The following is a 72,089-nucleotide window of genomic DNA, read 5'->3' as shown; positions in this document are numbered from 1 at the left end:
TTCCTCTTCGTGCACCCGGGACAGGGCATCTGTTCGTTGGTTCTTGGTCCTGGGGCGGTATGTGATCTGGAAGTCAAAGCGCCCGAAGAACAGTGACCAGCGGGCTTGCCTGGGGTTCAGCTGCTTGGCGGTCCGGATGTACTCCAGGTTCCGATGGTCCGTGAAAACCGTGAAGGGCACCGTCGCTCCCTCCAACAGGTGTCTCCACTCCTCGAGCCTCCTTCACCGCCAGGAGTTCCCGATTGCCGACATCATAATTCCTTTCAGCCGGGGTCAACCTGCGGGAAAAGTAGGCACAAGGGTGGAGAACCTTATCGGACTCCCTGCTCTGGGACAGCACGGCTCCTGTCCCTGAGTCAGAGGCATCCACTTCAACTATGAACTGGCGATTAGGATCAGGCTGCACCAGAACTGGTGTAGTCGAGAACCGGCGTTTCAACTCCCTAAACGCGGCTTCGCACCGATCCAACCAGGTGAAGGGGACTTTAGTGGAGGTCAGGGCAGTCAGGGGGCTAACTACCTGACTGTAACCCTTAATGAACCTCCGGTAGAAATTTGCAAAGCCGAGGAACTGTTGCAGTTTCATACGGCTTGTTGGTTGGGGCCAATCTCTCACCGCCACAACCTTGGCCGGGTCAGGGGCGACGGAGTTGGAGGAGATGATGAACCCCAGGAAGGACAAAGAAGTACGGTGGAACTCGCACTTCTCGCCCTTCACAAACAGCCGGTTCTCCAACAACCGCTGCAGGACCTGACGTACATGCTGGACATGAGTCTCAGGGTCCGGAGAGAAGATGAGTATATCGTCTAGATATACGAAGACAAACCGATGCAGGAAGTCCCGCAAGACGTCATTAACCAATGCTTGGAACGTCGCGGGGGCGTTTGTGAGGCCGAACGGCATGACCAGATACTCAAAGTGACCTAGGGGGGTGTTAAATGCCGTCTTCCACTCATCTCCTTTCCGGATCCGAACCAGGAGGTACGCATTCCTAAGATCGAGTTTGGTGAATATTTGGGCTCCATGCAGGGGCGTGAACACCGAATCCAACAGAGGTAATGGGTATCGATTGCGAACCGTAATCTCGTTCAGCCCTCTGTAATCGATGCATGGACGGAGTCCGCCGTCCTTCTTACCCACAAAAAAGAAACCCACGCCCATTGGGGAGGTGGAGTTCTGGATCAACCCGGCAGCTAAGGAGTCCCGGATGTAGGTCTCCATTGATTCTCGTTCCGGACATGAGAGGTTGTACAGCCTGCTGGACGGGTACTCAGCGCCCGGGATCAAATCGATGGCGCAATCGTACGGTCGGTGCGGGGGAAGAGCGAGTGCCAGATCTTTGCTGAAGACGTCAGCAAGATCGTGGTACTCCTCCGGCATTGCCGTCAGATTGGGGGGAACGTTGACCTCCTCATTAGCTGTCACACCGGGTGGATCCGAGGATCCTAAACATTTCCGGTGGCAGGTTTCGCTCCACTGCGTCACAACCCCAGATGGCCAATCAATCCGGGGATTGTGCTTCACCATCCATGGAAACCCTAAAATCACTCGGGAGGTAGAAGGTGTTACATAAAACACAATCTCCTCCCTGTGATTCCCAGACACAACCAATGTCACGGGCTGTGTCTGGTGTGTGATTAATGGAAGAAGGGTGCCATCTAGTGCCCGTACCTTCAAAGGTGAAGGCAGAGCCACCAGAGGGAGCCCTACTTCCTTTGCCCATCTGCTGTCCAGCAGATTCCCTTCCGACCCCGTGTCTACTAGTGCTGGGGCGTAAAGGGTTAAATCCTCACTTAGGATTGTGACTGGGATTTGTGCAGATTTATGGGGTTTCCCCGTGTGGGTATTATGACCCACCCTTAGCCCAGTCTCTAAGGATGAGTGCTGCTGTTTTGACTGTTTGGGGCAGTTTTTCTGCGTGTGCTCAGGTGAGCTGCAGAGAAAACACTCCCCATGGACCAGCCTCCTTTGTCTCTGATCTGATCGCCTTTTGGCCCTTCTCGTTTCCATAGCAACGGCAGCAGGGGGAGCTGTCGTCACATGGAGTGCCCTGGCTGTGGAGCGTGGGGAAGACGGCTTCCTTTCGGACCTGGGAGGAAGAGGGACGGCTTGTGCCTGACCACGCCCTTCGTCTTGCTCCCGTCGGTGTTCTGTTAATCGGTTGTCCAACCGTATAACCAGGTCGATAAGCCCGTCTAAATCCCACGGCTCGTCCTTCGCCACCAGGTGCTCCTTAAGGACCAGAGACAGTCCGTTTACAAAGGCGGCACGGAGCGCAACAGCATTCCAGCCAGCTCGCGCTGCCGTGATGCGAACGTCGACTGCATACTTAGCTGCGCTCCGGCACCCCTGTCTTATCGACAGCAGCACGCTTGAAGTGGTCTCGCCTCTATGAGGGTGGTCGAACACTTGTCTGAACTCCCTCACAAACCCAGCGTATGACGTTAAGAGCCGTGAATTCTGCTCCCAGAGCGCCGTAGCCCAGGCGCATGCCTCTCCTCGAAGCAAATTTATAAAGTAAGCCACCCGGCTAGCGTCTGACGCGTACATGATGGGACGGTCCCAGTAGTTCCGACGCCCTCTCGTGCTTGAAGCCCGCACTCCAAGCAGGGCGCCATCTGGTGGTGGTGGGCCAGCAGTACCTCCTCTTCAGAGGCCCACACAACAGTGATGTTATGCTGGATTCTCTGGACCAGATGAAGGTCTCTTCTGCAGCTTTGAACTCTTGGTGGTGTTGCTGAAGACACTTTTGTCCTACTTTGAACAGCAGAGATTTCTTTTGACTGGACTTCGTGGTGTTCAGCTCATCAATGGATGAGCTGATGGTTTGGTTGTCTGCACAGCAAATGTTCCTGATTGGGACAAATAAAAATATTTCTTTAAATATAAATAAACACTAAACAGTTTATATATAAAAAGGGGAAAAAAAAACGGCAAAAAAAAGATGGAAAAAAACGCCAGAAAAATTAAGTTATTTAAAGTTGAGCTTTTGTGGTGTCTGAAAAAAGCTGTAGCTTTAGTTGGTAAAAATAAGAAAGACTGAACCATCTACAAATTAAAGCGTTCACTCAGATCAACTGTGCTAGAAAGCGAAGCTAACGTTAGCCGATCAATAAACCTTCACAGTGCAGAAACGTCACGTTTTACTTTTATTTTATCCTCACCTCGATAAAGCTGCAGAACTAACCTCCGTTGGGCAAACTGGGACTTCGCATATATCCAAAAAGTGGGAGATTTCGGACTGAGTCAGTTTGCTCCATCACCCCAGCTGCCTGCCTCGGTCTGCCCAGTGATGATGCCTGAAGGCCGGCTTCTCCGTGCAGGTCGGCCCACTGTCGTGGTTTGATCGATATCCCACCGAGTCGTCAGTCCTCCCTCGGTCGGCGTCACTCCGAAAAGTAGCTGAAAAAAAGCTTCTCCCAGCAGGGTGACGGGAGAATCTTTCTGCTGTTTTTTAAAGTTTTTTTTGTGGTTCAGGCGACGCAAATTCAAGACGGCGATCGCTGAACTTTTTTCAGGTTGTGGAAACAGCCAGAGTGTGACGTGGCTGCAATCTCTGCCCCCTTGCTGCTTCCGAAGCGACGTGTCTGACGTCACCACGTGTTGGAAACGCACCAGCCTGGCGTTATGACGCGTTGGGAAAGCATCGCGCTGAAGCTTGCAGTGTGAAAGGCCCTTGACACTGCTTGAATAAATCGAGCTTGCCCTCTGCCACACTGACAAGCGCAACCCTCAACCTTTCAAATCGCTTGAACACATACACACGCCATATCCGTTTGTTTTAAAATTAATTGCTTTAGTTAATTAATTTGGTTTATTTGTTAAATACGTGATATTATTGAATAACTAATATTTTGCTATATTTTCCAGTATTTCTTTTTCTTTCTTTTTTATTTTTATTTTTTGATAACTCTAACATCCGAGGGGGCGAGGTTGATGACGTGAGGGGGCGTCGCCCTCAAACGCCCCCTCGTGGCGCCGGGTGCGTTGCCAAGTCAAGCCACTCAGGAATGTTCAAATGAAAATATCTGCCTTGCCTTTGAAACATGTCACGTCAAGGAAGCTGAAGATGCCCTGCATCTTTAAGACTTAAAAATAACCGATGGCCTGTTCCTGTTTTTTTAAACAACTGACAAGTCATAGCAAAGGAGGCATTTTGAAATATGTCACACTTTCACATGTCATATAAAAGCTGAGCCAAAATAATGGCATCCAAGAAACCACCCTTCAGCAGACACAGAGCCACATCAGCACTGTGTGTGCATGTGTGTGCATGAGCCGCTCATTTGGGAGTGCGTCTCTGTGCTCTAAATGCTGATTGATGCGTGTGTGGCTTTGTCAGCCCTTTGGCATAGGTGGAACAGGTGTGACTCTGCCACAGAGTGAGGCTCAGACAAGCCATATCACGGCACAATGAGGTCATTGTGCAAGACGCACATTCCTGCGCAGGGCCCTTGGCTTTCTCCACACGGAAGGTAGCCATCTGTGCGTGTGTGCCTAAGCGTGTTGCTCCAGGTGAGGAAGGATTTGGATGAGATTTTTGTGTATCAAAGAAATGTGTGCTCACCAGCTGCGTGTCGCTGCAGACTCTTAGAAACACTTAGAGGCTCAGACGCACACAAAGATCCACAGACGGGCCAAGTGACGAGCTTCAAGTGTTGCAAAATCAGCGTCTCTGCTGTGAGAGTGGGCGTCAGGTTAAGCAAGGCAGGCTGGGGCTTTTCAGATTGTGTCACTTTTTCCTGTGATCCAGTCAATGCTGCGTTGCTTTGAGGGGTCTGTGGATGTTGGTCCAGAATGAATCCATCTACACTGACTCATGGCGCCGTCACACTGGGATCAGCAACAAACATTTTAGTCACTCTGTTCCAAAGAAGGGACAGGCTGGACATATGGCCCGATGAAAGCTTGTATTGTCCTGTCCCGACTTCCGTATAGTTCATCCACTGCTTTCATTCAAACTCAGTGGACTGTCCTCTTGCAACACAGGTTATGTTAAGGTCATAGGTTAAAGGTCATGAGGAAACCAGAGCTTGTCTAAAATACATTGACAACCACATCTCAAGAAATAGTTAAAATTAAAGCTTTTTTTTTTGTTTTTTTTGCAGAGACTTTGCTCACGGAGGGCTAACAAATTAATCAGACCGCTGAGGTCAAAGGAAGTCAAATCAGCTAGCATCCATGAGGTGCTAATTGTTTGGATGTCTTGTTTATGAAGATGTAAAATCAAAAGCAGGAAAAAGATTAATATTACCTGAAGACAAACATTGTTTACTTCAAACAATCTCGGTATCCTTTACAGGCTAAATACATTCTAGTCACACAAGGTAGCATGGAAAGCAGTTGTAGGAGCTAGTGTAGCAGAGGCGGGCAGTCTACAAAGCATGGTTACTACACGGGGAGTAAATTAAGAACTTGTTTCCACACTTGTCAAGTTACAAGTGACTGTAACTGATGTTCATGTAAACATCTGATGCAACACTATGATTTATGCTTATATGTTTGGTAGGACATCTGTATATTTTGTTTGATTCCATCAACATGTTTTGAGAAGCCTTTTCTCAGTTTTGCATTTGTACGAGGTCTATTAGAAAAGTATCGTACCTTTTTATTTAAAAAAAAAAACTAGATGGATTTGATTCATATGTTTTTACGTCAACCAAGCTTGAACCTTCGTGTGCAAGCGTGAGTTTTTCCACGCCTATCGGTGACGTCATTCGCCTGTGAGCACGCCTTGTGGGAGGAGTGGTCCAGCCCCCTCGTCGGATTTTCATTGTCTGAGAAGTTGCTGAGAGACTGGCGCTGTGCTTCATCAAAATTTTTTCCAAAACTGTGAGGCACATCCGAGTGGACACCATTCGACAAATTAAGCTGATTTTCGGTGAAAATGTTAACGGCTGATGAGAGATTTTGGATTGTTTCTATCGCTGTAAGGACTTCCCACGGAGCGGGACATCGCGCAGTGCTCCGAGGCGACGTCGTCATCCTGTTTCAAGCTGAAAACCTCCAAATTTAAGCCTCTGTTGACCCAGGACGTCGTGAGAGAACAGAGAACTTTCAGAAGAGGACGGGATCAGCAGTTTATCCGGACATTCCACTGTTAAAGGAGATTTTTTTAAATGAAAGACGTGCGGACAGATTGGTGCGTCGGCTCGCAGCCGGCGCAGCGCACCCGCCACAGGAAAAACACCTCCGTGTTGATAACCATTTGTAAAATCCAGGCGGCTTTTGGTGGCTTTCAGTTGAGTGAGTATCTGAGAAATTGTGTAACAGCAGGGCATGTTCCAACTTGTCCTTAAGGCTTCCAACGGAGGTGTTTTTCCTGTGGCGGGCGCGCTGCGCCGGCTGCGAGCCGACGCACCAATCCGTCCGCACGTCTTTCATTAAAAAAATCTCCTTTAACAGTGGAATGTCCAGATAAACTGCTGATCCCGTCCTCTTCTGAAAGTTCTCTGTTCTCTCACGATGTCCTGGGTCAACAGAGGCTTAAATTTGGAGGTTTTCAGCTTGAAACAGGATGACGACGTTGCCTCGGAGCACTGCGCGATGTCCCGCTCCGTGGGAAGACCTTACAGCGATAGAAACAATGCAAAATCTCTCATCAGCCGTTAAAATTTTCACCGAAAACCAGCTTAATTTGTCGAATGGTGTCCACTCGGATGTGCCTCACAGTTTTAAGGTCGGATACTTTTCTAATAGACCTCGTATACAAGGTCTGTTAGAAAAGTATCCAACCTTTTTATTTTTTTCAAAAACCTGATGGATTTGAATCACGTGTGCTTGCATGAGCCAACCTTGAACCTTCGTGCACATGCGTGAGTTTTTTCACGCCTGTCGATTGCGTCATTTGCTTGTAAGCAGCCTTTGTGTGAGGATGGGTGGAGTCTCTCGTCATTTTTTCTTTGCAAGGAAATGGCGGAACGATTGGAGCAGCGCGACTGCATCAAATTTTGCCAGAAACTGGGCAACAGCCAGGTGGAAAAAGGGCCAAAAGAAATCAACGAAACTACGCCACTGTAAATTGGACCATTGAGGAGAAGAAAACGATCTTCTACTGCTTCGCTTACTTAAGGCATGAGAAGTGGGGCAGGAGGAAAAAGGCAGTATTTGAGGAGCGGATAAAAGAAGTGGATTTACAAAAGCTTCTGATAACTTTTCACACAACCATATATATATATATATATACACACATACACACACACACAGAGGATTTTCTTTCATCAAAACATCAAATCGAGGCTTGCATCCCAGATGTACTTACTGGAAAATTATAGTGAACTACAGTGAGGCAAATCGGTATTTGATCCATTGTCAATTTTGCACGTTTCCCCACCTACAAAGGATGGAGAGTTGTGGACTTTTTATCCTAGGTGCACTTCAACTGTGACAGGTAGAAACAAAAACAAAAAAAAATTAAGAAAATCACATTCTATGATTTTTACCCGAGGCCATTAAATATGGCCATCGGTTATTGCAAAGGCTTTTTGTCCATCCATCTGTCTTTCCATCTGTCCATCCGTCCGTCTGTCTGTGGTCAGCATAGGTCCAGCCCAATGATGGCTAAACTTGATGCATTTAAAAGGCTAAAAAAAATCTCATTCTGTTTCACTCTGATCCGTTTTGTGCTTGAGCGATGCGGGTGACAGCCAATCAGAGTAGAGCTACACTGTGACGTCAGTCACTGGTCTTTTCAAAACCGCTTCATTTTGTGTGTTTATATATATGTTTCTCATATATTATGTAAAAGCCAGCGAGATATAAACATATCTAAAACTGAAAACACTGTTTTTGGAATCTAATAACACGTATGAACTTATTTACAAGACATTTTGCAGAGGTTAGCATGGTGATGTCACTTCCCGGTGAAGCTACTTGAAGATAGGACTAATATATTTGGAGAAACTATGAATAATAGCTAACAACAGTGAACAATGGACGTTGATAATTACATTCTGGACTCATATGCCATTCCAGCAGGGGGCAGTAGATCATCTTTATATTAAAAGCGTGCATGCTTGATTTTATTTAGTAAGTTCAATGTAAGTATATAATATAATTGTAAATAAGTTAAAAATACATGGATGACACAAGAAAGTGAAAACACTTATTTCCATTGTGGTACATTAAAAAATCAAATGACAAAATATTTCAAATATAATAATAATAATAATAATAATAATAATAATAGCTAGGACTACGAGTAGTCATGGACGGGCCCTCGTGTCCGCGCCACCGACTCCGAAGGCAGCACGATTTCTGTTGAGGGGCCGACCCTCATCACACGTGAAGTTTCAAGTCAATTAGACAAAGCATGAAGGAGTTATCATGACTTGATGTTCCATGGCGAAGCGTCAAAATGACAGCACCATAGTGGCCACACCCTTCCACATAGATAAAAGCTTCTGATAACTTTTCATCAGTATAGTCTCTGGATGATCTGAATGAAATTTTAAGTGAATTGGACAAAATCCCTAGGAGGAGTTCATTCAAATACAATATCTGGAAATCACACCAAAATAACACAAAAATTCAAAATGAGATGAGATTTACTGATTTATATTTATTTATTCTCATTGTCATTACACAAATGCAACAACAATGAAATTATGTTTACACTCCAAATTCCTCAGACAAGATACAGCAATTTAATCCACAATTATTACTTGTTTACCATAATAATGGCACACATCAGAATTAAAGACAACACATATACATTTGATATTGTTTATCAATCAATCAATCAATCAATTTTTTTTATATAGCGCCAAATCACAACAAACAGTTGCCCCAAGGCGCTTTATATTGTAAGGCAAGGCCATACAATAATTATGTAAAACCCCAACGGTCAAAACGACCCCCTGTGAGCAAGCACTTGGCTACAGTGGGAAGGAAAAACTCCCTTTTAACAGGAAGAAACCTCCAGCAGAACCAGGCTCAGGGAGGGGCAGTCTTCTGCTGGGACTGGTTGGGGCTGAGGGAGAGAACCAGGAAAAAGACATGCTGTGGAGGGGAGCAGAGATCGATCACTAATGATTAAATGCAGAGTGGTGCATACAGAGCAAAAAGAGAAAGAAACAGTGCATCATGGGAACCCCCCAGCAGTCTACGTCTATAGCAGCATAACTAAGGGATGGTTCAGGGTCACCTGATCCAGCCCTAACTATAAGCTTTAGCAAAAAGGAAAGTTTTAAGCCTAATCTTAAAAGTAGAGAGGGTGTCTGTCTCCCTGATCTGAATTGGGAGCTGGTTCCACAGGAGAGGAGCCTGAAAGCTGAAGGCTCTGCCTCCCATTCTACTCTTACAAACCCTAGGAACTACAAGTAAGCCTGCAGTCTGAGAGCGAAGCGCTCTATTGGGGTGATATGGTACTACGAGGTCCCTAAGATAAGATGGGACCTGATTATTCAAAACCTTATAAGTAAGAAGAAGAATTTTAAATTCTATTCTAGAATTAACAGGAAGCCAATGAAGAGAGGCCAATATGGGTGAGATATGCTCTCTCCTTCTAGTCCCCGTCAGTACTCTAGCTGCAGCATTTTGAATTAACTGAAGGCTTTTTAGGGAACTTTTAGGACAACCTGATAATAATGAATTACAATAGTCCAGCCTAGAGGAAATAAATGCATGAATTAGTTTTTCAGCATCACTCTGAGACAAGACCTTTCTGATTTTAGAGATATTGCGTAAATGCAAAAAAGCAGTCCTACATATTTGTTTAATATGCGCTTTGAATGACATATCCTGATCAAAAATGACTCCAAGATTTCTCACAGTATTACTAGAGGTCAGGGTAATGCCATCCAGAGTAAGGATCTGGTTAGACACCATGTTTCTAAGATTTGTGGGGCCAAGTACAATAACTTCAGTTTTATCTGAGTTATCTTATCTGAGTTATGTTATCAGTTTATGTGCACTAAACTTCAAGCAGTCCGTCATCTGAATTGAGGCAAAGTGTGTGAAGGCTGCAGCAGGAGGGGCCCACGCCACCCAGCTTGGGGAGTTGAAGGCCACGAAAACCACGCTGCCTTCAAGGTGGCAGGGCGGAAGCCAGAGTCCCAAGCTGAAAAATGGCAGACTTCCTGTTTGGAGTAGACCAACGGTGCAAAAGACTTTTTTGTATGTCTATGCAAGTCACACATGTATACCAATTTTTTTTATTTCACTACTCCAAAAAAAACCCTAAAGGGAGATGGTTTTTTGAAAGTTGCAAGGGGGTGCTATAGAGGCATTTTGCCATGCCCATGGGCGATGCACCTATCACATGTAAATCAAATCAAATCAAATCAATTGTTATGTTTCGGACGCGGTCGGAGCACCGACCCAGCGTTTGAAAGGACCCAGCATAAAATAAGCAGAGCACGGTTCAAAAGATAACAGAATTTAATAAACATAACAGTGTGTGCAGTGCTAAACAACTAAAAAGTCCGCGGTCTGGTGAGGTGGAAACACGGCGCGCTCTCAACAGCGCAAACGGTCCGGAGCCACAGCAGTTCGGACCCAGGGACCCCGCCGACACCCCCCAGGTGGCCGCGACAAACCAAGTCTGTGAAGAAAGAAAACATGAGGTGAGTCCAACTCCACACAGAGAGACACAGCTCAAAGGTGCACGCAATCAGCAAACACTTCCTGGCTTAAATCTATACATCAGCTTCTTACCCTGCAGGCACGGAACAACTCAGTTCAAATCTCCACTGCAGCAGAAGCTGATTAGACAATTAGCATAACGTGACAGCTCACTTACACAAGGTGTGAGGGACACCAAATCCACTGTCATTACTTCATAAAAGTCACCAAAAACCGAATTACCTCAGGAAGTGTGCTGAAGAGTGTGAGACCTCACCCAATCCTCCTTCACAGATTGTGGCGTCAAACCTGGAGCGGTCTCTGCGTCCGTGATGGTGAGATTGTTCTCCTGACGTCGGTCTCACACGTCTGCTCACAAGGTCGAGTCTCTGGCAATCACACACTGTGCATTCAAGGTTTAAATGCAGCAATCTCTGATCAAGACAAAATACACCACAGCTGTGAGTCCTGATGACCTGCACGTGAAAACAAGCCTCAGGTGTTCAGGGTGAGGTCCTAATGCTCAGCCACTCAGTCCTGAATGCATACCACCTGGTGGGAGAAACAGAAAACAAAAACCAAGCCAGCCAAACACCCCAGCCCACAACATCAATTTTATTTATATAGCTGTTGTGTGGGCCGCCAGAAGAGGAGGTACTGCTGGCCCACCTCCAGAGGGCGCCCTGCCTGAAGTGCGGTCTTCAGACACGAGAGGGCGCTGCCGCCACGGACACAGCCGGGGTTGACAGCTGTCACCCATCTCCACTTCATCAATCCACTCCATAAAAGCCGAACGTCATCTCCACCTCGCTGCCGAGATATCATCTACCTGTGAAGGTAATTGTCTCTGCTGACTTAAACATTGAGTAATAATCTGAACTTCTTTGCAGCCGTATTCCTGTGGCGTTTCCTTATCTGTGGGATTGGCGTAAAGTGTGATAAGTGACGGCTTCGCTTCACACTCCAGCCAGATAAGTGATTTAACAGGAGCTGCACGAGTGTGTGATTAGAGGTGGAGGTGACTTTCCACCTTCTGACTGTTTTTGTTACTGGGTGTGCACACACCCACATCTCACTGTTTGTGCTCCTCGCCAGCAGTACCAGATCCAACAGTCAGGGACGGTGACCACCTGGGAATTCGGGACTTGGCGGCTCCAGTATTCACCAGGTTCGGTGGCGGTGGAAATCGTGTGGTTCCGGCTCTTCTCAGGACAGACGTCTTCTATCCTCGAGCCTGCCCACACATCACCTTTGTGTATTGACTGCTATCAGATTCTGTGATTGTCTGTATAATCGTTGTGCACATTCACAACATTAAATTGTTACCTTTTGGCTCATCTATTGACCGTTCATTTGCGCCCCCTGTTGTGGGTCCGTGTCACTACACTTTCCCCAACAGGATATCTCGGCCAATGTCATGGATCCGAGGGGCGTCAACCATCTGTTGGACAGCCAATGGAAGAGCAGGGTGCACAGACGTCGGCTGGAGGCGTGATTGGTGAGTTGCAGCACATCCTCACCGCCTTTACCGCTCTTATAGACCTGATGACCGAGCAAAACATCATCCTTAATCGCAGGATGGAGGCTCTCACCACGCAGGTGGAAGTGCGCGCTCAGGGCGCTGCTGCAGCTCCTCCTCCTGCCGACCCGGTGCCGAATACAGACATTCCACTGGTCATTCAACAACCCCCCCCACCATCCCCTGAAGCATACATAAGCCCCCCAGAGCCGTACGGAGGTTGTGTGGAGACGTGCGTGGACTTTCTTATGCAGTGTTCGCTCGTCTTTGCACAGCGTCCCGTGATGTACGCATCTGACGCCAGTAAGGTGGCTTACATGATTAATTTGCTTCGAGGTGAGGCACGCGCTTGGGCTACAGCGCTTTGGGAGCAAAGTTCACGGCTCCTTGCCTCTTATACTGGGTTTGTGAGGGAGCTCAGAACTGTTTTTGATCACCCTAACAGAGGCGAAACCGCGTCTACCGTGCTGCTGTCAATGAATATGCAGTCGACTTCCGCATCACGGCTGCAAGATCCGGCTGGAATATGACTGCGCTCCGCGCCGCCTTCATAAACGGACTGTCGTCGGTCCTGAAGGAGCACCTGGTGGCTAAGGAGGAACCGCGGGATTTGGCTGAGCTTATCGATTTGGTTATACGATTGGACAATCGGTTAGAAGAACGCCGACAGGAGCGAGACTAAGGGCGTGGTCAGGTACAAGCCGTCCCTCTTCCTCCCGGGTCCGAAAGGGAGCCGTCTTCCCCACGCTCCACAGCCACAGCGCTCCGTGTGGCTACAGCTCCCCCTGCTGACGATGCTAGATGCCACATTCAGACAGAGGAGGCTGGTCCACGGGGAGTGCTTTGTCTGCGGCTCGAGTGAGCATCAGCAGAGAGACTGCCTCAAACGGTCAAAACACAAACGCCCGCCCTTAGAGACTGGGCTGAGGGGGGGTCAAAACATTCACGTGGGTCATACACATCTTTCAACACGACTCCCAGTTACAATCTTGAGCGGGGATTTAACCCTTCAAGCCCCAGTACTGGTGGACACGGGGTCAGAAGGGAATCTGCTGGACAGCAGATGGGCAAGGGAGGTAGGGCTCCCTCTGGTGGCGCTTTCTTCGCCAGTGAAGGTGCGAGCACTAGATGGCACTCTTCTCCCTTTTATCACACACAAGACACTACCTGTAACCCTGGTAGTCTCTGGGAATCACCGGGAGGAGATTGAGTTTTTTATGACTCCTTCTACCTCCTGCGTGATTTTGGGTTTCCCATGGATGATTAAACACAATCCCCGGATTGATTGGCCGTCTGGGGTTGTGACTCAGTGGAGCGAAACCTGCCACCGGAATTGTTTAGGATCCTCGGTTCCTCCCAGTGTAAAAGCTAATGAGGAGGTTAAAGTCTCTCCCAATCTGACGGCGGTGCCGGTTGAGTACCACGATCTTGCTTACGTCTTCCGCAAGGATCTGGCGCTCACCCTTCCCCCGCACCGTCCGTACGATTGTGCCATTGATTTGGTCCCAGGCGTTGAGTTCCCGTCCAGCAGGCTGTACAATCTCTCACGTCCTGAGCGCAAATCAATGGAGACCTACATCCGGGACTCATTAGCTGCCGGGCTGATCCGGAATTCCACCTCCCCGATGGATGCAGGTTTCTTTTTTGTGGGCAAGAAAGATGGCGGACTCCGTCCATGCATTGATTACAGGGGGCTGAACGACATAACGGTTCGTAATCGATACCCTTTACCCCTGTTGGATTCAGACTTCCAAATTGGAAGTCCCAAAAACCAGTTTTATTTGTTGTTATCTATCGTCCTCCTGGTCGTTACTATGAGTTTCTCTGTGAATTTTCAGACCTTTTGTCTGACTTAGTGCTTAGCTCAGATAATTATAGTGGGCGATTTTAACATCCACACAGATGCTGAGAATGACAGCCTCAACACTGCATTTAATCTATTATTAGACTCAATTGGCTTTGCTCAAAATGTAAATGAGTCCACCCACCACTTTAATCATATCTTAGATCTTGTTCTGAGTTATGGTATGGAAATTGAAGACTTAACAGTATTCCCTGAAAACTCCCTTCTGTCTGATCATTTCTTAATAACATTTACATTTACTCTGATGGACTACCCAGCAGTGGGGAATAAGTTTCATTACACTAGAAGTCTTTCAGAAAGCGCTGTAACTAGGTTTAAGGATATGATTCCTTCTTTATGTTCTCTAATGCCATATACCAACACAGTGCAGAGTAGCTACCTAAACTCTGTAAGTGAGATAGAGTATCTCGTCAATAGTTTTACATCCTCATTGAAGACAACTTTGGATGCTGTAGCTCCTCTGAAAAAGAGAGCTTTAAATCAGAAGTGCCTGACTCCGTGGTATAACTCACAAACTCGCAGCTTAAAGCAGATAACCCGTAAGTTGGAGAGGAAATGGCGTCTCACTAATTTAGAAGATCTTCACTTAGCCTGGAAAAAGAGTCTGTTGCTCTATAAAAAAAAAGCCCTCCATAAAGCTAGGACATCTTACTACTCATCACTAATTGAAGAAAATAAGAACAACCCCAGGTTTCTTTTCAGCACTGTAGCCAGGCTGACAAAGAGTCAGAGCTCTATTGAGCCGAGTATTCCTTTAACTTTAACTAGTAGTGACTTCATGACTTTCTTTGCTAATAAAATTTTAACTATTAGAGAAAAAATTACTCATAACCATCCCAAAGACGTATCGTTATCTTTGGCTGCTTTCAGTGATGCCGGTATTTGGTTAGACTCTTTCTCTCAGATTGTTCTGTCTGAGTTATTTTCATTAGTTACTTCATCCAAACCATCAACATGTCTATTAGACGCCATTCCTACCAGGCTGCTCAAGGAAGCCCTACCATTATTTAATGCTTCGATCTTAAATATGATCAATCTATATTAGTTGTACCACAGGCTTTTAAGGTGGCAGTAATTAAACCATTACTTAAAAAGCCATCACTTGACCCAGCTATCTTAGCTAATTATAGGACAATCTCCAACCTTCCTTTTCTCTCAAAAATTCTTGAAAGGGTAGTTGTAAAACAGCTAACTGGTCATCTGCAGAGGAATGGTCTATTTGAAGAGTTTCAGTCAGGGTTTAGAATTCATCATAGTACAGAAACAGCATTAGTGAAGGTTACAAATGATCTTCTTATGGCCTCAGACAGTGGACTCATCTCTGTGCTTGTTCTGTTAGACCTCAGTGCTGCTTTTGATACTGTTGACCATAAAATTTTATTACAGAGATTAGAGCATGCCATAGGTATTAAAGGCACTGCGCTGCGGTGGTTTGAATCATATTTATCTAATAGATTACAATTTGTTCATGTAAATGGGGAATCTTCTTCACAGACTAAGGTTAATTATGGAGTTCCACAAGGTTCTGTGCTAGGACCAATTTTATTCACTTTATACATGCTTCCCTTAGGCAGTATTATTACATGGCATTGCTTAAATTTTCATTGTTACGCAGATGATACCCAGCTTTATGTATGCATGAAGCCAGAGGACACACACCAATTAGCTAAACTGCAGGATTGTCTTACAGACATAAAGACATGGGTGACCTCTAATTTCCTGCTTTTAAACTCAGATAAAACTGAAGTTATTGTGCTTGGCCCCACAAATCTCATTCATTTTTGATCAGGATATGTCATTCAAAGCGCATAGTAAACAAATATGTAGGACTGCTTTTTTGCATTTACGCAATATCTCTAAAATTAGAAAGGTCTTGTCTCAGAGTGATGCTGAAAAACTAATTCATGCATTTATTTCCTCTAGGCTGGACTATTGTAATTCATTATTATCAGGTTGTCCTAAAAGTTCCCTGAAAAGCCTTCAGTTAATTCAAAATGCTGCAGCTAGAGTACTAACGGGGACTAGAAGGAGAGAGCATATCTCACCCATATTGGCCTCTCTTCATTGGCTTCCTGTTAATTCTAGAATAGAATTTAAAATTCTTCTTCTTACTTATAAGGTTTGAATAATCAGGTCCCATCTTATCTTAGGGACCTCATAGTACCATATCATCCCAATAGAGCGCTTCGCTCTCAGACTGCAGGCTTACTTGTAGTTCCTAGGGTTTGTAAGAGTAGAATGGGAGGCAGAGCCTTCAGCTTTCAGGCTCCTCTCCTGTGGAACCAGCTCCCAATTTGGATCAGGGAGACAGACACCCTCTCTACTTTTAAGATTAGGCTTAAAACTTTCCTTTTTGCTAAAGCTTATAGTTAGGGCTGGATCAGGTGACCCTGAACCATCCCTTAGTTATGCTGCTATAGACTTAGACTGCTGGGGGGTTCCCATGATGCACTGAGTGTTTCTTTCTCTTTTGCTCTGTATGCACCACTCTGCATTTAATCATTAGTGATTGATCTCTGCTCCCCTCCACAGCATGTCTTTTTCCTGATTCTCTCCCTCAGCCCCAACCAGTCCCAGCAGAAGACTGCCCCTCCCTGAGCCTGGTTCTGCTGGAGGTTTCTTCCTGTTAAAAGGGAGTTTTTCCTTCCCACTGTCGCCAAGGGCTTGCTCACAGGGGGGTCGTTTTGACCGTTGGGGTTTTTACGTAATTATTGTATGGCCTTGCCTTACAATATAAAGCGCCTTGGGGCAACTGTTTGTTGTGATTTGGCGCTATATAAATAAAAAGAGAAAGAAAGAAAGAAAGAAAGAAAGAAAGAAAGAAAGAAAGAAAGAAAGAAAGAAAGAAAGAAAGAAAGAGAAAGTGTCATGCCCCTTCATGGAGCCCAAATTTTCACCAAACTGGACCTTAGCAATGCGTATCACCTGGTTCGGATCCGGAAGGGAAGACGGCATTTAACACCCCATTAGGTCATTTTGAGTACCTGGTCATGCCGTTCGGCCTCACTAACGCCCCCGCGACGTTCCAAGCTTTGGTAAACGACGTCTTGCGGGACTTCCTGCACCGATTCGTCTTCGTATCTAGACGATATACTCATCTTTTCCCCGGATCCTGAGACTCATGTCCAGCATGTACGTCAGGTCCTGCAGCGGTTGTTGGAGAACCGGCTGTTTGTGAAGGGCGAGAAGTGTGAGTTTCACCGCACCTCACCAGCCCGGGCAGGAGGTATGTCTATCAACAAAGGACATCCCCTTACAAGTGGACTCCCCTAAGCTGAAGGAACATTACATTGGACCATTCCAGATCCTCAAAGTCCTCAGTCTGGCCGCAGTGAAGCTGGTAGCTTCAGCTTCATTGCGGATCCACCCGGTCTTTCATGTCTCACGTGTCAAGCCATACCACACCTCCACCCTCTGCACGCCTGGACCGGCGCCGCCTCCTGCCCGGATCATCGACGGGGAGCCTGCATGGACAGTGCACAGGCTCCTGGACGTCCGTCGTAAGGGCCGGGGGTTTCAGTATTTGGTGGACTGGGAGGGGTATGGACCAGAGGAACGCTCCTGGGTGAAGAGGAGCTTCATCCTGGACCCGGCCCTCCTGGCCGACTTCTACCACCGTCACCCGAACAAGCCTGGTCGGGCGCCAGGAGGCGCCCGTTGAGGGGGGGGGGTCCTGTTGTGTGGGCCGCCAGAAGAGGAGGTACTGCTGGCCCACCTCCAGAGGGCGCCCTGCCTGAAGTGCGGGCTTCAGACACGAGAGGGCGCTGCCGCCACGGACACAGCCTGGGTTGACAGCTGTCACTCATCAACTCATGACAGCTGTCACCCATCTCCACTTCATCAATCCACTCCATAAAAGCCGAACGTCATCTCCACCTCGCTGCCGAGATATCATCTACCTGTGAAGGTAATTGTCTCTGCTGACTTAAACATTGAGTAATAATCTGAACTCCTTTGCAGCCGTATTCCTGTGGCGTTTCCTTATCTGTGGGATTGGCGTAAAGTGTGATCAGCAACGGCTTCGCTTCACACTCCAGCCAGATAAGTGATTTAACAGGAGCTGCACGAGTGTGTGATTAGAGGTGGAGGTGACTTTCCACCTTCTGACTGTTTTTGTTACTGGGTGTGCACACACCCACATCTCACTGTTTGTGCTCCTCGCCAGCAGTACCAGATCCGACAGTCAGGGACGGTGACCACCTGGGAATTCGGGACTTGGCGGCTCCAGTATTCACCAGGTTCGGTGGCGGTGGAAATCGTGTGGTTCCGGCTCTTCTCAGGACAGACGTCTTCTATCCTCAAGCCTGCCCACACGTAACCTTTGTGTATTGACTGCTATCAGATTCTGTGATTGTCTGTATAATCGTTGTGCACATTCACAACATTAAATTGTTACCTTTTGGCTCATCTATTGACCGTTCATTTGCGCCCCCTGTTGTGGGTCCGTGTCACTACACTTTCCCCAACAATAGTGCCAAATCACAACAAACAGTTGCCCAAGGCGCTTTATATTGTAAGGCAAAAGCCGTACAATAATTACAGAAAAACCCCAACGGTCAAAACGACCCCCTGTGAGCAAGCACTGGGAAGGAAAAACTCTCTTTTAACAGGAAGAAACCTCCAGCAGAACCAGGCTCAGGGAGGGGCAGTCTTCTGCTGGGACTGGTTGGGGCTGAGGGGAGAGAATCAGGAAAAAGACATGCTGTGGAAGAGAGCAGAGATCAATCACTAATGATTAAATGCAGAGTGGTGCATACAGAGCAAAAAGAGAAAGAAACACTCAGTGCATCATGGGAACCCCCCAGCAGTCTAAGTCTGTAGCAGCATAACTAAGGGATGGTTCAGGGTCACCTGATCCAGCCCTAACTATAAGCTTTAAGAGGTTGTCATTCTTGACCTGTGTATCAATTTTCATGATATGACATAATTAAAGCCATCAAAAGGAAGAACGTAATTTCATGGCAAAGGATCGGTATTCAGCACGCCGCCACATGGACGGCATTACTCATAGCTTCACTGCAATCATCATGCACATTCACCAACTTGTTCTGCATGTTTTAGAAGTGGAATGAAGTTGATGGGGTTAATTATGTGACTGTTGCGAAGGTGTCGTAGCACGGACCCACAACAGGGGGCGCAAATGAACGGACAATGAGTAAGCCAAAAGGTAACAATTTAATGTTGTGATATTACACAACGAAACGTGTCTTAATGTTCACAGTCAATAAACACCAGGTGACGTGTGGGCAGGCTCGAAGATAGAAGACGCCCGACGAGAGAGAAGCCGCGTCCCACACGGCCTCCACCACCAACGGCCTGAAGAACACCGGAGCCGCCAAGTCCCGAGTCCCCAGGTGGCCTCTGTCTTCGGCTGTCGACCCTGGTACTGCTGGCAGAAAACAGAAAGATGATGTGTGAGTGTGAGTCCGCACACTCAGTAATTAACAGTCCAGACACCGTTAGGAGGGAGCACCTCCACCTCCAAATCACACACACTCGTGCAGCTCCTGATCAACCACTTATCTGGGACGGGGTGCGAGGTGAAGCCGTCACTGTCACACCAAACGCCAATCCTCCAGACAAGGAAAGCACCAGGAAAACGGCTGCAACAGAAGTTCTGATTACTATTCAACGTATAAGTCAGCAGAGAAAATTACCTTAGTACTGGTAGTCGATTTCTCGGCGGGGAGGTGGAGTTGCAGTCCGGCTTATATGGTGGTGTAGATGAGTGACAGCTGGAGTAATGAGTGACAGCTGTCACCTCCTCTGGGTCTGGCGCCCTCTCGTGCTTGGAGCCCGCACTCCAAGCAGGGCGCCCTCTGGTGGTAGTGGGCCAGCAGTACCTCCTCTTCAGCGGCCCACACAACAGGACCCCCCCCCTCAACGGGCGCCTCCTGGCGCCCGACCAGGCTTGTCCGGGTGTCGTCTGTAGAAATCGGCCAGGAGGGCCGGGTCCAGGATGAAGCTCCTCTTCACCCAGGAGCGTTCCTCAGGTCCATACCCCTCCCAGTCCACCAGATATTGGAACCCCCGGCCCTTAGGGGCGATGAGGCACTGGCAGGGGTTGGAGGAGTCCCGTCGTCCTCCGATGGTCTGCCTTGCCCCTGGCGCAGATGGTACAGGCCTGGACGTAGTCCCGGACGTCGGTTTCCAGGGACGCCCACCAGAAGCGCTGCTGGACTACTGCCACGGTCCTACGCACTCCGGGATGACAGGAGAGCTTGGACCCGTGACAGAAGTCCAATATGGCAGCTCTTGCCTCTGGTGGGACGTACAGTCTGTTCTTGGGGCCAGTCCCCGGGTCCGGGCTCCTTGTCAGGGCCTCCCGGACGGTCTTCTCCACGTCCCAGGTGAGGGTGGCCACGACAGTGGACTCGGGGATGATGGTCTCGGTGGGGTTCGACAGCCCCGCTTTGGCTTCTTCTTCGTGCACCCGGGACAATGCATCTGGTTTTTGGTTCTTGGTCCCGGGGCGATACGTGATCTGGAAGTCAAAGCGCCCGAAGAACAGAGACCAGCGGGCTTGCCTGGGGTTCAGCCGCTTGGCGGTCCGGATGTACTCCAGGTTCCGATGGTCTGTGAAAACCGTGAAGGGCAACGATGCCCCCTCCAGCAGGTGTCTCCACTCTTCAAGAGCCTCCTTCACCGCAAGAAGTTCCCGATTGCCGACGTCATAGTTCCGTTCAGCTGGGGTCAACCTGCGGGAATAAAAGGCACAAGGATGGAGGACTTTATCAGCCTCCACGCTCTGGGACAGCACGGCTCCTATCCCTGAGTCAGAGGCGTCCACTTCTACTATGTACTGGCGATCAGGATCAGGCTGCACCAGAACTGGTGCAGTCGAGAACCGGCGTTTCAACTCCTGGAACGCGGCTTCGCACCGATCCGACCAGGCGAAGGGGACCTTGGTGGAGGTCAGGGCAGTCAGGGGGCTAACTACCTGACTGTAACCTTTAATGAACCTCCTGTAGAAATTTGCAAAGCCTAGGAACTGCTGTAGTTTCCTGCGGCTTATCGGTTGGGGCCAATCTCTCACCGCCGCAACCTTAGCCGGATCAGGGGCGACGGAGTTGGAGGAGATGATGAACCCCAGGAAGGACAAAGAAGTGCGGTGGAACTCGCACTTCTCGCCCTTCACAAACAGCCGGTTCTCCAACAACCGCTGTAGGACCTGACGTACATGCTGGACATGGGTCTCAGGGTCCGGAGAAAAGATGAGTATATCGTCCAGATACACGAAGACGAACCGATGCAGGAAGTCCCGCAAGACGTCATTTACCAAAGCTTGGAACGTCGCGGGGGCGTTAGTGAGGCCGAACGGCATGACCAGGTACTCAAAATGACCTAACGGGGTGTTGAATGCCGTCTTCCATTCGTCTCCCTTCCGGACCCGAACCAGGTGGTACGCGTTTCTAAGATCCAATTTTGTGAAAATTTGGGCTCCATGCAGGGGCGTGAACACTGAATCCAACAGAGGTAACGGGTATCGGTTGCGAACCGTGATCTCGTTCAGCCCTCTGTAATCAATGCATGGACGGAGTCCGCCGTCTTTCTTGCCCACAAAAAAGAAACCAGCACCCATCGGGGAGGTGGAGTTCCGGATCAGCCCGGCAGCTAAGGAGTCCCGGATGTAGGTCTCCATTGATTCGCGTTCCGGATGTGAGAGGTTGTACAACCTACTGGACGGGTACTCAGCGCCCGGGACCAAATCGATGGCACAATCATACGGTCGGTGCGGGGGAAGAGTGAGTGCCAGATCTTTGCTGAAAACGTCAGCAAGATCGTGGTACTCCTTTGGCACCGCCGATAGATTGGGGGGAACTTTGACCTCCTCATTAGCCGTAGTGCCGGGAGGAACCGAGGATCCTAAGCACTCCCGGTGGCAGGTTTCGCTCCACTGCGTCACAACCCCAGACGGCCAATCAATCCGGGGATTGTGCTTCACCATCCATGGAAAGCCCAAAATCACTCGGGAGGTAGAAGGTGTTACATGGACCACTATCTCCTCCCTGTGATTCCCAGACACAACCAAAGTCACTGGTTGTGTCTGATGTGTGATTAATGGAAGCAGGGTGCCATCTAGTGCTCGCACCTGCAATGGTGCCGGCAGAGCCACCAGAGGGAGCCCTACTTCCTTTACCCATCTGCTGTCCAGCAGATTCCCTTCAGACCCTGTGTCTATCAGTGCTGGGGCATGAAGGGTTAAATCCCCACAAAGGATTGTTACTGGGATTCGTGCAGATTTGCGGGGTTTTCCCGCGTGCGTGTTATGACCCACCCTTAGCCCAGTTTCTAAGGACGGGCGTTGTAGTTTGACCGTTTTAGGGCAGTCCTTCTGCATGTGCTCGCAAGAGCCGCAGACAAAACACTCCCCGCGGGCCAGCCTCCTTTGTCTGATTTTTGATCTTAATTTGGCCCTGCTCGTGTCCCTAGCCTCCTCAGCAGGGGGAGCCGTAGCCACACGGAGCTCTCTGGCAGTGAAGCGTGGGGACGACGCCACCTTGTCGGAACCGGAAGGGGGAGGGACGGCTCGTGCCCGGTCACGCCCCCCGGCCTGCTCCCGACGATGCTCATTTAAACGGTTGTCTAAACGTATAACCAAATCGATCAGCCCGTCAAATTCCCGCGGTTCCTCCTTGGCCAGTAGGTGCTCCTTAAGGACCGGGGACAGTCCATTTACAAAGGCGGCGCGGAGCGCAACGTTATTCCAGCCGGACCTCGCTGCCGTGATGCGGAAGTCGACTGCATACTCGGCTGCGCTACGGCGCCCCTGTCTCATCGACAGCAGCACGTTCGAAGCGGTCTCGCCTCTGTTGGGATGATCAAACACTTGTTTGAATTCCCGTACGAACCCAGAATAAGACGTTAGGAGTCGTGAATTCTGCTCCCAAAGCGCCGTAGCCCATGCGCGTGCCTTTCCTCGAAGCAAATTAATAACATAAGCCACCCGGCTAGCGTCTGATGCGTACATGACGGGGCGCTGTGAAAAGACGAGCGAACACTGCATGAGGAAGTCCGCGCACGTCTCGACACAGCCCCCGTACGGTTCCGGAGGGCTTATGTATGCTTCAGGGGACGGTGGGGGGGTTCGTTGAACGACCAGTGGAACGTCTAATACGGGCCCAGGACCAGCCAGAGGAGTGGCTGCAGCAGCGCCCTGATCGCGCGCTTCCACCCTGGCGGTGAGAGCCTCCACCCTCCGATTAAGGAGGACACTCTGCTCGGTCACAAATACTAACCGGGCCTTGAAGGCAGTTAAGATCTGCTGCAGCTCACTCAACCCGCCTCCCGCTGACGCCTGCGCTCCTGGCTCTTCCATTGGCCGTTCAAGCTGGTGTTGACGCCCCTCGGAGTCCATGACGATGGCCGAGAAATCCTGTTGGGAAGGTGTCGTAGCACGGACCCACAACAGGGGGCGCAAATGAACGGACAATGAGTAAGCCAAAAGGTAACAATTTAATGTTGTGATATTACACAACGAAACGTGTCTTAATGTTCACAGTCAATAAACACCAGGGGACGTGTGGGCAGGCTCGAAGATAGAAGACGCCCGACGAGAGAGAAGCCGCGTCCCACACGGCCTCCACCACCAACGGCCTGAAGAACACCGGAGCCGCCAAGTCCCGAGTCCCCAGGTGGCCTCTGTCTTCGGCTGTCAACCCTGGTACTGCTGGCAGAAAACAGAAAGATGATGTGTGAGTGTGAGTCCGCACACTCAGTAATTAACAGTCCAGACACCGTTAGGAGGGAGCACCTCCACCTCCAAATCACACACACTCGTGCAGCTCCTGATCAACCACTTATCTGGGACGGGGTGCGAGGTGAAGCCGTCACTGTCACACCAAACGCCAATCCTCCAGACAAGGAAAGCACCAGGAAAACGGCTGCAACAGAAGTTCTGATTACTATTCAACGTATAAGTCAGCAGAGAAAATTACCTTAGTACTGGTAGTCGATTTCTCGGCGGGGAGGTGGAGTTGCAGTCCGGCTTATATGGTGGTGTAGATGAGTGACAGCTGGAGTAATGAGTGACAGCTGTCACCTCCTCTGGGTCTGGCGCCCTCTCGTGCTTGGAGCCCGCACTCTAAGCAGGGCGTCCTCTGGTGGTAGTGGGCCAGCAGTACCTCCTCTTCAGCGGCCCACACAACAGTGACATCAGTACCTGTTAAAGTATAAATAGGATATTTTCTGTTAAGTTAGGTGGGAAGTTAACATATGGGGATTTTCAGGGTGGAGCCCGCATCATGACCAGCAAGTTTTAAGGATCGACGATGTGGGCATGATAGCCATTATATATATATATATATGACATCGGGGTGAATGTGAGGCATAACTGTAAAGCGCTTTGAGCGTCTGATTCAGATGGAAAAGCACAATATAAATGCAGTCCATTTACCATATATATATATATATATATATATATATATATATATATATGAATATGTAAAATCTGTTTTTGAAACTGTCAGCAGTATGATGGTTGGTGATTGTGCATTAAAATGCATGTAAAATTAACTAGCATTTAATTGGAATCATATATTTTGGAAAATCAGTGCAAATCCACAGATTGTAGCAAACGCATTCAAATGAAGTTAACTCTGAAATTTCTGGGCAAAAATGTCAAATCCTGACTGCCTCTTTAACCTTGTGTCCTAAATCTGTAACACAACACACGTAAACTTGTTTCCCCGGCCATGTTTGTCTGAGTGGGTTGTGTTGTGAACCCCAGGGTTGGGTATCTGGACTGGGTCCCTTCTAGCTGCATTACAGTTCAACCAGCCTTGACTTGCTGTGTGGTGACATGCCTGTGCTGCGCTGCCTGGATGACTGGGAGATTCTGTACTCTCTCTCTCTCTCTCTCTCTTGCTCTCTCTCTCTCTGCGTGTGTGTGTGTGTGTGTGTGCGTGTATGTGTGTGTGTGTTTGGATCAGAGAGGGTGTAAGGCTGGAGGCTGACTGCTGGGTTATGCTTGAAAGACTTCTGGCATGTGCTGGTGCCTGCATTTTTCACCCTTGACTGGAAGCATATGCTGCAGCACAATCGAGACAGTGTTAGACAGGCTTGGCGTGAGGGACCCGGGCGGCTTCCTCCACATCTGGCAGCGCTTGGCCCTCCTTCCAGGTGAGTCATGTCCCCTGGGAGGGTGGCTCTGCTGCAGCCCTCTGCCCCTCAGTGCCCAAGCATCTGGAAGTGTCTGGATCCATCTCGCAGTCACATCTATTTCCACATGCTTTTCCAATTTCATCACCCCACAGTCTGCACCCCATCCACTCAGTGACCCACACGCTGTGGCCCCACTACCTCCCTCCACTACAAGTGATGTGGTTCAACCAAGAATCAAGACCATACAAACTGCTGAAGAGAGAAAAACATGTATTCTCTGTGTTAACGTAAAGTGGAAATGGAACACAGAGATGTTCTTGCAGTATCACGAGGAAATAGTTTTCACTCGTCTTCATTGTTTGTTGAATGTATGAACTTTCCTCAAAAGCTAAACACATTCTCACAAGAAAAATTAAGATGTTGAGTGTCACCTGGAATGGAGTTCTGTGAGACAAGTATACAACCTTTTTATTTTATGCAAAAAATATATGGATTTGATTCATATGTTTTTACGTCAGCCAAGCTTGAACCTTCGTGCGCATGCGTGAGTTTTTTCACGCCTGTCGGTTGCGTCATTCACCTGTGGGCAGGCTCTGAGTGAGCACTGGTCCACCCCTCTCGTCGTTTTTTCATTGCAAGGAAATGGCGGAATGATTTGGGCTTTGTTCCATCAGAATTTTTTCAGAAACTGTTAGAGACAGGCAGCTGGAAACCATTCGAAAAATTTATCTGGCTTTCGGTGAAACTTTTATGGGCTTCACAGAGATTAAGGAGTGTTACTACCACTTTAAGGACGGCCCACAATGGCGCACGGTGCACCGTGCTCCGAGCCGCGATCGACAGGCAGAAACGACCATTTCATTTCTAAACGGAGGGCTGTATGGATCCGGGACCATCATGTGCAATTTCTCTGGTTATCACATTTTCTGTCAGATTTCACTTTTAACAAGAGATTTTGTAATGAAAAGCCGCGCAGAGGCTTCGCGCGTCATGACGGATTCGCTGATGGAGCGAGACAAAGAACACCTCCGTTTTGGAGTGTCAGAGGACAAGTTGGGACATGCCCAGCTCTCCACAATTTCTCTTATACTCACTTGACTGGTAAGCCACTGAAAGCCGAGATAGGCATAGGCATAGGATACTTTTCTCACAGACCTCGTAAACCAAAAACTGTGCATGGCTCTACCAAAGTACCAACAACACAGAAACCGATGCCAAGTCTGGAAGCATACATGGGTACCCCGGATCCTAGATGGCAGACAACTGACTGATGCCCACCTCTGATGGTACATACAAAGTAGCCCTGATCTGCATCTGCCTCAAAATCTGCTAAACATCTTTGACTGAAGGCCTGTTCTCATGTATAAACACAAACAAAAGATCATTAGTTGCCCTCTGCCCAGCCTGGAAACCATTGTCACATCCTCCTGTCTGAGTAGAGCCAAGGCCATCACAGGAGATCCCACACACCCTGCCAACCCCGTTTGACCTGTTGCCCTCCGGGAGACGACAGAGGTCGTCCCACAACACTAAGATGACAAACAGCTTACTCTCCTGGGCCATACATGCTGAAAACGCCCATGGGCACACACTCACCCACAGACCTACTCCCACAAACACCGCCCCCCTCCCCCGCTGGACAACAAACAATCCAGCATACCTCCTCAGAATCAGAATAGCCTTTATTCACCAAGTATCCACAAAAATACATGGAATCTGGTTTCAGTTTAAGCTGCACTCTCTCTGTATGGCATGTATAAATATACTTCCCAAGCATGTATAAATATACATGCTGTACAGAATAATTCACAGTAAAACAATGTGCAAATGAAATGTGCAAGTAAAAGAAAATGTGCAGTAACAGAAAAAAAAAATGTGTGAAACAGACAAACAGATTGAAGTAGCAGATGAGGTATATAAATTAGTAAGTGTTTTGTCAGGTTAAGTTGTTCATCAGTGTGATGGCCTGTGGAAAGAAACTGTTCCTGTGTCTGGTTGTTTTGACGTACAGAGCTCTGTAACGTCAACCAAAGGGGAGGAGTGTAAACAGTGTGTGTGTGAGGGGTCTGCAGAGATGTTACCAGCTTGCTTCCTGATCCTATCAGTGCCGACCCTATCCAATTTGGCATCCTAGGCAAGATTTAAATGCCCCCCCCCCCCCCCCCACACACACACACAGTTAATTCCACATTCACATACACACACAAGAAACTAAATCAGCTTTTTTAACAGAATAAAATGTCAAACAATTCAATAAAAACAGTTAAGAACATGTAGGAACCTTGCAACTAGAAACCTAAAAACCATCTTCACCTGCTACAGCCTGACTCTTCCTGTTTTCCTTGCAGCAAACTCATCTATGGCAGCATCATGTGAGACTTGTTTTGAGACCATATGGTTTATGCTTAAATTCCTCAAAAAAGCATCTGAAAAGAGGAAGAAATAATGTGACACTATTAGGTCCCTATTCTGCAATATATAGACATGGCAGATTTGAGGGGGTTAATGATGTGTGCATTTTTTTTTTAACCTTTATTTAACCAGGTTCATCCCATTGAAATCAAGTCCTCTTTTGCAAGGGAGACCTGGACAATTCTAAAGTTTCCAATTCACCTAACATGCATGTCTTTTTAATGTCACCGTGGGTGAAACTTTGCCGGTGACACCTCACAGCTATGTGTATTGTTATACAAATAATGAATGTTTAAGAGTTCAATGGTATGAATATTTTATGAGGTGAAAGCTGGAACATACCATTCAATGAGGCAAAGCTGAAGAGGAGGTACTGCTGGCCCACCACCACCAGATGGCGCCCTGCTTGGAGTGCGGGCTTCAAGCACAAGAGGGCGTCGGAACTACTGGAGTGACAGCTGTCACACATCATTAACACCAGCTGTCACTCATCAACTTCATCCTCCATAAAAGCTGGACTGCAACTCCACCTCCTCGCCGAGAAATCAGCTACCATTCAGGTAATCGTTCTCTGCTGTAATTTTCTGAGTGTTTGAACATTGTTCTGTGTGCAGCCGTTTTTCCTGTGGATACAGTCTGAAGCTGGATTGGTGGATTGTGTGAGCGTGACGTCTTCGCCTCTCACTCCTTCCAGGGAAGAGACTGACAGGAGCTGCATGGGTGATTCTGTATCTGGAGGTGGACGTTTTCCCTCCTGGAGGAATCAAACACCCTAAGATTGCTGGGTGTGTATTCACACACCCACCACTAACTGTTTCTGTTTCTGCCAGCAGTACCGGGTCTGACTGCTGAAGACAGTGGCCACCTGGGGCGCAGGGCTTGGCGGCTCCGGTGTTCTTCAGATCCGTTGGTGGTGGAAGCTGTGTGGGATCCAGCTCTTCTCTCGCCAGACATCTTCTATCTTCGAGCCTGCCCACATGTCACCTTGTGTATAATTGACAATCCACAATATTGTTATTGTCTGTATTTCGTTGTGCGATTCACAACATTAAATTGTTACTTTTTGGCTTATCCATTGTCCGTTCATTAACGCCCCCTGTTGTGGGTCCGTGTCACGACACCTTCCCAACAGGATTTCTTGGCCAGTGTCATGGATCCCGAGGGGCGTCAACCAGAGCTTGAACAGCCAGTGGAAGAGCGAGGTGCACAGGTGCCAGCAGGAGGCATGTTAGGTGAGCTGCAGCAAATTCTAACCGCTTTCACTGCTCGGTTGGATTTGGTAACCGAGCAGAACGTTATTCTCAATCGGAGGATGGAGGCTCTCACCGCCAGGGTGGAGGCGCGCGATCGAAGCGCTGCTGCAGCACCTCCTCCTGCTGGTCCCATGTCAGACACAGACGTTCCACTGGTCATTCAATGACTCCCCCCACCGTCCCCTGAAGCATACATAAGCCCTCCGGAGCCGTACGGAGGTTGTGTCGAGACGTGCGCGGACTTCCTAATGCAGTGTTCGCTCGTCTTTGCACAGCGTCCCGTCATGTACGCGTCAGACGCTAGCCGGGTGGCTTATGTCATTGATCTGCTCTGAGGAGAGGCACGCGCCTGGGCTACGGCGCTCTGGGAGCAGAACTCACGGCTCCTAACGTCATACGCTGGGTTTGTAAGGGAGTTCAAACAGGTTTTTGATCATCCCAACAGAGGCGAGACCGCTTCGTGCGTGCTACTGTCAATGAGACAGGGGCGCCGGAGTGCAGCCGGGTATGCAGTCGACTTCCGCATCGCGGCTGCGAGGTCCGGCTGGAATACCGTTGCACTCCGCACTGCCTTCATAAACGGACTGTCTCCGGTCCTGAAGGAGCATCTGCTGGCTAAGGAGGAACCGCGGGATTTTGACGGGCTTGTCGACCTGGTTAAACGCTTAGACAACAGCTTAGAGGAACACCGTCGGGAGCAGGGCGGGGGGCGTGACCGGGCACGAGCCGTCCCTCTTCCTTCCGGGTCCGAAAGGGTGCCGTCGTCCCCACACTCCACAGCCAGAGGGCCCCGTGGGGCAACAGCTCCCTCTGCTGACGAAGCTATGCACACGAGCAGGGCCAAAGTGAAACCAAATGACAGACAAAGGAGGCTGGCCCGCGGGGAGTGTTTTTTCTGTGGCTCTAGCGGTCATATACAGAGGAACTTCCCCAAACGGTCAAACTACAACGCCCGTCCTTAGGAACTGGGCTAAGGGTGGGCCATAACATGCACGTGGGGAAGCCCCGTAGATCCGCACGAATCCCAGTCACGATCCTTAGTGAGGAGTTAACCCTTCACACCCGAGCACTTGTAGACACGGGGTCGGAAGGGAATCTGCTGGACAGCAGATGGGCAAAGGAAGTAGGGCTCCCTCTGGGGGCTCTGCCTTCACCTTTGAAGGTACGGGCACTAGATGGCACCCTTCTTCCATTAATCACACACCAGACACAGCCCGTGACATTGGTTGTGTCTGGGAATCACAGGGAGGAGATTGTGTTTTATGTAACACCTTCTACCTCCCGAGTGATTTTGGGTTTTCCATGGGTGTTAAAACACAATCCCCGGATTGATTGGCCGTCTGGGGTTGTGACGCAGTGGAGCGAAATCTGCCACCGGGAATGTTTAGGATCCTCGGTTCCACCCGGTGTGACAGCTAAAGAGGAGGTCAAAGTCCCCCCCAATCTGACGGCGGTACCGGAGGAGTACCACGATCTTGCTGACGTCTTCAGCAAAGATCTGGCACTCGCCCTTCCCCTGCACCGACCGTACGATTGCGCCATCGATTTGATCCCGGGCGCTGAGTATCCGTCCAGCAGGCTGTACAACCTCTCACGTCCGGAACACGAATCAATGGAGACCTACATCCGGGACTCCTTAGCTGCAGGGTTGATCCGGAACTCCACCTCCCCGATGGGCGTGGGTTTCTTTTTTGTGGGTAAGAAGGACGGCAGACTCCGTCCATGCATCGATTACAGAGGGCTGAACGAGATTACGGTTCGCAATCGATACCCATTACCTCTGTTGGATTCGGTGTTCACGCCCCTGCATGGAGCCCAAATATTCACCAAACGTGATCTTAGGAATGCGTACCACCTGGTTCGGATCCGGAAGGGAGACGAGTGGAAGACGGCATTTAACACCCCCTTAGGTCACTTTGAGTACCTGGTCATGCCGTCGGTCTCACAAATGCCCCCGCTACGTTCCAAGCATTGGTTAATGACGTCTTGTGGGACTTCCTGCATCGGTTTGTCTTCATATATCTAGACGACATACTCATCTTTTCTCCGGACCCTGAGACTCATGTCCAGCATGTACGTCAGGTCCTGCAGTGGTTGTTGGAGAACCGGCTGTTTGTGAAGGGCGAGAAGTGCGAGTTCCACCGCACTTCTTTGTCCTTCCTGGGGTTCATCATCTCCTCCAACTCCGTCGCCCCTGATCCGGCCAAGGTTGCGGCGGTGAGAGATTGGCCCCAACCAACAAGCCGTAGGAAGCTGCAACAGTTCCTCGGCTTTGCAAATTTCTACAGGAGGTTCATTAAGGGCTACAGTCAGGTTGTTAGCGCCCTGACAGCCCTGACCTCCACTAAGGTCCCCTTCACCTGGTTGGATCGGTGCGAAGCCGCGTTTAAGGAGTTGAAACGCCGGTTCTCGTCTGCACCAGTTCTGGTGCAGTCTGATCCTAATCGCCAGTTCACAGTGGAAGTGGATGCCTCTGACTCAGGGATAGGAGCCGTGCTGTCCCAGAGCAGGGAGTCCGATAAGGTTCTCCAACCTTGTGCCTATTTTTCCCGCAGGTTGACCCCGGCTGAGAGGAATTATGACATCGGCAATCGGGAACTCCTGGCGGTGAAGGAGGCTCTTGAAGAGTGTAGACACCTGTTGGAGGGAGCGACGGTGCCCTTCACGGTTTTCACGGACCATTGGAACCTGGAGTACATCCGGACCGCCAAGCGGCTGAACCCCAGGCAAGCCCGCTGGTCACTGTTCTTCGGGCGCTTTGACTTCCAGATCACATACCGCCCCGGGACCAAGAACCAACGATCGGATGCCCTGTCCCGGGTGCACGAAGAGGAAGCCAAGGCCGAGTTGTTGGACCCAACAGAGACCATCATCCCCGAGTCCACTGTCGTGGCCACCCTCACCTGGGACGTGGAGAAGACCATCCGGGAGGCCCTGACACGGAACCCGGACCCGGGGACCGGCCCGAGGAACAAACTGTACGTCCCACCAGGGGCCAGAGCTGCGGTTTTGGACTTCTATCATGGTTCCAAGCTCTCCTGTCATCCTGGGGTGCGCAGAACCATGGCAGTCGTCCAGCAGCGCTTCTGGTGGGCGTCTATGGAGGTCGACGTCCGGGACTACGTCCAGGCCTGTACCACCTGTGCCAGGGGCAAGGCCAACCACAAGAGGACTTCGGGACTCCTCCAGCCCCTACCTGTGCCTCACCGCCCCTGGTCCCACATCGGCCTGGACTTTGTCACGGGCCTCCCGCCGTCCCAGGGCAACACCACCATCCTCACGATAGTGGACCGGTTCTCCAAGGCGGCCCACTTCGTGGCCCTCCCGAAGCTCCCTAAAGCCCAGGAGACAGCAGACCTCCTGGTCCACCACATCGTGCGTCTGCATGGGATACCAGCGGACATCATCTCGGATCGTGGTCCTCAGTTCTTCTCCCAGGTTTGGAGGAGCTTCTGCAGGGAACTGGGGGCCACCGTGAGTCTCTCGTCCGGGTATCACCCTCAGACAAATGGACAGGCACAGCGGGCTAACCAGGAGCTGGAGCAGGCCCTCCGCTGCGTAACCTCCGCGCACCCGATGGCCTGGAGCGCCCATCTGGCCTGGATCGAGTACGCCCACAACAGCCAAGTGTCATCTGCCACCAGCCTCTCCCCGTTTGAGGTGTGTTTGGGGTACCAGCCCCCATTGTTCCCGCTTGTGGAGGGAGAGGTCGGTGTGCCCTCGGTCCAGGCCCACCTCAGGAGGTGCCGCCGGGTGTGGCGGACCACCCGTTCTGCCCTGTTGAACGCCCGGATGAGGGCCAAGGCCCATGCAGACCGCCGGCGTTCCCCGGCCCCTGCATCCCAGCCCGGGCAGGAGGTGTGGTTATCGACCAAGGACATCCCGCTGCAAGTGGAGTCACAGAAACTCAAGGACCGGTTTATCGGACCATTTCCCATCCTCAAGGTCCTCAGTCCGGCCGCAGTGAAGCTAAAGCTGCCAGCTTCACTGCGGATCCACCCGGTTTTTCACGTGTCACGTCTCAAACCCCATCACACCTCATCACTCTGCACCCCTGGACCTGCACCGCCTCCTGCCCGGATCATTGACGGGGAGCCGGCATGGACCGTGCGTCGGCTCCTGGACGTCCGTCGTAAGGGTCGGGGGTTCCAGTATCTGGTGGACTGGGAGGTGTATGGACCCGAAGAACGCTCCTGGGTGAAGAGGAGCTTCATCCTGGACCCGGCCCTCCTGGCCGATTTCTACAATCGTCACCCGGACAAGCCAGGTCGGGTGCCAGGAGGCGCCCGTTGAGGGGGGGTCCTGTTGTGTGGGCCGCTGAAGAGGAGGTACTGCTGGCCCACCACCACCAGATGGCGCCCTGCTTGGAGTGCGGGCTTCAAGCACAAGAGGGCGTCGGAACTACTGGAGTGACAGCTGTCACACATCATCAACACCAGGTGTCACTCATCAACTTCATCCTCCATAAAAGCCGGACTGCAACTCCACCTCCCCGCCAAGAAATCAGCTACCATTCAGGTAATCGTTCTCTGCTGTAATTTTCTGAGTGTTTGAACATTGTTCTGTGTGCAGCCGTTTTTCCTGTGGATACAGTCTGAAGCTGGATTGGTGGATTGTGTGAGCGCGACGTCTTCGCCTCTCACTCCTTCCAGGGAAGAGACTGACAGGAGCTGCACGGGTGATTCTGTATCTGGAGGTGGAGGTTTTCCCTCCTGGAGGAATCAAACACCGTAAGATTGCTGGGTGTGTATTCACACACCCAGCACTAACTGTTTCTGCCAGCAGTACCGGGTCTGACTGCTGAAGACAGTGGCCACTTGGGGCACAGGGCTTGGCGGCTCCGGTGTTCTTCAGATCCGTTGGTGGTGGAAGCTGTGTGGGATCCGGCTCTTCTCTCGCCAGACGTCTTCTATCTTCGAGCCTGCCCACACGTCACCTTGTGTAACAACATGATCAAAAACCGCAACAAATGCTGCTTCGGCTTTAAATTTTTACCCTGATGAAGCACAATCAAACGGGTTTCATGCCATACTCACTGGGAATACCTGTTTAAAGATGTTCAAACATGATTAAAGCTGTTAAGACTACGAATACCCAAAAGTTATCACGCACGATCAACAATTTCAAGAATTGTGATGAAAATTTTGTGCAGTTCAAAAGAAGGATCCCAATTTCAAATCCAGTGACGATGATGGTCGTAACTACTATGTATACCAAGTTTGCTCAAAATTGACCAAAGATGGATCAAGAAGTTACTAAAATGCTTCAAAACCAGCACTGATTTGCTATTCAGAATTTAAAAAAAATCTTAAATCAGCCATGTGTGCTGCAAAGCAGTGGGAAGAACTGGTGTTGGTTGTGGGGATGGAGAGTGTGTGTGTGTGTGTGTGTGTGTGTGTGTGTGTGTGTGTGTGTGTGTGTGTGTGTGTGTGTGTGTGTGTGTGTGTGTGTGTGTGTGTGTGTGTGTGTGTGTGTGTGTGTTGTGGGGGTAGATTTCCTCCATGACCCTTAAACAGTAATGTTGCAGAAACCTGCATAATGATGTCCTGAAGCCTGATGGCTGTTGGTGAGGCCCAGCTGTGTGTGTGACTGTGTGTGTGTTGGAGGCTGATGTGTCACACCGGACTGATCCTGACACAAACAGATGTATGCTGGTGGAACCTGTGTCACTGTCTGTGCAGAAGAGGCCCATTCTAATCATTAAAGAGACAAAAATAAACATCGTGGTGTGATTAACGGTAGCTGTCTCAGTGTATTTGTCAGCAGTGCGCTGACATGGTAAACGCAGGTCTTACACATGTCTGAACAGGCTTGCATTTTCCATAAATGTGTTAGTGCACGGTGGAACATGGGACAAAGTGAGTATGGTCCTTTTGCAGTTAGAGGCACACAACACGGCACAAGTGCCACTGCTATTTTTTATCTGATTCAGTTACCTCTGTCTCACACACACAGAGCTTATTTAAGCCTCCCTCACAAAGGAGGCGTGTGTGAGACGTGTTAGCAGGACTGATGCGTTATTCTCGCCAGCACTCGTCACCAGTACTGGCTACTGCTCAGTGTGCATGCCATTCAATTACATTTAACATAAGTGCTACATGTGCCTCTCGGTGCCAGAAATGCACTGTCTGTATAAGAGGGACTTAACATGTACATGTTGAATGAGTGTCTGACGTGAGGTGGGCTGATGTTCATGATGCAAAAACCCTCTACTGCCCAGGCTGCTGTCCACCTTTTTATTTTATTTCATTTATTTATATTCATTCATTTATATAGCACCAAATCACAACAAAGTTGCCATCCTGTGAAGCCCACAGTCACAAAAAGACAGTGATTGCCATCACTGTCTGCATGTGCCTCAAAATCTGCTAAACGTCTTTGACTATTACCCAAATTCCAATGAAGTTGGGACGTTGTGTAAAATGTAAATAAAAACAGAATACAATGATTTGCAAATCCTCTTCAACCTGTATTCAATTGAATACACCACAAAGACAAGATATTTAATGTTCAAATGGATAAACTTTATTGTTTTTGTGCAAATGTTTGTTCATTTTGAAATGGATGCCTGGGACAGTGGTATGTTTACCACTGTGTTACATCACCTTTCTTCTAATAACACTCAATAAGGGTTTGGGAACTGAGGACACTAATTGTTGAAGCTTTGGAGGTGGAATTGTTTACCATTTTTGCTTGATGTACAGCTTCATTTGTTCAACAGTCCGGGAAACCGTTGTTGTATTTTGCGCGTCATAATGCCCCACACATTTTCAATGGGCGACAGGTCTGGACTGCAGGTAGGCCAGTCTAGTACCCACACACCTTTTTTTATGAAGCCACACTGTTGTAACACGTGCAGAATGTGGCTTGGCATTGTCTTGGTAATATCCTTTACACAATGATGTCGGTTTTTAATGCAGTGCCTCCTGATGGATCAAAGGTCACGGGCATTCAATGTTGGTTTTCTGCCTTGCCGCTTAACGTGTAGAAAGTTCTCCAGATTCTCAGAATCTTCTGATTATATTATGGACTGTGGATGATGGAATCCCTAAATTCCTTGTGATTGAAAGTTGAGAAACATTGTTCTTAAACTGTTGGACTATTTTTTCACGCAGTTGTATACAAAGTGGTGATCCTTGCCCCATCTTTGCTTGTGAATGGCTGAGCCTTTTAGGGGATTCTCCTTTTATACCCAGTCATGACACTCACCTGTTTCCAATTAACCTGTTCACCTATGGAATGTTCCAAACAGGTGTTCTTTGAGCATCCATCAACTTTCCCAGTCTTTTGTTGCCCCATCCCAGCTTTTTTGAAATGTGTTGCAGGCATCCATTTTAAAATGAGCAGTTAGTTTACAGGTGAGGTGTAATTTCCTGCTAGGCATTTCTGCTTGTCGCACCTCCTCCGGTGCCCATGGCCAGTTATAGGGTCAGCTGTGGGGTTATCAGCCAGGAACCACCTTTCATCAACTTTTGGCCCCTTTAATCCTGGAATGTCTCCTGGTGGCACTGCTCTGCCACCAGGAGACGTTTCAGTCTCCTGGAACTGACTGGTGTCACTCTCTGCAACTGTCATTGGGGTTAGGTGTTTTTTTCCCCAGCTCCTATCCTTCCTCCTCAGCCAGAGTCAAAAGCTTCATTTCTCGGCCTCCTCAGCAAGCTCATTAGTGGCCTTCTGCAGCTTTCCTCCAGTTACACATGAGAGGCCCATGACAGCCTACTCCACCGGGGAGATGGCAGTCTTCCAGCCAGCCTCCTGACTCTCTGCGGACAGGTCAGAATACTTGGCCTTCTTGCGTCTGAAGGCGATCTTGATCTCCTCCTCTGATGGAACTGTGAGTTCAATGAGGTGCACCGCTCTTGCTTCTGTAGACCACACAACAATGTCGGGGCAGAGAGAAGTGATGGCAATCTCTGTGGGAAACTTGAGCTGCTTGTCTAAGTCAACCCTCATGTTCCACTCCTGGTCAGGGGAGAAAGGCCCTGGCATCCCTCCTTGTCTGGAGTACTTTCCACCCTCTTCCTTGACAAAGTTGGTGTAACTCTTTGCTGGTAGAAGTTGTTTGCTGCCCTGCCGACACCTCTCCAGGACCTCTGCCAGCTTCCTCAGAACCTGGTCATGCCACCATCGATATCGCCCCTGAGAGAGTGCTACCGGACAGCCCACCAAGACGTGTTGAAGGCTTGAGTTGGGGGCGTTACAGAGTGAGCAAAGCTCCTCCTTTCCAAACCACTGGTGGAGGGTGCAAGGGCAGGGAAGCCCTTGCAGGGAAGCCATCTAGTAGGTCGAGCAGATTAGGAAGCTGAGCCTTCCATAGTTCATGATGTTATGATTAATGACTCCCTCCCAGGGTTTTCAGTGTCCTTGACGGCCCAGCATCACCGCATTGATGTTGTACTGCTCTTCCTCCATTTTTGTCACCTCTGACACCACCATCTCCTTCCTGGGGGTAGCCCACAAGCATGGAGCTTCTCCCCTTCTCCTGCTCTTTTGGTCTGGACTCTGCCCACATCCTCCTGATGTTGCATGTTGATCTATCAACGGCTTGATGGACTTCACTTGCAGCATTCCACATCCGGCCGGTGGCGACTTTGGCACAGTCATCCCTCACTGACTGGTCTGTGGACTTGTTAAGGTCGAGAACCAGTCTGGCCTCTCCTGCTATATCCCACACTTATGGACTGCAGTGGGAGTTGAAGAATGTTTTTCCCAAAGAGGCCTGACTCTGAGAGGCACCATGGCTTTTCCATCCATCTTCCTCACAGCTGATGATGGAATCTTGCTCATTTTCAGGGGCCACATCAACCTTCTATAGAGGGTGAACTGGTAGCACCATGTTTTATACTTCCCGGGGAGCTGACTTTGATCTATCCTCACCAAGCCGTCTGTGAGATGTTGCATGACAATTCTCCCCATCTGCTTGTCTGACACCTCTGCTGAATACTGTCTCCCCAGGCTTTTTATAGGTTGCTTGGAGAGATGGGGGATTTTCTCTCCACCAACAATGAAGATAAATTTGTCACTCCAAGCCCCCTTTTTTAGTGACAGGCTATGGGATTTGGAGGGCTTGATCTTCATTCTGGCCCACGACATCAATTCATCCAGCCTCTTTAGTAGCTGTGATGTACAAGGCGCTGTCAGAAGCACACTGGTGACATCATCCATGTAGCTTCTCAGTGGGGGTAGCCTCTGCCTTGATGGTAATCTGGCCCCTCCAACCATTTGCCTTGGGCTAATGAGGATGACCTCAAAAGTTGCAACAAATACGATCGGAGAAATGGCACACCCAATGGCAATTCCCACTTGAAGTTGCTGCCATCCAGTATCTTGGAGGGCAAACCGCATCTGCAGATCACTAAAGTACTGTGATACCAGGTTCCTGATGCAGAGGGGATGTGGAAGAACTCCAAGGCATAACTGATTAGCTGATGGGGGACTGATCCATACGCGTTGGCAAGGTCGAGCCAGACAGCATGCAAATCAGTCTTCTCCCACCTGGCTTGCTGGATCTGATTCCAGATCACTGTTGAGTGCTCGACACACTCTGAAAATCCTGGAACTCCTCCTTTTTGGCATTTGGTGTCAGTGTAGCCATTGGTTAGTAAGTAGGAAGTCATCCTACTTACTGTGCAAATATTTGCACAAAAACTAAAAAGTCTATCAGTTTGAACATTAAATATCTTGTCTTTGTGATGTATTCAATTGAATATAGGTTGAACAGGATTTGCAAATCGTATTCTGTTTTTATTTACATTTCACACAATGCTCCAACTTCTTTGGAAAACTCATTCATTAAACCACATTCAGAGGCTCACAAATCATGACGAAAAAAAAAAAAGCGGTCAAACTGGAATCAACATATAGGTCTGAGATAGAGAGACCTTTGAACTTCGAGAAGGTTTTTTTTTTTTTACTGTAACTCCAGTGGTGTTATGAGGTGCTGGTGCTTTAGTGCATCATCTAACAGTACATCATCATTTGTAGAGCCTTTAATCCAAATAAAGACCCAGACATATCCATTGATTTGGAAATGTTCCCATATTCATCCCCTGACTTGTGTGAACAAGACTGACAGTAAAACTGATGATTTACAATAAATTCTTCAAAGGCTGTAATTGTGTCATATTTTATATCACTATATGAAAGTATTTTGTATTGTTGTTGTTCAGTAACTTTGTACATTTTTAAAAACTGTCATGGTCTGCCTCCCTGTCCTGTTTTTAATCCTGTTGTAGTTTGTGATTTTTTTCTCCAAATGACGCACTCAGAGCCGAGTCACACCTGCTGCGCTTCACCGCTCATCATGGCCACACATCGTGTATGAGCGGCTGATAAGCAGCGGGCTACATAAACCCTGAGTTTCAGCTCAGCCGTGGTCAGATACTTGCTAGAACCTTCCAGGTTGTGGATGCTCCCGGTATTCCCTGAAGCTTGTTCATGATACCTGAGGCTTCCTGCTCCTCCAAGACGCCTGATCTTGACCTCGTCTTCCTGCTGCTTCCATGCACTAAGATGACGGAGCATTCCACAGCTATATTCAAGGTAACCTGGCCTGCATTAGAGCGTGTTGTCTTTCCTGGTGTTTGCAGATACTAACCTGCACGGCTCCCATACTGCACCGACTCCTGGTCCTACGGCTACCTGCACAACAACATCACTTTGGAACTCTCCGGCTCTCAGCTCAGACCGCGTTGCTCTGCTTCACTCCAGTTAAGTTCCTTCATGTTTCTGAGGGATTCCGTTCTCACATATTCCTGCCTGTGACTATGCATGGCTAAGAACTGTTCCAAGAACTATATCCAAGAACTATATGAACTCTGATATCGTCAAGTCCTGCTTAATTGGAACTGCATCATAGATGAGCAGCACTTGACCTCTGACCTCTGAAGATAATTCATGAACCGTGTACAATTCCTGAACTGCAAACCTTATTTCCTAAGTAGAGAACATTATTTCCTGAACTGTGAAGATTTCTGTTTTAAGCCTCCTGTGAATTGTTCAGGCTATCAGTGTTACGAGTGCAATTACTTACCATCGCTCTCCTCCGCTCTTCTAGTTGCTGGTCTCGGCTCTGTGTGTCCCACCTGGTCCCAGCTCTGAACATTCCAAGAGCTCACTTAATTCTCAAGACTGGCTCGGGAACCTGCAGCTCCCTATTTTCCACTGCCGCGAGTGGGGCTGCTTTGAAGAAAGAAAGTTGAAGAAAATGGTCCATGACAAGGCTCCAACCTGCAAAGCTGATCTGGCAACAGCAATCAGAGAAAGTTGGAGCCAGATTGATGAAGAGTACTGTTTGTCACTCATTAAGTCCATGCCTCAGAGACTGCAAGCTGTTATAAAAGCCAGAGGTGGTGCAACAAAATACTAGTGATGTGTTGGAGCGTTCTTTTGTTTTTCCTGATTCCATAATTTTTTCCTCAGAATTGAGTGATTCCATATTTTTTTTCCCTCTGCTTGGTCTAAAAAAGTAACCGTTACTGACTGCCCCAATTTTTTTTTCCTGATTTCTTATAGTGTTTCTTAAAGCCAGAAAGTTGCCATTTGAAATGACTTTAGTTTTGTGTCATTTCTGTGATCTGCTTTTTTCTACAAAATTAAACAACTGAATGAACATCCTCCGAGGCCGGTGATTCCATAATTTTGGTAACATGGTAATGTTAGCATTCGAACATTCTACAAATGTTCATTTAATGTTCTGATTCAGCTGTTTATATGATGTTTGTGAACATTTGTGAACGTTTGTATAATGTTCATTGAATGTTTGCATGCAAACATTACCTGTCCTCATTCTTTGTTCATATGATGTTCATCCAGTGTTCATGCCATGTTTGCAAACGTTCTCATGCAAATGTTCAATGAACATTCAAAGAATGTTCAGTTTCCGGGTGGGTGGTTCTCCACTCTACAGACACCCCCAGCGCAGCATGGGGTGCCTGCAGAGTAGCACCCCTAGCATGTACCGGACAGGGCAGTCTGGGTGTGCCCAGTCGCAACAGAGGTACAAAATGAAGATCAACACTGACACTCTCCGATTTGAGGAAAGTGGGTCCCATATTTCTTTGATTAAAAGCCTGGGCATTAACTGTTTTCAAACCGTGCTCAGACCCAGTGCCTAAATGAGTCGGGCCTTTATTCAAATGTTGCTTGCTGCCTGCACTCTAATGCCGCGTTCACACTGGATGTCACGCGAGCGACGGCGGGGAGAGGTTGCCATGTAATCCCTATGGAAGAACATGTTGTTGGGCCACAAAAGTCCAAGCTACGCAATGCGATGTGATGGATGTGAATGAAGCGATTTTGAGCAATTGCCGTGTTTGTGACGCGATATCACGTTATATCGCGTTGCATCGCGTCGCGTCACCCAATTCCCCAAGTTGAAAAACTGAACTTTTTCATCTTGTCGTGCCACGATTACCAATCAGGGAATGGATATGTAGTGACATGGACATGTCTGGAGTTTATACTTGGTGTGGACATGTTCTGTCTCTGGCAGCCAACCTGTGAGCAGGACTTATGTCCCTTTTGTCCTTTATTTCACAATTATGACAGAGTTGGAGGGGAGAGTGATGAACTGCAGTGGCAGAAAGTTTTTTTTTTTTAATTGTTCACATGTGCGCGTGCAAACAAGACAGGAGGTCCTCAAACTGGGTCCTGGAGAGGTGGAAGTATTGCTGAGAAAGTGGCCGTCATCCAGATGCAGCTCATGCAGCAAATAATGAAACCCTCCAAATTGCGAACGTCTCATGAGGATGTTGTGAACCCAGGGACGGTGTCGCTGGCGACGACTGTTAGCTTTCCACAACAAATAGAGCACAGCAACTTGCTCAGTGTGATCAAGGTCCGCCATGTTTGACTTGACGGCGAGCGGAATGGAAGCTCCTCCTATTTGATGACGCACTGGGGCAATTCTTTGCAGCGAAAGCAGAGCGACACACCAGGCGATGGTGGCACGTTCATCGCCAGGCGAGGGATGCAAATTTATGGCGTTGCGTGGCGTCCGGTGTGAACGCGGCATAATATGGTGTTAAGTTTCACACATGTCCCTGGGTGTGTTGACCCAAAGACAACCGCCTTAGATCAGAGCCCTCTGTGTGGCTGCATACTATCTCTGTAGCCTGACATGCACCTGATAAATAATGGAGACCACAAGGGCTGTGATTGGTCTCTCTTCCGGATTCAGTCCTTCCTGTCCGATCATAGTTTAAAGGTTTTTGCAGTGTTGCACTACAATTACATTTCAATCATGGATCTCCCTGTCACTGTATATATTTGGCAGAAAGGTCCACAAATATGACCAACTTTACAACACGGAGTCGGAAAACAAATGCTCAAATGACCTTCAATTCATGGCAGGAAAATGTATAGCAGGGGTGGTGGCCAAGTGGTTAATGCGCTTGGTTTCAGTTCGGAAGGTTCTGGGTTCAAATCCCACCCCTGCCACATTTCTCCATGTAATGTGGAGTTGCGTCAGGAAGGAAGGGCATCCGGCGTAAAACCTGTGCCAAATCAACATGCAGAGCCACCTTGGATTTGCTGTGGCGACCCTGAGTGCAAACAAGGGAGCAGCCGAAGGGACTTACTATACCGTTGGTTTGGAGGTTGATGATCGTATAAGGAAGTGGAGCTTGTTGAGGGACAAATTGATCCAGAAAAAGCCACTGTTCCTGCAGTAAATTGCATTTAGATGTGACAGAGAACTTCAAAAGGGTCTCACGCAAATCAACTTCAGTGCATGGGCACGGAGTTACGGAATTGCAGAAGCATAAATTAGGCTTCAGGATTTTGAGGTACCACTCCACAGCGGACGTAGACAAAAAGAGTGCCTCAACTAAATATAATTCTTTTAATATGCATAATGCCCAGCACTTATTTAAGGCAGGCATTTATTTTTTTCAGATGAAGTTTTGGCCGGCCATTAAATGAGGCAGGTCCCTATTCAAGGTCAGGCTTTTAATCAAGGAAATACGTAAGTCTAATTGGTGCCAAGGATTCCCTGTAGATCATTCGGCACCTCCTAACTGTAACTAATCTGTTACATACATATAATAGATTTTGTCCATTTTATACATACAGTGGATTTTGATTATAATGGACAAGATATGCTGGTCCACCTGAATCCATTATAAGTGAGTTTTACTATAGTTTCTGTTTTAAAATCTGTACTGAAAGTATGCAAAGGTGGACTGTGTATCAATCTGCTGCAGTCAGGTAAAATGTGGATGACCCCATGTCCTCTTCCAGTTGCACGAAGGCAAGAAGCACCAGGCCCATAAAGACTTGGACCTTTGTTCTCCTGCAGAAGTATCAGTATCTCTAAAGACCTCCGTAAGCTCTTTTCATGATTTCTCTCAATATCAGAAGACCTTGAGAAAAGAATGTCTGGCTGAGATAAGTGAATCTTCCTCATTTCAAAACTTTGACCACAGATACACTTCTGAGGCTCTTAGTCTTCAAAGTTGCAAACCCAGACACTCTGACTCTTCACTCAGCTTTTCAAGTGTTTAGTGTGATTCCACTGATTCTACAGCATTGTCTATGATGTGTCAATAAACCTTTCCTCAACTAACAGAGGCACCAAAGATGCTGAGTCCAGAGCTGTACTCTGTACCAGTCTATGCAAACAGTGAACAATGTAGGAGCCAGAACCCATCCCTGATGAATGCCAGAATTCACTGGGAAGAAGTGCACAGGCACTCTGCGACCACGCCGCCCAGCACTCACAGTGCCTGTAGACAGGCTGGAGCCCTTCAGATGTCCCAGAAAGTAGCCTGGAGAAATGAATCAAAAAATGATGCAAAAGTCAGCACAGACTGTAAGAACGTACTGCTGATATTCATGCTGCATTCAGTGAGCGCCAACAGAGCCAGGATTCTGTCCATGGTTTACTTCTTGGGCCTAGTTCTGTCTAGAAGTGTATTGATCCTGATAAAGTCTATTTCAGTACACAGTTAAAAATGTTGTTTGGCAGTGGCGGTTGGCCCATAGGGGGCGCTCGGGCGCTGCCCTCCTAGATGTGGAGGGGAAAAGTCATAATATATATATTTTTAAAAAGTATTATCAATGTCAGTTTTACTTAATAGTATGTGCCTACATGTAATATGAATGATTAAAACAACACTTCCTCCAACTGACGCATTCAACAGTGCATTTCCACCGACAGAAGCAGAGAACGTCTTGGGCGGTCATTCAAAGCGCCCTTGAAGTGCAGCGAAATAACCGATTGTATGTAGTTGCTAGGGAAAATTAATAAATATTTGGCAGATCAACATTGGCAAAATGAATGGCTTTGGGGCGCCGGAATTTTAGCCCTTGCTACAAAAATGCGGGAACGTTAGATTACAGTCAGTGATACACGTGACGCTGCAGCTGTCAGGAAGAGCGACGATGACGTTTGGGTTATATTTATTTATTTTTATTTTGTCTCCGTGTGTTTTGCTGGAGTAAGTTGAAGAACTCTGGGACTCCTGCTCGTTATGTATTCCGAGGTTTAAAACGGGACAAAAACGAATTAAATCAGTGGCACCAAAGTTTCGCGGGGATCCTTTTGGAGACGCATGGAGGTGCGCACATCAGATCTTTCTCGTGGTTTAATGACAATTGCACATCCCGGTTGGAGGAGAAACGTTTGTCTGACTCGTTATAAACCGTGTCAGGCTTCATTAAAACTGTCAGCGCGCACACGTCACGGAGGCTGCTGATCTGCGCGGATGAAAGGAGCGCATCGACCACTTCAGGTGAGCTGACGAGCTGCTCGGATTTATTCCCGAATGTTGCTCCTGGTGTGGAAACGAGGATGAAAACTTAAGATAAAACGAATGAGTGATGTTTTTTGTTTGTTTTAGGGGGTCAAAGCTGTGATCTTTATTGGGACAGCAGACCAGTTATAACGGTAATAGGGGAGGCCGGGGCTGTCTGTAACAGTGTTCAAAGCTGCAGCCATGCTGGTATTTTGATTTCACTTTACACGTTATGAGTATCAGTTCACAGAAGTGAAATATTCTTTGGAGTATTCCACAGTCTAAAACAAATTATTTGCTCAGTTTAAAAACAAAACAAAACCCTAAAATAGCAATTTGCATGTTTTTTAAAGAAATTCAAACTCAGCCACTCAGTACACACAAGACACTTACAGTAAGACAAACCCAAGTTTAGCAACGCATTTAATTAAGTGGTTTTGTATACTTAATTTGCTTTGTCCTCTACACTCTTAATTAATTTTAACCAATTTAATTTAAAGGTTTTGGTGTTATTAGTTAGTCAAGTTATTTAATTTTTTCAAGCTTCTTTAGTTTGCCTCCATTCCACTCAGTAATGTTCACGCAAAATATTACCTTAATTTTCTCTCACTCTCTCTCTCACACTCACACACACACACACACTCACACACACACACACATACACACACACACACACTCTCACTCTCTCACACACTCTCACTCACACACACACACGAACACTTTCTTTCTCTCTCACACACTCTCTCACACACACACACACACACACACACATTCTCTCTCTCTCTCGGAAGGTGGTGTGAACATTGTGATATTTTCTATTTTGTTAAGGGGGTGTCATTGTGGACCCCAGGATCTGTTTGTCTGAAGATAATGGCAGTGCAGTACAGTTTGGTGTACAATGTGTGTAATTGGTGTCAAATAGTGAAATGTTCTTTGCTCAAGAACTTGAGAGTTGTATTGCATTTGATACTGTTCCTTTCCAAAGTAGAAATGGGGCCTGATATAGCTGTAAATGGTTAACTTTATCTGTAAAACTGCTGATTTTGAGAAGGACATGTAATGATTATTGTGGAATTGTAGTAATTTTCCGACTGTTCTCTTGAATGCCTGTGCTGGACAAGGCAAGGGAATCTATTGGCACAGCAGCCCCACCAAGACTGTTTTTCACCAGCCGCCACTGTTGTTTGGAATAATTAATCACAGGAGACATTCCCATCATCTATTTAGTTTTGAAGTAAAATAGATCAGAAGTTCATATAATACTTAAAATTGTGGAGCAAGTTGTTTAAATTTATTTTCATTTCATTTTATTTAATTTATATAGCGCCAAATCACAACAAAGCTGCCTCAAGGCGCTTCACACAAGTAAGGTCTAACCTTACCAACCCGTAGAGCAAGCACACAGGTGACAGTGGTAAGGAAAAACCCTCTGATGATTTGAGGAAGAAACCTCAAGCAGACCAGACTCTAAGGGGTGACCCTCTGCTTGGGCCATGCTCCTGACACAATAGACAATACAGATATACAGGAAATTTTTGGGAGTCTATGCTGGTGCACAGGACAGGAGGCCTGCAGAAGAAGACACCCACCCTTACTTCTGGATGGAGCCACACCTCAAATAGAGCGAAAAAAAAAAAACTGAATCAGGCAGCAGAAAGAAAACAAATAAAAACAGAAGAAATACAACCCCAATTCCAATGAAGCTGGGATGTTGTGTGAAATGTAAATAAAAACAGAATACAATGATTTGCAAATCCTCTTCAACCTATATTCTATTGAATACACCACAAAGACAAGATATTTAATGTTCAAACTGATAAACTTTATTGTTTTATGCAAATATTTGCTCATTTTGAAATGGATGCCTTCAACACGTTTCAAAAAAGCTGAGACAGTGGTATGTTTACCACATCACCTTTCCTTCTAACAACAATCAATAAGCGTTTGGGAACTGAGGACACTAGTTGTGAGTGTCATGACTGGGTATAAAAGGAGCATCCCCAAAAGTCTCAGCCATTCACAAGTAAAGATGGGGCGAGGATCACCACTTTCTGAACAACTGCGTGAAAAAATAGTGGAACACTTTAAGAACAATGTTTCTCAACATTCAATTGTAAGGAATTTAGGGATTCCATCATCTACAGTCCATAATGTAATCAGAAGATTCAGAGAATCTGGAGAACTTTCTACAAGTAAGCGGTAAGGCTGAAAACCAACACTGAATGCCCCTGACCTTCGATCCCTCAGACCAACATCATTGTGTAAAGGATCGTACCGCGTGGGCTCAGGAACACTTCAGAAAACCATTGTCAGTTAACACAGTTTGTTGCTACATCAGCAAGTGCAAGTTAAAACTCTACCATGCAAAGCGAAAGCCATACAGCAACAACATCCAGAAATGCCGCCGCCTTCTTTGGGCCCGAGCTCATTTGAAATGGACGCAAAGTGGAAAAGTGTGCTGTGGTCTGATGAGTCCACATTTCAAATTGTTTTTTTTTTGGAAATCATGGAGGTCGTGTCCTCCAGACAAAAGAGGAAAAAGACCATCCAGATTGTTACCAGCACAAAGTTCAAGGTATGGGGGTGTGTTAGTGCCCATGGCATGGGCAACTTACACATCTGTAATGGCATCATCAATGCTGAAATGTACATCCAGGTTTTGGAGCAACACATGCTGCCATCCAAGCAACGTCTTTTTCAGGGACGTCCCTGCTGATTTCAGCAAGACAATGCCAAGCCACATTCTGCACGTGTTACAACAGCGTGGCTTCGTTGTAAAACAGTGCAGGTACTAGACTGGCCTGCCTACAGTCCAGACCTGTCGCCCATTGAAAATGTGTGGCACATTATGAAGTGCAAAATATGACAACAGAGACCCCAGACTGTTGAACAACTGAAGTCGTACATCAAGCAAGAATGGGAAAGAATTCCATCTACAAAGCTTCAACAATTAGTGTCCTCAGTTCCCAAACGCTTATTGAGTGTTATTAGAAGGAAAGATGATGCAACACAGTGGTAAACATACCACTGTCCCAGCTTTTTTGAAACGTGTTGAAGGCATCCATTTCAGAATGAGCAAATACTTGCACAAAAACAATAAAGTTTATCAGTTTGAAGATTAAATATCTTGTCTTTGTGGTGTATTCAATTGAATATAGGTTGAAGAGGATTTGTAAATCATTGTATTCTGTTTTTATTTACATTTTACACAACGTCCCATCTACACTGGAATTGGGGTTGTACTAAGGTGATCGCCAGCCACTAGCCCTAAGCTTCACTAAAACACCCAGATAAAGTTGAGGCCGCGACCCGCTCTGTTTACTAATAAAGTTAATTTTCAGGTGGTACTTTCATGTACTTACTTACTGCCATATGCCTCTTTGGCATGTAGGGGCAGCAACAAAGGAACGCCACTCCTGCCTGTCCCGGGCCAACTTCTGAATGGTTCCCCAGGTGTGATGGAAGGTGTTCAGTTCTGCCTACACAGGCCAACGCCAGGTGTTCCTGTGTCATCCTCGCTTCCGTTTCCCCTCAGGTGTCCAGTGAAGGGCTATGCAGATGATGTTGTCCTGTTCCTGTCGTATGACATGTCCAATCCATCTCCATCACCAAAATGATGGTTCCCATGCTGTCCTGGTTGCAACGGGTGAGAAGTTCTTGGTTGGAGATGGTCTCAGGCCAGAATATCTGTAGTATTCTTCTGAGGTTCTTGGTGTGGAAGGTGGACATCTTGTTCAGGTCACTCTCGCTCATCCTCCAGCATTCCGAGCCGTACTTTCATGTGCTGTTTTTAACATGTCCATAGTCTGCACTAACCTACAGCACACTGAGCAAATGCTGAAAAGCTTACCATTGAAAAGTGATGCTTTTCTGCATAAGGTTTTAACAAAATACAGTTCAGTTATTTTGACCTTTTGACCCCCAAATCAAGAGGTGTTTTAGGGTCATCATGCCTACCATACGTACCAAGTTTGGTGATAACTGGGCAGTGAGAAAAGAAGTTATTGTGCTTACAAGTATGTGCGAGTGAACTTGACCTATGACCTTTTGACCCCAAAAGCAATAGACTTCTTGGTGTCAATATACCTAACACACATACCAAGTTTGGTGAAAATTGGTCAGTTAAAAAACAAGTTATTGTGCTCACAAGATTATGCTCCGTGACTTTGATCTAACCTCTAACCTTTGATCTGACCTTTTTGACCCAAAAACCAATAGGCTTCTTGGGTTCACTAGAAGTTATCTACATACCAGTTTTGCTGACAATCTGGCCAGAACAACATTTAGTTTGACTGTAATCGTGTTTGAAACCTGAACATGAAAAACAATTTTGCAACAAATCTATAATGATGAATGTAACTTTGGATAATTGTTTTGTTTTTTGTGTGTGTGTGTATTTCCCAATAAGATTACAGTGTAACTGAATGTGAAACTCTGCTGTCGGCTCCTCACCACTGCACCTGAATGCACCACCAACAGCTCATTTCACACTTTAAATGACTTTAAAATACAGACAGGTCCACAAACACCACAGCAACTAAGTATAAAAAGCAAATTTTGGGTGTCCACAACCCAAAATATACACAAACACTGAAACTAGTTTCAGTTTGGAATATTAAGGTGAAAAGAAAAAAAAAATTACATTTAGAGCTTCATTTGCATGTTTGGAAAAGTGGTTGCCAATGTGTGTGTGTGTGTGTGTGTGTGTGGGTGAGTGTGGGTGAGTGTGAGTGAACCTTTCGAAGCACTGTGCTGTTTTTGGTGTATAAACCAAAGTCTTGAGTTAATGGTGTCATTTCCCTGCAAACAAATTTCTCACATTGTTTCTGTTTTCTAACTGAAACGTCATCTCTCTCTATCCAGTGCTCTTTCTCTTTCGCACTCACACACACACACACACACCCTCTGAGGCCATTTGGACAGGAATGCTGCTGCAGTGTCTCATTTCACCAAAGAAGCAGAAAACGGGAGAAAGTGAGCGACGTCCAAAGATCAAGTGGAAGCTGGCGTGAGCTCCACAAGCTGAGGGTGCGTGAAAGCTTTTAGCACTGTGCACGTTCCCATGCAGGACGAGCATGTGATGGACTAATGTGGTCCGCTTTGTGATTGTCTTAGTGTGGAGCACGGGGATGAGTTGTGATGGGCACATGCTGTGTACCAGACAGAGACGCCCTTCTTGCTTCGCGTCTCTGAGACGACCCGCTTTCTGGGCGCCGTGAGAGAATGTCAGTGTGTCTAACAGAGACTTTCCGTGCAGTAAACAGTCTCCTGGGATCGCCGCTGTCTGTGTGTCCATGGATGTGAATGCTCCCTGAAACGGGCCATGTTGACTGAAGTCCTGAGTTGTGCTAAGGAGACACCTCTAGTGTGTTATGTTGAAATGATAGCCTCAGAGAAGATTTTCTGTGCATGCAGCACGAGCATCGATCAGTCCAGACTTGTAAAACATCCTCCATAATCCAATTTTCTGCCAGTTTCTGTTCAGCTGAAGTTGCTTCACAGATTTCGTCTGTGGTCAAACTGAAGAAAAGCATCTGTGAGGTGTCGAGTTCACCAAGTCACTGTTTTACCGTCAGTCTTCAGCTTATTTGTTACTCACAACATCCAGGAAATGTAAAAAAGCAAACAAAAACAAAAAAACAGAACAGCACTTCGTTGTTTTCTTGAGCAAATAATTTGTACTCTGAATGTGCTGCCAGATGTTTGCTGTTCAGAAGAAGGAAGCTGAAGCTTCCATGGATGTCCCAAAATAAAAAAATTAAAAAACATGTTCGTCCAGAGGAATTGCCGCAGGCATTAACTGTTAAACTTTTCCTGACTAGTCCAGACCCAATTTCCTGATCAGTCAATAGCCCTTATCACGGTCAGGGTTGCAGCACCTTGTACACATGCATCAGTGTTCATTCCTGACAGTGGTGGGCACAGTTCCACTATTCCACTAACCGCTTAACTTTTTAGTTAGCAGATTAGCTTTTCAGCAGATTTTGAAAACCATCAGCGGCTCAACTTCCGCTAAATTTAGTTCCACTAACTTTCAGCCCGCTAACATTTTTTTTTTGCTGCCATAGTGAGCAAAGGTTAATGGTCAAAAATCTTTGTAAACCCTAAAAACATACATATTAGCTCCTTTCTGTTGCATGTTTTGCAACATTCAGACCGCTATGAGCTCAGTCCTCCACAGTGGGCAGGAGAAATGAAACACAAAGCACTTTTCACTCATAGTTTCACTTATAAACTAATTCTGGACAGTTTATCAACATTACTGTCATCTTTACAAAGTGAAAATATCGCACATATTTTTTAAAGTAATGCGCTAATTCTGAAGGTTTGACTGTTAACAGACACATGCACCAAAAGGCATTATGGGAAAAATGAGTCTCTTTCAATCACCCTAGAGTGCCTTGATTAGAGAGACTGGTGTCAACTCAGAACATGGCACCATATTGGTTCTAACTGCACAGAACCTTTAATGTTTTCAACACATTTAAAATCATTTAACCACATACAGCAATAAAATAAATATAAAAATAATTAAGCTATCAAATTTACATCCATCCATCCATCCATCCATTTTCTTCCGCTTTATCCGGAGTTGGGTCGCGGGGGCAGCAGCTCAAGCAAATTGAGATATATATATATATATATATATATATATATATATATATATATATATATATATATATATATATATATATATATATATATATATATATATCAGGCTTTAAATTAATTAAATAAATCATCATAAATTGTAAATTTATGTAAATTTGATTTAAATTTGCTAATATATAATAAATATATATAATATATATATACACTCAACAAAAATATAAACGCAACACTTTTGGTTTTGCTCCCATTTTGTATGAGATGAACTCAAAGATCTAAAACTTTTTCCACATACACAATATCACCATTTCCCTCAAATATTGTTCACAAACCAGTCTAAATCTGTGATAGTGAGCACTTCTCCTTTGCTGAGATAATCCATCCCACCTCACAGGTGTGCCATACCAAGATGCTGATTAGACACCATGATTAGTGCACAGGTGTGCCTTAGACTGTCCACAATAAAAGGCCACTCTGAAAGGTGCAGTTTTATCTCACAGCACAATGCCACAGATGCTGCAAGATTTGAGGGAGCGTGCATTTGGCATGCTGACAGCAGGAATGTCAACCAGAGCTGTTGCTTGTGTATTGAATGTTCATTTCTCTACCATAAGCCATCTCCAAAGGCGTTTCAGAGAATTTGGCAGTACATCCAACCAGCCTCACAACCGCAGACCACGTGTAACCACACCAGCCCAGGACTTCCACATCCAGCATGTTCACCTCCAAGATCGTCTGAGACCAGCCACTCGGACAGCTGCTGAAACAATCGGTTTGCATAACCAAAGAATTTCAGAAACCGTCTCAGGGAAGCTCATCTGCATGCTCGTTGTCCTCATCGGGGTCTCGACCTGACTCCAGTTCGTCGTCGTAACCGACTTGAGTGGGCAAATGCTCACATTTGCTGGTGTTTGGCACATTGGAGAGGTGTTCTCTTCACGGATGAATCCCGGTTCACACTGTCCAGGGCAGATGGCAGACAGCGTGTGTGGCGTTGTGTGGGTGAGCGGGTTTCTGATGTTAATGTTGTGGATCGAGTGGCCCATGGTGGCGGTGGGGTTATGGTATGGGCAGGCGTCTGTTATGGATGAAGAACACAGGTGCATTTTATTGATGGCATTTTGAATGCACAGAGATACCGTGACGAGATCCTGAGGCCCATTGTTGTGCCATACATCCAAGAACATCACCTCATGTTGCAGCAGGATAATGCACTGCCCCATGTTGCAAGGATCTGTACACAATTCTTGGAAGCTGAAAATGTCCCAGTTCTTGCATGGCCGGCATACTCACCGGACATGTCACCCATTGAGCATGTTTGGGATGCTCTGGACCGGCGTATACGACAGCGTGTACCAGTTCCTGCCAATATCCAGCAACTTCGCACAGCCACTGAGGAGGAGTGGACCAACATTCCACAGGCCACAATTGACAACCTGATCAACTCTATGCGAAGGAGATGTGTTGCACTGCATGAGGCAAATGGTGGTCACACCAGATACTGACTGGTATCTCCCCCCCCCCCCACTAAAACAAAACTGCACCTTTCAGAGTGGCCTTTTATTGTGGACAGTCTAAGGCACACCTGTGCACTAATCATGGTGTCTAATCAGCATCTTGGTATGGCACACCTGTGAGGTGGGATGGATTATCTCAGCAAAGGAGAAGTGCTCACTATCACAGATTTAGATTGGTTTGTGAACAGTATTTGAGGGAAATGGTGATATTGTGTATGTGGAAAAAGTTTTAGATCTTTGAGTTTATCTCATACAAAATGGGAGCAAAACCAAAAGTGTTGCGTTTATATTTTTGTTGAGGGTAATATAAATATATATATATATATATATATATATATATATATATATATATATATATATATATATATATATATAAGCAAATTTAAATCAAATTTACATAAATTTACAATTTATGATGATTTATTTAATTAATTTAAAGCCTGATTTGTGCAGCTGCACCTCTGTAACTCCATGTCATGCAATGACGTGCGTGACAGTTTAAAGTTTTCCATCGCTGGACTATGCTTTATTCTGGATTAATTTGACCCTCAACAAGCTTTTCTTTCTGTAGTCATCACTGTTGTGTGGGCCGCCAGAAGAGGAGGTACTGCTGGCCCACCACCAGAGGGCACCCTGCCTGAAGTGCGGGCTTCAGGCACGAGAGGGCGCTGCCACCATGGACACAGCCGGGGGTGACAGCTGTCGCTCATTACCTCTTGACAGCTGTCACCCATCTACTCAACATCATCTCACTCCATAAAGACCAGACGTCATCTCCACCTCGTTGCCGAGATATCATACTTCATAGGAGGTAATATCCTCAGCCTTTGTGGAAATATTGAGAATCTGTTTATAGTGAGTGTTTGCAGGAGTTCCGGTCCTTTTGTGGAGGCTGTGCAATACGGCACTCTTTTTCCTCTGAGGACGCGCTGCAAGTATTGAGTCAGAGGTGGAGGTGGCATTCCCACCGTTGTTGTTACTGGGTGTACACACACCCACACTTGACTGTCTTTGTTCTTCGCCAGCAGTACCAGATCCGACAGTCGGGGACGTTGATCACCTGGGAATTCGGGACTTGGCGGCTCCAGTATTCACCAGGTTCTGGGGCGGCGGAAATCGTGTGGTTCCGGCTCTTCTCAGGACAGACGTCTTCTATCCTCGAGCCTGCCCACACGTCACCTCTGTGTATTGACTGTTATGATATTCTGTGATTGTCTGTATGTTCGTTGTGCACATTCACAACATTAAATTGTTACTTTTTGGCTCATCTATTGACCGTTCATTTGCGCCCCCTGTTGTGGGTCCGTGTCACTACACTTTCCCAACAATCACCTTCAAATCACAGGTAAACTGTACACTTTCCTCTTTTATTGACTTCATGCTATAAATTTACAGACTTTTCTGATCCATCTGTAATCAACGCGCACTGCAAAAACTATTAAAATATATGATGGCAGATGAACGGTTGAAAGCAGAAAATGTTTGTCTGATTTAACAGGTGCACGTCAGGCTTCAAGTCCCAGTCTGAACATGGTTTGAAAAAATAAACGGTTGGACTTTTAATCACAGAAATGACTCCGGTCCCCCTTTCCTCAAATCGACGAGTGTCACAGCACTGAACTTTAATTTGTACCTCTGTTACTGTGCACTTTCAGACTGCTCGCATTTTATCTGATGTGAGCGAAAAATCCATTGTACAAAATCTGTTATATACAGTCTTTATTAAGTGGGACTTCTTTTGTCCAGTGACTGCGAATATCTGGTTTATACAATGGCGGTTTAGGTGAGTTTTACTATACACGGGACTGAACAATAAATTTACCTCTCTAAGCTTTGATGATGATGTCGGCTTCCATCCCATACGGCTGACTTTATTTTCCCAATTTTTTCTTCTGTTAGCATCTGAAGGGAATCTATCCATCTTGAAGCCCTTGCTGTGTCTAATTGTGCCTCAAAATGCACCACAACCTAGCATTTTCAGCAAATAAATAAATAAATAAAATGGATTTACATGCAGCAGTGGGCAGAGTGCATAAAACAGAAGATCTGGCTCGTTGTTTATTTTTTGGTTTGAGACTGCCTTTGATTTTACTCAGAAGCCTCAGCGGTGCTGCTTAAACTCGAAAATGGCTTATAAGTAGCCAACAGTGTTCCTGAGTCAGTACTGAAAGTTAGTGACTAGCTGTAACTTCTGCAAAAAAATTTAGCAGTTTAGTGTTATAAAACTTAACTTTTCAGCTTGTGGATTAGCGGTTATTGAAGCTAACTTTTTAGGTAGCTGTGCCCTCACTGGTTCCTGACAGTATGTTTTTAATATCTCACACCACTTTCCCCGTGCACTGACAGCCTGCCAAATGCACGCTGTCATCTTTAGTTACAGTTTAGTTGGCAGTTACAAAAAAAAATTGGCAGTGCTCACATCTGGACAAAATTTCATGGAGTTTTAAAAGTGAAAATTCACGGTAACAAAATCGTCCCTCCATCACATCAAACTGGTTGTTGTTTGAATTTATCCTCCTTCTCACACCTCTTTTCCACATCGCATATGGACTGTGTATGTAACATATGCAGTGTGCCATGTAGTGTTCAATGCAGACAAATGCATTTCTTTACCTATAGCATAACAGCCAGGAGAAACTGTTTTAGTCTGTTTTTCATTGTTTAAAAACCCAACTTTTGTGCTATTGGCTAATACTGAAAAAGCCCAGCTTCTGTGTTGTGCCTGTGGGTAGTTCCTGGTTGATGCATGCAAACAAAACACTGTAAACCCTGTGAAAGTCGATCTCCATTGTGTGCAGTATGTCTGCATCAACTGGCTCCTTTATTTCTTCTTGTCACATGCATTTGTTTGCATGTCTCATCAGTTCTCCAGCTAGAATCTGTGACTCATCAAATACAGTTTTGACTGTATGTAGATATTATTTATGGAGGAAACATTGTACTGGTGAGGCATCAAAAATCTAGATGAGTGACTAAATTACTTCATCCCAGCCAGCTTGTGTAGGCAATTTCTCAAAAACAAAAAATGCTATCATCTTATAACTTCCCAAATTAAAAAGAGCACACATTGAGGAGGAACTGATTAGAAGGATACTCATACAGAAATGTCAAACTTCTGAAAAGTATGTTCATTCACAGTAGTGTTCAGAATAATAGTAGTGCTATGTGACTAAAAAGATTAATCCAGGTTTTGAGTATATTTCTTATTGTTACATGGGAAACAAGGTACCAGTAGATTCAGTAGATTCTCACAAATCCAGCAAGACCAAGCATTCATGATATGCACACTCTTAAGGCTATGAAATTGGGCTATTAGTAAAAAAATGTAGAAAAAGGGGTGTTCACAATAATAGTAGTGTGGCATTCAGTCAGTGAGTTCGTCAATTTTGTGGAACAAACAGGTGTGAATCAGGTGTCCCCTATTTAAGGATGAAGCCAGCACCTGTTGAACATACTTTTCTCTTTGAAAGCCTGAGGAAAATGGGACATTCAAGACATTGTTCAGAAGAATATCGTAGTTTGATTAAAAAGTTGATTGGAGAGGGGAAAACTTATACGCAGGTGCAAAAAATTATAGGCTGTTCATCTACAATGATCTCCAATGCTATAAAATGGACAAAAAAAAACAAAAAAAAAAAACAGAGACACATGGAAGAAAATGGAAAACAACCATCAAAATGGATAGAAGAATAACCAGAATGGCAAAGGCTCACCCATTGATCAGCTCCAGGATGATCAAAGACAGTCTGGAGTTACCTGTAAGTGTTGTGACAGTTAGAAGACGCCTGTTTGAAGCTAATTTATTTGCAAGAATCCCCCGCAAAGTCCCTCTGTTAAATAAAAGACGTGCAGCAGAGGTTACATTTTGCCAAAGAACACATCAACTGGCCTAAAGAGAAATGGAGGAATATTTTGTGGACTGATGAGAGTAAAATTGTTCTTTTTGGGTCCAAGGGCCGCAGACAGTTTGTGAGACGACCCCCAAACTCTGAATTCAAGCCACAGTTCACAGTGAAGACAGTGAAGCATGGTGGTGCAAGCATCATGATATGGGCATGTTTCTCCTACTATGGTGTTGGGCCTATATATCGCATACCAGGTATCATGGATCAGTTTGGATATGTCAGAGTACTTGAAGAGGTCATGTTGCCTTATGCTGAAAAGGACATGCCCTTGAAATTGGTGTTTCAACAAGACAGTGACCCCAAGCACACTAGTAAACGAGCAAAATCTTGGTTCCAAACCAACAAAATTGAATGCCTCGCAGATGTGAAGAAATCATGAAAAACTGTGGTTATACAACTAAATACTAGTTTAGTGATTCACAGGATTGCTAAAAAAGCAGTTTGAACATAATAGTTTTGAGTTTGTAGCGTCAACAGCAGATGCTACTATTATTGTGAACACCCTCTTTTCTACTTTTTTTTTACTAATAGCCCAATTTCATAGCCTTAAGAGTGTGCATATCATGAATGCTTGGTCTTGTTGGATTTGTGAGAATCTACTGAATCTACTGGTACCTTGTTTCCCATGTAACAATAAGAAATATACTCAAAACCTGGATTAATCTTTTTAGTCACATAGCACTACTATTATTCTGAACACTACTGTATGCACTCAATACTTGGTTGGGCCTCCTTTAGGATGACTTACAGCATTGGTTTGGCATGGTGTGGAGGCGATCAGCCTGTGACTAGAGGTGGGCGGATCGATCCTAATATCGATAATATCGATACCAACGCTGTTATTGATATTGAACGATCCTTGTGTAAAAAGATCAATACTCAAGCTTTTTTTTCCTCTCCCGCACTCACTGACTGCTGCGCACGCAGATTCATCAAAGTCTACTCTCTCTCCCTAAGAGCAGTGCTCTTTTGTTGGTCTTTGTTGGTTTTGTTGGTCTTTTGTTGTTGCGCCGTCACGTGGCTCAGCGGCGCCAGCCAACAGCCATGGAGGTAGGCTCAGCCTGGCCCGCCCACTCAGTGCTCTTCTCTACCTCAGGAGATTTTGTTTTAAGTTGTGTTGAGTGATATTTTTTAAACAAAAATGTTGATTGTGATAATAAAGTATTTTGTTGTCACGTATAATGTTTGGCAAAATTCTATCCTAGGTCTTTTGGATCCTTTGGATCTATGAAGCTTAAATATGAAAAAGTATCGGTATCTGTATTGATATCGGCGATACTGTGCCTGTATTTACTTGGTATCGGATCAATACCAAAATTCCCGGTATCGCCCACCTCTACCTGTGACACTGCTGAGGTGTTCTGGAAGCCCAGGTTGCTCTTTACAATACCCCAAAGATAATCTAAGAAGTATTGTCTCTGGGGCCAATCAAGGCCAGTAATACTTTCAATTCCAGTATTACCTTAATCTAAAAAGAGGAGTGTGGACCTGAATGGTCCAGTTCTTTATCTCCTTAGCCCAGGTAAGCTGCATCTGACATTGTCACTGGTTTAGACTTGGTTTTGCAGTTGGAATGCAACACTTGTAGCCCATTTTATTCCTTGTGAATCTCCCCAACGTTCTTGAATTGGCTTTGTTTGACAATCTTCCCAAGGCTGTGGACAGCCCTGTTGCTTGTGCATATTTTCCAACCACATTTTTCTCTTCTAGTCAACCTTTCATGAACATTCTTTGATCCAGCACTCCATGAACAGGCAGCCTATTAAGAAGTGAGCTTGTATGACTTACTTTGTTTGTGGAAGGTGTCAGTGAGTGTCTTCTTTACAACTGTCAAGTCAGAAGTCTTCCCCATGATTCCGGTTGTGTGTACTAAACCAAAATGAGAGATTCATGGTATTTATACTGCATAAATAGTGAGTTACTCAGTGAAATATTTTGAGATATGCATTTTTCCTTTTTAGAGCTGTCATGATTGAAAATAACATAAAAGGATGCTTGAAACATTTTAGTTTATATGTAATGTGTCTAGAATATTTACTATTTTCATTTTCTGAACTTTTTCACAGCATTCAAATTTTTTGAGATTCACCTACAGATGAATTTGTGACTGTGTATAAAACCATCATTGGACCAATCATCTTCCGATAAGTTTTGGTCCGATAATCTTTAAACCGCTAACATATTTTTGCAGGCGTGAACAAAGCATAACAGTTACAAACATCTATTAAGTCTAAAATCAGTTGAGTACCTACCTGTTTTATAGTAGACGTGCAATTCTGTCTTCTGTAAACAGAGAAGAGCTGGTTCCAGAAGAAACTGCTCTATCCTCTGCAGGCAAAGGAGAACTGGTCACAGAAAAGAAAAAAGCTCATTTCTTTTGACCTTATACTGTTACGCTGGCAATAGTACCCAAGTCATCTAGAGGCATACAGTTTTAACTTATAGTTAAAATTTTAACTAAACTAATTTCAGACAAATTATTTAAATTAACGTCACATCTGAAGTTTTATAAAGTGAAAATATCAGATATATTTTTTAATTTAAAAGTAATGCACTAATTTTGAAAGTTTTAGTGTGGACATGCTGGTGCATTATGGGTAATCTCGGTACATTCACAACAGAAGAAATGCATTTGAGATGCTCTGATCAGGCTCCACACAGACAACAGCATTAAACTCTTTGTATATTGTGCCTAAAACTCTCGTGAATATATTCTCTGGGTTTATACACGTTGTTATTGTGTTTGTTTTATGTAACAAAGGCCAGAAGAAGCCCAGGTTGCTTTCTCCATTATTTTCAATTGGAATCATTGCAATCGATTCCTGTTTGGTATTTAGAGTCCTGCATATGTCAAACACTGTCTGTCATCTTTGTTTCAGAGTAATATATATAATGACTGAAATTCAGTTTCCGTTTATTAAATTCCACGCATCTTAAAAGTAGCAGACATGATTATCTGGAATTTTGTTTTGGCACGTTTTCACGGTCTCTACTGCCATCTACTGACCAGTAGTGTTCATGGAAGTATGAGCGTCTGGACACCAGTAGATGGCAGTGTTCTATTTATTTTGACTCTGGTTATATCAGACGGTTGTCAAATCAGTTCACAACTTGACGTTTTGGCTTTTTGCAAATTACTTTTTTTTTTTTTTTTACCAATAAAAAGGGCATATTTTACAAAAGCACATTTATATGTAAACACCAACACACACCTCACATTAACATGTTGTTTTTTACATAGAATGAATGAGTGAACCAATCAGTGTTAGCGGAGGTACATCTTACCCATAATCCCTTTGGCATCTGTCTGTGTTTGTTACAAAACTTCAGAATTAGTGCATTATTTAAAATTAAAAGATATATGTTATATTTTAAATTTGTGCAAATGACAGAATTGACATTCATGGAGTTATTCTATCAGTATAAATTTTATTTATAAATTAAAACTATAAGTCTGCACTGCTTTATTTTCAAAGACCTCCGCCTCACGGTGACACTGTTATTGAGTAGAGAATTGTAGTAGATAAATTTTGGGGTGGTTAATCGGTTTAGCTTTATAAAAGATAACTTTTCAGTTAGCTCATTATCTCTCTAACTTTTTGGTTAGCTGTGCCCACCACTGATGATCTCCAATGTCATTATGAAGAGCATGGTTGGAAACACCTGTCTGCCCACTCATTATTCCTCAATAACAAATTTAAGGGCCTTCACACATAGTGCAAAGTTTGGACGAAGTGCACACTTAGTGCACATGACGCAGGAATCATGTGCAAACCGTGTAATGTCATCCCTGTTGCCAACGCTTTGTACACCTGTTGCTACAACTATTTGCGCACACAAGCACCTGAAAGACAAAGTGTGCGCTGTGCGAACCCATCGCACCCTCTCATGACAGGTGTCGGCCAAATTCCAGGTGACACACGAATTTCACCTCTAGCGTGACACTTAAAAAATGTGTGGCCAGTTGTAGTACAACAGTCTGCAGACAACCACTGTTGTACTGGGAGTGAAATTTGTCTAAGCTCCATATGACCGTGGAGTTGCCGAGATGTGATGTGCCTTTGGCTCATCACACACAACATGTGTGCATGTATCGCACGATCCCCCCAACATGCGTGTGGTAACCCCCCCCCCAAGATGAGGCGCATCTCATCTTATCACAGAGGGACACTTTGGTCTGTGTGCTGAATAGATGGGGCGTGGCAGTTGTTGACATCTCTGGACCTGGACATCAATGCTGCAGTACACGCAACGTGTGTTGAGGGACACGTGCGTGTGTGTGTGTGTGCTTGCTGAACTAACGTGGAAAACATAAAACCATATATCACTTGTGACGGGCTGGAGACCGCGCACACTGACATGTCCAGCCGGACTGGAGTGTCAGTTTATGTGGACACGCAGCAGGTGATCTGAACGTCACGTCTGTCTGACAGGACAGTGAGCGGGGCGCTGCAGGACCATATGACAGGCCAACAGTATGACAAATACGCCACTTTAAGTCACATATCAGCAGAAATAGACTGTAGTAAACGCTGTTTGGTCAGTTATTGCAGCGCTTTTTTCTTCTTCTTTTTTACAGAAAATACTTTTGTCCGCTTGTTGAATAGAGCCATTTCACACTCCTTTTACAAGAAACTGATTGTGGTGCAGTGGCAGAGTTGCCATCTGGTAATTAGGATGCGCAGGTTCAAATCCTGTGATTAGTTCTGTGTTGCGTCCCCCAATATGTATGATTTATATCAGCCAAGTGATATTCACTAATTATACAGCTGGTTTTTATTTCATTTTCCTCCAAATTAGCAGCAATGTGGTGCAGCTTGTCCAGTGTAACACAATGCGACACTGTCGCGTGCACGAACTGTTGCGCTGGTGCCGTGCACGCCTGCTCATCAGTGTGATGTTTCGTGGTGTGCTAATTTCGAATTGTTTCACGCTGTTTTGCCATTTTCGTCCACACGTCGTCCACACTTTACACTATGTGTGAAGGGGCCCTAAAGAAATTCAATTCAAGATTTTACATTGACAACAGAGAACACCCGTCTTTTTGAACAAGATTGACTCAAGAAGCCCTTTGTGTCTTAAATGTAAAACAAGTGATGGAACCTATCTGCACTGCTTCTGGACCTGCCTAAAGATTTCCAAATTCTGGTTTTGTATAATTAAGGAAATAAAATGTATTTTGAAAAGTAAAATTTGTAAAGATCCGCGTCAGTTTTTCTTGTAAACTGTTATTCATGGCACGAAAATGTGTACTAATGAGAAACCACTAACTGAAGACATTTTCAGAGTTCTACCTATGGAAAGATTAAAAGGCAGTGATGAAGTCTTTCTTGACATATGAAGGCCTGAGTGGCTTTATACAGAGAGGTGTAGGCTCGTTGCAGTGGCATGCCTTAAGTTCACCCCAATCAGTGTGTGACAATTAGTCAGATGATGTATACGCGTGTGCAATGTGGAAAGTGCTTTGTGGTAAGACTGCTCTGTTCTGTTCTGTTTTTGGACCTTATATTTAAGTCTTAAAATCTAATAAAATATGTTAAAAAATTTGGACACTAGAACATTTTCCACTTTCTAATGTTACCATTCCTTCTCACAACACTTAAAACAAGTTTTGGCAGTGAGGATACCAATGGGCAGCATGGTGGTTTAGTGGTTATCACTGATTCCTCGCAGCAAGAATGTCCTGGGATCGCTTCCCACCTGGTCCTTTCTGTGTGGAGTTTGTGTCATCACGCGGGTTCCTTACCAGGTGCTCTGGTTTCCTCCCACTTCCAAAAACAGACATGTTAGGTGACTTGGAAACTTTCAATTGACCCTGTGTGAGTGTCATTTTGTTAGCCTGGCTATATGTGGTGACCTGTCCAAGGTGAACCCCACCTCTGACTGCCGGATAGTCCTGTACCTATACCATAGTCTTCTGCAGCCATGCCCTTGTAATGAGTGCAGAATATGGTTTTGCACTGTGTTGTTGAAAAATGCATGGACATCTCTGGAAAAGATAGCATGATGGCAGCATATGTTATTCTAAAATCTCAGTGGACTATTTTCCATTCATGCTGCCACCACAGAAGTGTAAATTACTTTTGCCAAGGAAACTGACACAACCCCATACCATGACCGACCTGAGCTTTTGGACTTGTTGCTGACAACAGTCTGGATGGTCCTTTACATCTTTGGTTTGGAGCACACAGCATGCATTTCTTCAACAAAAGGTTTGGAAGACGGATTCGGCTGATGACAATAAATGTTTCCAATGTGTTGCTGGTCCGAGCCAGATGCCTTACAGCTCAGAGAAGTCTATCCCACTTCTAGACAAGGTGAACACAAGGTTTCTCTTTTGCACAGTAAAGTTTTAAATGGCATATGTGAATGTAGCTCTGTACTGTTGTGCTTGGCAAAGGTTTGTCAAAGTAATCCCTTGTCCATGTAGTTATATCAGCTATTGATGAATAACTGTTTCTGATGCAGTGCTGCCTGAGGGATCAGAGAACACCGGTGTTCAGCTTCAGTTTGTGCCTCTTCCTTTTACCCACTGAAATTGTTCAAGATTCCTTGAATAGTTTAATTATATTATGTACTGTAGAGGTAGAAATATGCAAATCTCTTCCAATCTTTCTTGGAATAACACTGTTTTAACACATTTCAATAATATTCCCACATATTTATTGATCCTCTGCCCATTTTAGCTCCTCAAGGACTCAGCCTTTTGTGGGCACTGATTTTGTACCCAGTAATAATTCCAATCACATGTTGACATCACCGTTTCAATTTACCTCATTAGTAAGACCTTTCGGCTGCTGCCTTGTTTTCACTCAAGGTCGCCACAGCACATCCAATGTGGATCTGCATGTTGATTTGGCACAAGTTTTACACCGGATGCCTTTCCACAATACATGGAGAAATTTGGCAGGGGTGGGGTTCCACTCTGAAACCAAGCACACTAACCACTTGGCCACCACTCCTGCTTCAATTTACCTCATTACTAGCTCTAAATTGCCCTCACCCCAATGTTTTTTGGAATGTGTTGCAGGCCTTCAATGCAGCAATGGATGATATTAACAAATGAAATTAAGTTAACCAGGAATGAAAATAAAAAACAAATAGCTTTGGTTCTTACAGTCACCACTAAAACAGAAGTCAAAGTCAATGTGAGAATCACTATGGGGGACAGGGGTAATTTAGCATTTTTCATATTATCCCATTTTTTTCTCATTTGGGGTTGTTTTAAGAACACCTTAATGATCAGCTCCCACCCCCACCCCCATGACCCTTTACTGAAATAAGCGTTAATAGAAATATGAAATGAAATGAATAAATGAGAAAGAGCACATTAATAACTACAAGATACATTTTTAAGGTTAAGAAAAAGTGCTGTTTGAGTTTTTCAGCTCCACTGCAGGTGCTCACTGATACCCATATATTGCTTTTTCAGCAATTTGTGGAATAATTTCCATCTTCTGGTGCAATTGTTAAAGCTTAGATGCCTCAGTAACACTGTTTTTTAAATAAAGTGTACACAAACATGTATTGTGTGAACACTGAAGTTGTGTTGTGGGGGAAGCCGGTGTTATAAGTGCAAACATCTGCTTCTGACATGAAGAAAGTGAAGTTCTCTGTTGCTGGTCTGAGAGAGAAGCAGCAGATCACAGCAAATGCAGGTAGTGGGGGGTTGGACGTGGTGTGTGTTTGTTTGGACCACAGTCACAGGAAAAGTGAAAGTCCAGTGGTGGTTAATTGGTGTGTTTACGTCCGAGGTCATGATGGTGGCAACAGGAAGACACAGCTGTAGCCCCGGGCTGTGGATGATTATACAGCCACCACAGAGATGCTGGTCAGCCTAATCACAGCTAAACACGGTGAAGACACGCACCGAACCTGCAACAATTTTCTTGGCTCGGTCTGTGTCTTCCTCTCTTCACTCCTCTACGTCTCCCCATGGCTGGTTGTAGCCAAAGCTCAGGAGAGGTCACGATGTATCACAGCAGCAACGGTTTCTCCATGAACCTGATGGAAACGAACGCCTCCTATCTAAGAAAAATAAACAAATACCCTGACTTGGGGGTGTCAGGGTCATGCAAGGCAAAAGGCAACAGCATTCTTGTTCCTGTGGTTCTCTTGATTGAAGTCCTTTCAGTTAATTTTTGTCATTCTGCATTGATAAGCAGAAGAACACAGTGTGTGGTTCTGTTCGTGATGTCCAGCTGGTCTTCTGACTGAAGCGTCGCCACCGGAACACCTACGCATCAACTCTGCATCTTTATCTTGGTTTTGTGTCATTTTGAATGAAAAAACTTTTCTCAATTGTAACATAAATCCTGTCTGCGGTGCATTCACTGTCCTGTCCTGTGCTATCTCACACACACACACACACACACACACACACACACACACACACACACACACACACACACACACACACACACACACACACACACACACACACACACACACACACACACACACACACACAGTGTTACTTATGTTTCCGGCACACTCACACAGTACTACAGTGTTTATGTTGGTGTTTCCTTTTTCTTTTGTTCCTACACAGCCAAATTATTAACATCAAACTCAAGTATTTCTTTTGAACTGCAATTAAAACTGCATGCCTTGTAACATTAATAACATTCTTGAAGTGGCCCTTATGATTATTCCTGTTCAAACCTCTTGTAATGAGAGTGGAAAAACTTACCAAGTAGCTGATCTTTTTCCTTTAATGAGATGCCAGTGAGTGTCAGCAGTTGTGGGGCAGCACAGAAACATCTCAGGTCAGTCTGGAAAAGCAGCGCCTGTGCTGATCTGGGAGGTTTCTGGATTATCTTCACAAAGTTCACTGTGTTCTTGATAAATTCTTTTATTACGAGTCCCACTGTCAAAATAGTTCTTTGTGAGATAAAACACTGGTCCACTACATGCAATAATAATATGGGATTGACTTTCACTGTTATGCTGATGATCTGCATGTTTATGTAGGTAACATTTCTCATATTGTAAAACTGTAGTACAATATTGCATAATGTACTACAGTGTTTATGTTGGTTTTCCTTTTTCACGTCTCTGACTGCAGAGAAAAGATGGTGGTTGTCTTATTCATTTATTATTTCTAAAGTCTGAGGTGTTTATAGGGCTGGAAGGTCTCTTACTAGTGTTGCCTAGAGGTGGGCGGATCGATCATAATATTGATAATATCGATACCAACGCTGGTATTGATATTGAACGATCCTCGTGTAAAATGATCGATACTCAAGCTTTTTCTCTCTCCCGCATGCACTGACTGCTGCGCATGCAGATTCATCAAAGTCTACTTTGATGAATCTGCATCAAAGTAGATGCAGATTCATCTACTTGAATGAAGATAGTAGATGCTCTACTATCTTCATTCAAGTTGAAGATAGCCTGAAACACCTCAGCTGGCTCCTTTCAATGAGAAGGAGCAGCGGCTCTACTCCGAGCTCCCCACAGATGACTGAACTTCTCAGCTTATCTCTAAGGGGGACACCAGCCACCCTCCTAAGGAAGCGCATTTCACAGAATCTTGATTATCAAATTAATCTAACAAAAGAAACATTATGGTGAGTGTATATTTTTAGTGTGTTTATTGTCAACATTTGACACATGAAGTGCACTTTCAAAGGCGGCTTGGTGGACGGCTCGATCACTGAAACGAGCTAACTCTAAAAAAGTTCACACACACACGCACAAAGGAAAGCTCAAATTGAATGTACACTGTAAAATGGACAGGGCACATACAGAGTTTGGGTTAGGGGTCACACATACACACAAAGTCAACCCAATTGTGATGAAATGTACTTTAACTCACATGGTAGCTCCGTACTCACTTGAATGCCGCCCTCCATGAGGGTGAGATAAAGGTCAGACTCTCACAGCCAGCTCCGGCTTCTGCTGCAACTTTTTTCCAGATGCAAAGTTCATACATGTAAAAGAGCATTCCGTAGTGGCAGTTGGGCTGTTTTGACAAAACAAATGGGATTTACAGATTTTTTGTGTTGATGAGACATCATGTGCATGAATGATAAACAAATGGTCAGGGAGTTTGCTTGTATCCAGCATCTTAAATCACATCCATTCTCATGAAATCTCACATTTCTGTTTTCCCGGTGTATTAGCCTTGCTAGTCAGATACTTCTTTAGAGCCAGTTAACACGGTCTTTGGGTGACTGTGTGAGTCATTAGTGTGATAAAAGTCTTGGGGATGATTTTTGACCCATCACTGTCTTTTGAGCGAGGTGGCCAAGACAGCAGACTTTAATTTATGTAACATTGTAATAATGAGACCTGTCCACTCTATGGCAGGCACCAAAACACTGGTTCATACTTTGATGTCCTCCAGATTTGCTGTGTTATTTTCTGGTTTTCCACATAACAGTATCAAATGTATTCATTTTTTTTTCAGCAGCTGCTAATACTTTAACTTCAACCATGAGATGTCACGTAACACCAGTATCGGCCTCCCTTCAGTGGCTTCCTGAGAATGTGATGGTAGATTTTAAGTTTCTTTTGTTGACTTCTAAAGCTGTGAATGGCTGTGTGCAGTCTTTTCTTATGGAACTTATTGAGTCTTATGTACCACCTCATGCCCTGTGGTCTTGGGATGCAGGCCTACCCTGACCTACTGAGGTTACAAAGAAGTCCCACTGGATGTACAGCTTGTTATCATGCTCCTACACTCTAATGGCCCACTGTCTCAATGAGAAAGTGATGTAACAATTTGCATAGAATTTTTTAAAGTTATTTCAATTTAACTAAAGTTATTACAAATTAACAAGAGACGTCTTGTGGCATTAACTCAGTTGAAAGTTGAAATAACTTTTAAAAAATCTATGCAAATTGTTACATCAATTTTTCTCAACTGAGACAGCAGTTCCTTTTTTAGAGTGTACTTTGTGGAGTAACTTGCTGCTGGGGGTTCAGTCAGAGTCTATTGAATCATTTAAATTCAACCCTAAGGGCCCCTTCACACATAACACGAAAGACGCAGAAACCGAAAATCTGAAGCCAAATACGGAATGGGGAGCTGTGAAACATTCCACCTGCTGTCGGGAGGGATGCACAGTCGGACAGACGTGCATGATACCGCGGCGACGGTTTCGTGCACACTGGTGTTTGCAAGCATGAACACAGTGCAAGCACGTGGAAAGTCGCGCACACAGCAGTTGGAGCAAAAAATTCATAAAACACCACATTTTATAATACTTAATTCCTGTTATAAAGAGCGGACTTAGCCTCCCCCTTGACGTACACCAGGAAGTAATGAAATGATGTGGATTACTGTTTATGTTTTACATTAATTACCTGGTGCACCCCTCTCATGAAGACATCACCCGGGCTCTCGTCTCATGAAGATCCGGCTCTCATGTCATGAACACATCAGCCGGCATGACGTGTCCAGGACGCAGTGTTCTGCTGGTGACTGTGTTGCAAATGTGTTATGTGTTTTAATTATTACAGTGTGGGGAAATCCCGCAGTGACACGCACACACCCCTTTGTCTGCAGACATTATTGCTATGGGAAACAAAAAAATAAAAACCACACACCATAAAAAAACACAGCAATTTATTGGTCTTCCACCATTCAGAAGGCTTTCGGTGGCTTTTTAGTCGAGTGAGTATCCGAGAAATTGTGGAGAGCTGGGCATGTCACAACATGTCCCATGAGACTTCCAACACGGACTTGCTTTTGTTCTCCGCCATTGCGGCTTCGTCCTGACGCATGAATGCCTCCGCACGTCTTTCATTACAAAATCTCCTGTAACAGTGGAATCTGACGAAAAATGGCTGATGTCCACCTTTTCTGCCATTTCTCTGGTAGTCACACGATGCCCCGGATCAACACAGCCTTCACTTTGGAAATGATCTGGTCATTTCAGCCTGTCGATGGCCGCTCGAAGCGCGGCGTGCCCTCAGCCGCTGTGGGCCATCTTTAATCCAGTTGTAATGCTCCTTAATCTGTGTGATGCCTATAGGATTTTCACCGAAAGCCATCTGAATTTTCCGAATGGTTTCCACCTGGCTGTCTCACACAGTTTCTTGAAAAATTTGATGCAGCTCCAGCCGTTCAGACATTTTCCTGACAATGAAAATCCGACGAGAGGGGTGGACCAGTGCTCACTCAAAGCCTGCCCACAGGCGAATGACGCAACCGACAGGCATGAAAAAACTCACGCATGCGCATGAAGGTTCAAGCTTGGCTGATGCAAGCGCACATGATTCAAATCCATATAGTTTTTGCAAAAAATAAAAAGGTCGGATACTTTTCTAACAGACCTCGTATTACATGCATGAACAAGACCATGAACAACCAATTAATTTGTACATTGGCTGAACAGCTGACAATGTGATGTGTAGAATTACTGTCCATAGGTCCATGGATGTGCTTACTTCATGCATGGCTCCTCCCCAGTACTGCAAATACTGAGATTGATTTATCTATCTATCATTTGTTTATCTGTAATTACTAGTTGAATGTTTCATTCAAATGTTCATTCTAAGGTTTGAGCATAATTTTGCTTACATATGTATAATCACTGTGCTGTATTGGGAAACAGACTTTGCACAAAACTCTTAGGTCTGGTATGTCTTTTCAGTTTCTGAGACTTAATTTCACCTGAAGGAGCAAAGTCTCATTGCTGTGTTTGTTTTTTGCCCCAGTGAAATGCCCACGTTTCCTCTCACATTTGCACCGTGAATTGGGAGAAAAATTAAATATTATATTGCAAAATTAGTGACTGGCTGTGCTGGTAGGAAGGACCCTTTGTCTTTGTTTGACAAGCAGATTATTGCAAATGAGTAGAATTCATTAAATTAATTACACACCCTAATATTTTCACACATTTTGTAGATTATGAGCCCAGTATGACAAATCCAAAATATTAGGTTCATACTCCAAGTAGCTTTTCTTCCAGAAGGTGTGTATGTGTGTGTGTGTGTGTGTGTGTGTGTGTGTGTGTGTGTGTGTGGGTGCGTGCGTATGTGTGTGTTGGGGGGCTTTTAACTCTTAAAGTATTAACGGATCACACCTTGATCTTTTCAGGGATTTTTCACCTGTACCCAGTATCTAGTCCTTGTTGAAATAAAATATGTACTTGTGAAGACATCATTTTAATGCAGAAAAAAGTATCTTGAATAGTTCATAATACAGGAAAAAATTGGTTTGAAATGAGTCAGGATTCCCGGTGTGATGTGTCAATATGAAATGTGTAGCTCGATGATTGAATGATTCACTTTGTGAGTTGCTTTGTGGTAGGCTGTGGAAGCAGCTGCCCTCTGTGCTGCTGTTCCCACACTAATGCCAGAAGTGGGGAGTGAGAAGAACATCATGCTTCTCTTATAAAAAGCCCTGGTCTCCTCTTTGAAGGGCAGCACCATTTCTCAATGCTGGCACTCCCCAGTGTTTCTGTCTGGACGTACCTATGTTTGAGAGCACCACCAGCCCACTGATCCACTTGGTGTACAGTGTGTCCTGTACACAGTGAGATCCACTTTGTGTCTGTGAACAGTTTGCAACAATGCAATGGAACCAAAGAAACAGTTAAGTCAGCCAGTACATAGTTTATTCTGAAGGTGTAGCAAATAATGTTTGACGTACATCCAAGGATCTTCAGAGCCACAGTGGGACCATTTGACCAGGATCAAGAACTACACAACACCAAACATTTGGACCCTGTCTGCACTAATCCAGTGTGTGTGTGTGTGTATGTGTCAGAAATGGATAATTAAGGTTCTATTTTTGCCTCAAGTCCCCACTAAGTTGTTTTTAACACCCCAAAATGAAACTTTTGAAGAGGCCTTCCAGGGTGGAAAAAAAATTGAAAACAGTGGCAGCTTGTCTACGTGCAAATGGAGAATGTTTGCACAATTCTGCAGTAACACCACTTCAGGAGGTTTTTACTCTCAAAAACAAATGAAGAATGTACAGACTAACAACACTAAAAGTGCCAGTTTTATGTGAGTTATACACCTTTTTTGACTATCACTGACTCCTACATTGAGTATCTAGGTTTATGCTCATGGACAGGGTGAGAAACTTGAATATCTGTCAGGGACTCTGAGTAGAGCCGCTGCTCCTTTGCATCAAACAGAGCCTTGGAGAAGACCAAGGACATACTAGAGGAATTATATTTTCCAGCTGGCTTGGGAATTCCTTGGGATGCCCCAAGAAGTGATAACTAGGCAGAGGATAGGGAATTGTGGGATGAGCTGATAAATCTGCTGCCACTGTGACCCAGACCCAGATAGGTGGCAGAAAATGAATGAATGATGTCACAGATTCTACAAAGCACCCTCAGAACGTGTGTATAGACAAGCTATGTGTTGGGAAAGTGTAGTGACACGGACCCACAACAGGGGGCGCAAATGAACGGTCAATAGATGAGCCAAAAGGTAACAATTTAATGTTGTGAATTGTGCACAACGAACATACAGACAATCTCAGAATATCATTACAGTCGATCCACAAAGGTGACGTGTGGGCAGGCTCGAGGATAGAAGACGTCCGTCCTGAGAAGAGCCGGAACCACACGATTTCCGCCAGCCACAGAACCTGGTGAATACTGGAGCCGCCAAGTCCCGAATTCCCAGGTGATCACCGTCCCCGACTGTCGGATCTGGTACTGCTGGCGAAGAACAAAGACAGTCAAGTGTGGGTGTGTGTACACCCAGTAACAACAGCGGTGGGAATGCCACCTCCACCTCTCACTCAATATGTTGCAGCGATCCCTCAGAGGAAAAAGAGTGCCATCTTGCACAGCCTCCACAAAAAGGACCGGTACTCCTGCAAACACTCACAACAAACAGATTTACAAAAGGCTGAGGATATTACCTCCAATGAAGTATGATATCTCGGTGATGAGGTGGAGATGACGTCTGGGTTTTATGGAGTGAGATGATGAAGAATGAGTGACAGCTGTCAGGAAGTAATGAGTAACAGCTGTCACTCCCAGCTGAGTCCGTGGCGGCAGCGCCCTCTCGTGCCTGAAGCCCGCACTTCAGGCAGGGCGCCCTCTGGTGGTGGGCCAGCAGTACCTCCTCTTCTGGCGGCCCACACAACACTATGTTGCATTCAAAGAGTCCTTACAGAAACCTTGTCTAAGGTATCTAAGTTAATATCATGCGTGGACACTGCTTTACATTTACCCAATTTAAAATGGGGGTGGACTTCCTCCTGACGTCTGACCTTGACCACTGGACACAGATTTGTAAAAACACATTTTCAAGGACAAAAAATACCAACTTACAATTCATCCAATACAAAATTCTTCATAGAACACACATTACACAATATAAGATGTATAAAATGGTTTTCTCAGATTCTGATGTTTGCTCACAGTGTGAGCTAAACACCACTGCTACCTATTTTCATTGCCTTTGGCTCTGCTCACCTGTCCAGTGGTTTTGGTTAAAAGTCACTGAAAAATTGTCCTCCATCTTGGGATATAGAATCCCCTTATCACCTAATTTATGTTTACTTGGAGACCCTACAATTATTGAACTGCCAACTAAACAATCTAAGACTATACTTGTAGCACTGACTATTGGAAAAATAAACAATCAGTCAATATTAACAAATGGTCAATCCTCCTTATCAAT

General features: G+C 45.8%; 1 long non-coding RNA gene across 1 annotated transcript; it reads right to left on the bottom strand.

Annotated features, from left to right (window-relative positions):
• Positions 1–48,113: 48,113 nt before the first annotated feature.
• Positions 48,114–70,753, bottom strand: LOC117501848. Its single transcript, XR_004558108.1, has 3 exons — positions 70,671–70,753; positions 57,558–57,563; positions 48,114–48,124 (listed from the first exon to the last, which is right to left on the bottom strand). It is a non-coding gene; the product is annotated as an uncharacterized LOC117501848 (long non-coding RNA).
• Between the last annotated feature and the right edge of the window lie 1,336 nt (positions 70,754–72,089).

This window comes from Thalassophryne amazonica, chromosome 2 (assembly GCF_902500255.1).
Source record: "Thalassophryne amazonica chromosome 2, fThaAma1.1, whole genome shotgun sequence".
Classification (NCBI taxonomy): domain Eukaryota; kingdom Metazoa; phylum Chordata; class Actinopteri; order Batrachoidiformes; family Batrachoididae; genus Thalassophryne; species Thalassophryne amazonica.
The sequence above is the reverse complement of the archived record's forward strand: the minus strand, read 5'-3'. Positions and strand labels throughout refer to the sequence as shown.